The sequence below is a fragment of the Anas platyrhynchos genome, chromosome Z, assembly GCF_047663525.1.
Source record: "Anas platyrhynchos isolate ZD024472 breed Pekin duck chromosome Z, IASCAAS_PekinDuck_T2T, whole genome shotgun sequence".
Classification (NCBI taxonomy): Eukaryota; Metazoa; Chordata; class Aves; order Anseriformes; family Anatidae; genus Anas; species Anas platyrhynchos.
In genome coordinates, this window is record NC_092621.1 from 63,586,029 (window position 1) to 63,648,866 (window position 62,838).

Here is a 62,838-nt window from a genome sequence, read left to right on the forward strand (position 1 = left end):
TCCATCTTTCTTTATGTGGGCCTACTTCTCAAACTTACCCTGGTGCCTTTGAATGGCTATTTTCCTTCTGTTGTATCATCTGCACCACTCAGCTTGGTGCCATCTGAAAATGTGTTGAGGGTGCACTCCATCTCATTGTCTATGTCATTGATAAAGGTATTGAAAAGCACTGGTCCCAAGACAGACCCCTGAGGGACACTACTAGTCACCAGCCTCTACCTGGGCATTGAGCTTTTGACTGCAACACTCTGTGTGGCCATCCAGCCAATTCCGTATCCACCGAGTGGTCCACCCATCATATCCATATCTCTCCACTTTGGAGATAAGGATGTCATGTGGAACCATGTCAAAGGCCTAACAGAAGGCCAGGTAGATGACATTGGTTGGTCCTCTTTTGTCAACTGATGCCGTCACTCCATCACAGAAAACCAATAGAGAGTTTTGGCATGATTTGCCCTTGCTGTCTGTCTCAGATCACCTTCTTGGTTTGCCTGTGCCTTGATACTGTTTTCAAAAGGATCTGTTCCATGATCTTTTCAGGCATAGAGGTGAGGCTCACTGGTCATCCTTTCTACCTTTTTTAAAAATGGAAACGGACACCCCTTTTTCAAGTCACCATGGATGTCACCTGACTGCCATGACATTTCAAATATGATGGAAAGAAGATTTGCAACTCCACCACCCGGTTCCGTCAGGACACTGGATTGCATGGCATTGGACCTCCTGGAATTGTACCTCTTCTCCATGTCTGTTGTTACCAGTTATCATTTCTCATCCATCAAAGGGTACACTCTCCTTGGTCTTCCTTTTCTGACCAATGTACCTATACAATCCCCTTCATGTTAGTCTTTTCATCTCTTGCCAAGTTCAGTTTCAGTTTAATCAAATTATATTGACTACATTTCTTTCTAATTCCTCTATATTTACAAGTACTAATCTCAGCAGTGCTGTGTTGATAATAACAGCCAAAGATTATCCATGTGGCATTTATACAAAATCAATATTTCAAAAAGCAATATTTGTGCCCCCAGCACAAGGAGGCTGTAGGACTGTTAGAGCCAGAGGGTCCAGAGGAGGGCCATGAAGATGATCAAGGGACTGGAGCACCTCTCCTATGAAGACAGGCTGAGGAAGTTAGGATTGTTCAGCCCGGAGAAAAGAAGGCTCTGGTGAGACCTTATTGTGGCTTCCAGTACCTAAAGGGACCTACAGAAAAGCTGAAGGACTCTTTTTCAGGGAGTGTAGTGATAGGACAAGGAGTAATGGCTTGTTCTACTCTAAGACAGGATAGATTTAGAATAGGTATTTGGAAGCAATTATTTACTCAGAGGGTGGTGAGGCAGTTGCACACCATAAACTGCAGGTTTCTGTGCTTTTCAATTCAATGTAGATGATCAAGCTGGGGATTGGTCTGCATGAAAATGATACTGAGTCTGTGGTGGGTATTTTAAAGAAAGAGTTAAAGAAGTCTGCGTTGTTGTGATATCATTGATGCTGTCTGAAGAAAGTTCTTGACCAGGAAGTTTCCGAAGTTTTCCACAGGTGTCTGAATTCAAGGATTGCATTGCTTTGCCAGAGAAATGAACTTTAGAAGAAAAGAAAATCTGAGGGAAGTTAGAGCAGAAAGGCTTATACCATGTCAAAAAACCTGAATATCCTGGGATAAATGCTTAGCTCGACAGACAAAATGAGGTTTCCATGCAGGGAAATTGTTTGCCTGAATTTTCTGGAAGAGTTTCCCAGTGACTAAGCAAATGAATGGGAAAGGACTCTCTTGAGAACGCCCTTTGTTCTTCCAGGTCCTATTTCAATCCATACTCTGATCCGTCCAGAGGGAAATCCGTTTCATCCTCATGTGGTTTACTTTGCTGTGAGTCTGATCAACGGAGACACAGGGCAGCCATGCACAGTAGTCCTCTCCGCTAAGAAAGCCTTCTCCTTCCAACAGGGATGTCAGGGTGAGCTCTGTAGTGAGACAGGGAACAAGATGAAGGCTGGTGATTCCTAGGTCTGAGCGAACACCATTGCAGGTTACCCACCCGAAGATAAGGGAGTACAAGACTCTGTGCAGAGATCACGGAAACAGCAAGAACTGGCTGACTGCGGAAGTCTGTCAAAGACAGGAAAGGCTGAGAGGTGGAGAAAGAAAGCTCTTATTCAAATCCAGTCTGTTCCTTGGTAAGTTATGAAGGAAATTAAAAATACATAATAAGTAGGTCAGAATCCTTTTTTATTTTATTTTATTTTATTTTATTTTATTTTATTTTATTTTATTTTATTTTATTTTATTTTATTTTATTTTATTTTATTTTATTTTATTTTATTTTAATTTCTATACACAGCTCTGTTTTTTATGTATTTTTACCCTAGAGTCAGCTTTCAATTTATCTTATTTTTGGACTGAAAATATGTAACTATCACAAATTATAAAAAAGAAGTTGAAAAGTAAACTGCAGTTCCTGGCACCAAGATGAGTTACAAGTGCTTAAAAATGTAGAGTAAGAGCTAACCCAACAGACTGGTTTTTGCTACAGCCTTTCTCTGATGAGCCCACCTCTCTGGTAATTTCTCACTCATCTTCAGCCGTGTCTTAACCTTACTTCTTCTGTCCATAAGCAAACCTGATTGTTGAAGAGAATCTTGTCTTTATGTCCTTGGTCTTGCTTTCAAGCCATAGCCACTGGAAAAGAGTGGAGTCTGGGAAGAAGACCCGAAGAGAAACTTTCATAGGAAGAAAATGAACTGGTTTTACTGTCCATCAGTGTCACCATTTTACTGTGCTGGAGAGAGTGAAGCAATGCAACAACAAATCTGTCAAAATATGATCTTGTCCTTGTTCTTGTCGAAGAATGCAGCCAAAGCTGGTTGCAATACCACCACCTCCAATCCCAGCAGTTTCTGTACTTCCTCGCAGGTGTTTGTCTTCCATGGGGGTGACAGCTGAATTGTGTGCAGAAGGATTGACTGAGGCTGGCACAGATCCAAAGGCAAGTCTCCTCTTGGCTTGCTGTCTTCCTCTGGCCAGATGTTGCCACTATGGAGCAGAGGCTGCTGGAAACCAATTCTTGTTCAAGCAGTCATTTGCTCAGTTCCGACAACAGGCTTCCAGCACTAAGTCTTGAGCAATCTTCACTGGGAAAGCTATGTGTTTCTGCAGCGAGGCTCTTTTTTCTTTCAGGGGCTTCTGCTCTGAGACAATTTGGAGTAGAGAGAAGCATTTTCTGAAAGACTCTTCTGGGCAGAGGATCTTCATTGTTAGTCTTGTAGTAGCACATGCTCTGAGATTTCCATCAAATTAGGTTTTGGACATAGATGTAGAGAAGATTGTCATTGGGTTTCTAGGCCTGTATTTCTTGATGTCCACTTGGTATGGAACAAATCAAAGAGGCATACTGTATTCTTGTGCCTCTTTCCTCCTAATGAATTAATCCTTCCCTTTTTCTACAAGAATGGGTGAAATAAATGTCATGCTCGTGTAAGGTGATCTACAGCTTATCTTCTGGCACAACCGCAATGTTGTCATCTGAAATCCAAGGTTACTCTGCACTGTAACCTAGTCATCAGCTGTCACCCAACTTGCGAGCATTTCTAACCAGTCCTACCTTACCAGTCAGGCGTTTTTGTTAAATGCTCCAGGGAATTCTATACATATTGTACAAGTGTGACTTTTGCTTCAATATGCACATTACAGACCCTTCACTTCAGAATGAGAACTACCAAGAATTCACGAGCTTCTTCCTCTAAGCCCAGAATGCACGGTGATGTGCTTGCGTTCTGCTCTGCAAAACGGCATGGCAACTTTACAACAGCTACAGACTTCTGCGTAGTAGCTTTTTACTTAGTGTCAATCCCAGCTAAGATGCTTGCTTTTCCCATGAGTCTTGTTTTCCCCATTCTTATTCCACTTCAAGAAAGACATTTGGTTATCTCTTTTCCTTTATCCGCACGGGACACTGCTACCTGTGTTTTTCTCACATCTATTTCATGGCTGATCTTTGTCTCCACTTCCTCTGTTATAAATCCCTACATCTGTTAGATTTGGACTCCTGTTTTCAAACACCTTGGTAACTTTTTGCTTTTTGAGATGCTTCTACTTTCTTGAAGAAGAAAGACCTGGATGGACAAGTCAAGTATCTCCAAAGAAAGGAAGCGTGCAGAATTCATGAGAAAAGCCACAAAGCAAATTGCCAGCTGATTCACAGCATACCTGATCGTTTTGTTTTCCAAGATATTAAAAACACCACTGCTGTGCTGGCCAAGAGGAAATGTGGCAATTCCCTTCGGGCTTGGAGTACTTACGACACTCAAGGTACTAATGCTTATCTGGTATCTTTTCAATATTGAGTACCTTGTGTTCTTTTGCCCAAGGTGAAGACAGGCAGTTTTGGAACCAACAGACTACACCTGGGTAGCCAGATAGCATACCATATAGGTATCCTTCTTCACTTCTATGAAATTCTGAAGTGGTTCACCTGGGAAATACAACAGCAGCATAGTTGTTAGACAGCCAGTCACGTGAAAGGCTTTGTTCAATTGACTGCTGCTTGTAAGCAATAATTACATCATGACAGAAAGTGACAGACTGACATCATTGTTTAGTGCATAACTCCGGTCTGTATGTGAATAGCTGGATTAGTAGGAATGGGAAAGAACCACATAAGTAAGTCTACACAGGAAATAAAGATAGATAGAATCATTTTTGTCTGTTCTTCTAAAAGCTGTCTATTAATTATGAAGCCACAGCACTGCTTCAAATGCTGGAATTGACACTGTTCCTGTAAATTGACACTGTTCCTTTCATTTCATTAGACCAACTACACAGAGTTGTATAGAGAAGACTATTCTTGTGAAGAAGAGTTGTATAGCATAGCCTAAGTACCCTCAATCGAAGCAGGTAAAATCATACCTAGTAAAGAACAAAAGAACATGTCTTTCTTTCATGAGCTAAGTGTAAGAGCATTCCCAAAATTCCGTCCTGACTTGGGGAACAACAAACCAAAACTGTGCAGAAGAAATCATGAGCCACTGGGATGAGTGCTCTGGCAAGCAGACCCAGACTCTTCAGATTCTTTGCAGCAAATCTACCCAGGCTATCATTTGCACTTCCTATCTACTTCAGTGCAACCAACTTTTGATTTATCCTCGGAGTATTTCTCAAGTTTTTCAGTCCTTCCCCAGACCTCTCCCCTTCACATGGGCCATGAAGCCCACCTTCAGCCAGAGAGGAGGCATGGCCACCCTGAAGAAAGAAAATGAATGGGGACAGTCCCTGCCACCTCATCCTAGTACGACGTACTGGGACCAGGTTGCCATAGGCGTCTGTCCCTGGAGTGGAGCAGGGTGGAGCATTAATCAGAAAGGAATTTGTCTCCATTGCCGAGAGCAAGCCACATTCCTCATGGATATCACAAGTCTTCTTTTCATTCCCTGTGGAGCTCTTGAAGCCCTCTGCTCAGGGAACCTCACTGCTGGAGACCCCTGTATGTTCTACAGGGACTCCTGGTACCTCAAGTGACCTGAGGCGTGGATTTCACAGCTCAACTGGAAGCTTGAGCCATGCATAAGCCTTAGGTATTGCAACCTGTTCCTTCCTTAGATCTCTCCTTACCTACGTATGGACAAGATTGTCAGGTGTTGTTTTTGAACCTTCCAGTACCCACTAATCACCGAATTGAAAAAGCCAATCTGCAAGCAAGGACTGGATTTCCAACAAAAAACGGAGAGAAGCCCTGGCAAAGCTGTTGTGAACAATAGCCCCCTCTTGTGTGTTAAAGGGGCAGCAGGGCTGTGTCTGCATAGGCCTGAGCTTTGGAGCTTTACGCAAACTTGGTAAACTTGTGAGGAAAGCAACCAGTGCAAGTGGCTTCCCCAAGGGGTGACTGCACAGAAGCGAACGCCTGACAGTGGCTGCCCAAGCTGACGGCTTAGCTCTGGTCTGGATATATCATAAGCTTTGTTGTGCAGGGTAGAAGTGAATTTCCGTCATGAAAAACAGCCCAGTGCTGGATGATATCATGTTTATTTCATAAAGAAGCAAGGAGGGAGGAAAACATGACTGTTTTCTAAGACTCTTGCACATCCTCAGCACATTGAGCATGTACGTCCTAGCACTGCACTAGTAAGGGAAGACCTCAACCAGGAGCAGATTATTCTTGATTAATTTAAACTGGGGGAGCGGGAATCACACCAGACAAAGACGTCCTTTTCACCAACATAGTTTATTTTGCCTGTCATGGCTCTATACAAAGACAGTAAAAAGGCAACAAATAAGGCAATATTCCCTCCTTCCCCTTCCCTCTCCTCCCCTCTACTTCCTTCCCTGGCTCTCTCCTCCCCTATACTCCCCTACACTCATCCCCCTAAGCTCCCCTACACTCTCCTCTCCTACACTCCCCTATACTCTCCTCCCCTACGCTCCCCTACACTCTCCTCACCTACAATCCCCTCCCCTACACTACCCTACACTACCACACACTACTCTACACTCCCCTACACTATGCTCCCCTACACTCCACTACACACACCTCCCCTACCTTCCCCTTCACTCAGTTCCCCTACACTCTGCTCCCCTACCCTCCCCTTCACTCAGTTCCCCTACACTCCCATACACTACCCTACACTCCACTACGCTCTGCTCCCGTGCCCTCCCCTGCCCTCCCCTGCCCTTCCCTCCCCTCCCCTTCTCGTTTTTACCCTTCCCTCCCCTCCCTCCCGTTCTCTTCGTTCCCTCCCCTTCCCTCCCGTCTTCTCCTTTCTTCTTCTCCTCTCTTCTCCTTTCTTTCACAAATTGCAATGGAGAACAGGGAGAAGCATCACTTCCAGTCACTTCCGTCGTTCTCGTAGCTTGTGTCACTGCCTGATTCGTGGCAATCCATCAGCAGGATCCAGAAGCGTTCCAGCTGCTGTGCTACTAGGTGAGCAGCCGTCTCCAAGTGGCAATCACGGATTTCTTGCTGTGGCTCGGACACGGCACTTTCAAGTCCACCCTGGCTTGGCCATGTCCTCTTGCTCTGTCCCCACCTACATTACAGTTCTGCTTAGAAGCCGAAGCACGCTGCTGAAGTACTTCCACTCCTTCCATTTGCAAGGATTGAGTTTGTCTAGCCAAGTGGTTTCTGTCCATAGAACACAAGAAAGAGGTTTTGGTTAGAAACAACTCAAGGAGGACTTCTTTTCCACATGGGCAAGGAATAGTCACGCTTTTCTAATGGAAACTCCAGTGGAAGAGAGAATGACAGATCATGCCGAGAGCTTTGAAATATCCCTTGGGGATGCCTAGTGCAGAGGACCAGAGGAAAGCTGTCCAAAGGACACCAGAGAATCACTCGGAATTACTTCCTCACAGACACATGTCCTTACTATGTCTGATATGGCTTCATGTCTGATATGGCTTCAGCTGGTTTCAGGGTTCTTGTTCACCTAAAACCTAAATTCGGAGTTGTAAATGAAGATGGAAAGATTGACAAATGTATAAATCACTGATGGGGAAAAAAAAAAAAAAGAAAAAAAAAAAAAGTGCTTGGAGAACTTTGGCCATTAGCCCTGGAAAGCATCAAAGTACTGTCCTCTGAAGCAAATGCCTTCTTCTCTTGATACCTAAGGAGGGAAATCAATCCAATGTTGTAACATTAGAAAAGCAAACACTAAACACAAGCAAAGAAGAAGAACAAGTAAGCAATTGCAATGCCTATGGGGCTATTGCAGGGTTAGGCAAAGAACTATTGTGCCATGAAATCTTGGCATAGAAGAAATATTATGTGCATTTTTTACTGTTTCATTTGTTGAGCTCTGTTTGGAAGGGAGTGAATCTATCAGGATTAGATATCTAATTTAGAAGTGGAATTAAAATTGTTTTCTTTTTTTTTTTTTCCTCTTGAGTTCACTCCTTCCTATAGGATTTCATAATAGAATAGGTATATATTAAAAAAAAAAAAAGATTCCAAGCAGGTAATCATATTCACAATTATTTTTTCAATCCAGAAACAATAGCAAGGATGAGCTGAAAAGTATTTCTATGCCATTAGAGTGTCAAGGTGTGTCCCATACATTAGTAACAGTCAGAGGATTCATTTTGGAGAACAAAAGCTATCTTGAAAGAAGTAAAGACAGAAGTAAATATGTATGCATGTATATCTCCCTCTCTCTACAGAAACCTAAGAAACTCGTCTGCAGGTTAGCTTCTTGCTCTCTCTTCTCAAAGTTCTAGTGAATACAGCATCAGTGTGTGTTCCAAACATTACCCTCAGTCCAGCACGGATACACACGAGAGGTCAGTCTGCAGGTTGCGCAGGCCAAGAAACTGCTCTGGCTTGATGGGAAGAGCCAAGGCAGAAGTTGCTGTCAGAGAAAAGATGCTGTCAAAGCGTGTCACGTCCATGCTAGAGCACCATCTAGCATACCATCTCTCCCACCATCTAGCTCTACTGCATCTAGATGCAGCTATACTAGAGCGTCGCTACTTAGCCAGTCTGGGGGATCTTAGGAGCCTTCTGAAGACCCAGAGGAGGGGCTGTTGTCCTTTCTGTTTTAACAGCCAGGGAAAACTCTTACCGTTTGACACAGAGGGGCTGAAAAACACAAAGTGGACTTGCAATCTTCAGAGCTTCGAAGCAAGTGGAGATTGTGGAGGTTGTGGAGTAACCAAGGAAACTGTTGATCTAGAAGCAGCCTACAGATTGTGTTTAGCCAGGGCCTTGTATTGCCCTTCTGGCTGATCTGCCAGCAATTCAAGAAAGTCTCCCTGGCAAGCCAGCCCTGGAGTCACCCCAAACTTGGTGAAACCCATGCGATTGGAAAGGAGACAGTTGCACTCCATAAACTGCAGGTTTCTGTGCTTTTTGCTTGCTTGCTTGCTTGCTTGTTTTCCAGGCTGAATTGGATTAGCTGGACAAGTTGGCAGCTGCCTACAGACAAATACCTTATCAGGAGTCTAAACTACGGGATTGCTCTAACTGAGAACAAGGAATTGGACTTGACGTCCTGTGGGTAGTTAGGGTCTGGCGGCCGGAAGATGTGGCGCTGTATGGAAAGGTTGAGCCCCTCCCTTGATGGACAGTAGCGTGTGGCCTGTGCTGTAAGCAAGCGGAAGTGACGCTATGGGCCTCGGCTATATAACCCCATGGGACCCGACAGTAAACGCCATTTGCCATCCACCACATTGGTGTCTGGGAGCCGATGGACCGAGCGGCCTGGGGTTGGCCGCCGTGCCGTTCCTGAACCAGGTCGCCACTGCCCCCTGAAGGCAACAAGTGGTGCCGAAACCCGGGAAAACTCCTGATTCGGGTGAACGGCGGCCGGAGCGGCGGGACCAGCCCGGCGGGGAGGAAGCTCCCGGACCAACAAGGAAGATGGAAACCCTTGTGAAGGTCGTATCCAAGTTGTGGAAGCTGTGGGGTGGCTCGGCTGAGGAAGCCAGGGTGCCGGTGGGGAACCAGAGCCTGAGGAAATCTGGGAGAGACCACGGCCATGTGCGCCCCAGTACGGTGCTGAACTAGAAAACGAAGAGTCGGGTGAAGAAGCCTCCGGCGGGAACGGGGATGAAGCGTTAGGTTTTACTAACACGTGGAAATGCGAAAAAGAGAACGGTTGCGGGGACGACCGGGGAGGAGGTAGAAGCGTGAGAGAGGGGCAGAGAGCCGATCGGAACGGCCATCCGAAAACACGCTCCTGTGGCGCAAACGCCTCGCTGAGCAGGCGGCGGGGCGAGCCACGAGGCAGGGAGCGGCCCCCCCGCAGGGGTGGGGGGCGGGGCCGGACCTCGATGGGAGGGGACCGGAACTCGGAGGTGAGCAGTCAGTCAAGCTCTGACTCCGGGTCAGATACCGATTCACATTCGGAGGAGGAAATGGGGACAGATAGCAAAAATATCCCCATCCGAAATAAAGCTGCACCGCGAGGCGGAGAAATTCCTCTCATGGATTGGAGGAAAATTAAGATTGCGTGCGCCATCTGGGTGCTATCGGCCGTGCTAGCGTTCCCGGTCTGGGTGACAGACGGGGGGCAGAGGGTTCACTCACCAACAAACCCTAAGGATGTACAAGCGATTGTTAAAGCCATTGTGCATAAAGGGCTTCATTCTGCAATGGTCTCCACCCTCAGAGATGGTGTTTTCAGGGGAGACGACATGCTCCCGTTTGATATCAAACAAACTTGTAGACTGATCTTTGACGGGGGTGGGATGATCATTTTTAAACGAGAATGGGGGGACAACTGTATGAGACAGCTGGCCCAAGTAACTGGGACGGATCACACACTGTATGGCTCTAGCCTGCAGCGGCGAATGGGTACGGACCCAACAGTGATCACCCCCCAGGCGCAAGTCCAGGGCCTGAGCGCCCACGAAGGTATGGCAACTCGTGCGGCCAGAGAAGCTCCAAACAGCCGACGCCCCAATTTCAGAACAAAACTAATGAAAACTGAGTTTCTGTTCACAGGAACGGATCATCGGGCACCCCCGTAATCTGTATACCCCGGCGACATGAGAAGACAATAAGTCAGCAAGCGTCCTGTCTAAGCCTGAGAGTTCCACACTGGCAGAATCCAGACACCAGCGAAGCGGCCTCCGTGGGTGGGGGGCTGCAATGCGTTTGTGTGATCTTATCTTTGGACCTTGTATACGAAATATGCTTGTGTTGTTTGTTAAAAGTTGGTTAGAGAAAGTTAACATTATGTTGGTAGAACACCAACAACTACTTTAAGAGTGTATTTACTCAGGGTTACCGGTTACCTCTTAGTTTTCTCCTGGTTATTGTGCCTTATGTTTTTTAGTTAAGTTATGATGTCTACGTCTTAAGATTGTTATATTTTAGCTAATTTGGTTGTGCATAGGGAGGGGGGGAAATGTGGGTAGTTAGGGTCTGGCGGCCGGAAGATGTCGCGATGTACGGAAAGGTGGAGCCCCTCCCTTGATGGACAGTAGCGTGTGGCCTGTGCTGTAAGCAAGCGGAAGTGACGCTATGGGCCTCGGCTATATAACCCCATGGGACTCGACAATAAACGCCATTTGCCATCCACCACATTGGTGTCTGTGAGCCGATGGACCGAGCGGCCTGGGGTTGGCCGCCGTGCCGTTCCTGAACCAGGTCGCCACTGCCCCCTGAAGGCAACAACGTCCTTAGGAAGTCTTTCCAGCTACGCTTTCTACCACTACAGAAATGCACCTGATTCTTTCACAAAGCTTACGGGTGCTGACTGCAAATAGTCCTCATCATTCTCCATTGCCTTCCTCATCTCCATTCTCTTTTGGCCCGTGAAGCTTTTCCGAGCAGAGATGAAGATCAGCTCTAATACGCAGTCTGGCATTCTGCAAAGGAAAAGAGGAATCCTCCTGAAAACTCTTTGCAACCTCACCCGCCATCCCCAAAGCAAAGAAGAGCAAAAGAACAGCGCTTGATCACAGCAAGCATCAACTCGAGCATAGGTCTCCTGCAAGTGTAGCGGGGTTCAACAGCTGCCAAACAAGCTTAAGGAGCACACCCAGAATCAAGTCCATCCAACAAGTGCTTGAAAGAGTTAGGTTTTCTTAGGCGTGAGGAATGAAAAAGAAAGCAAGAACTGACCAGTTACCAGCACACAGTTTCCCTCGAGCTTGCTTGGCTTCATTCCGCACCTGAGGCTGGGCTCCCAAGCAGGATTGAGCAGCATTGTGCAGAAATGCCAAAGCCTCCTCCCCAGCCGTGCTGGATCTTCAGCCCCAAGGGCTTTGGCTCTGTTGCCTCCTCAGCAACATGGGCAATTGCCCAGGCAAGCCGGTGTCCAGCAGCTCGACGCAGGAAGCGCAGCCCCCCCTTGCCACCGCTTGCCGCTCACACCAGGAGCCCCCGCAGCGGTGGCAGCCGTTGCACGGCGCTTGGTGCGGTGCGGTGCGGGCAGAGGGCTGCGGGCTCCTTCTCCTCGGGGGCGGCTCCGCCATGGGGCGTCCGCCGCGGGGCTGCTGAGGCAGCGGGGGGCTCCATGGGGGAGCGGAGGGCGACGTGCGCTGGGGCTGGGACGGGCCTGGGGCTGGGGCACCGCGCCGCCGCCGCCATGCCAAGCGGCACTCCTGGCATCTGTGCTGCAGAGCCAGCCAGTGTGACGCCTTGGCGTTTGTGACTTCACAGAATCACAGAATGTCTACGTTGGAAGAGACCTCAAGACCATCGAGTGACAAACAAAGGCAACTCTGCATTTCCTTCTTCAACACCCGCTTTCTTCACAAAAACAAAACAAAACAAAAAACACAGAACTTCATCCCTCACACGGGACTCCCGAACTGAGCCTGCAGGGGCTGCCAAAGGCAGCAGCTCCTCAAGCACTGCTCGCACACGGCTCCCTACCACGGGCTCCATCCATCCCCCAGGAGCAAACTTGGTCAAACTAAGCCCCTTTGGAGATATTGGATGGCAGGCCTTACCAAATGCCGGACAAAGGAAAAGATCTAACACAAGAAGGGCTGCCCCGTGCCAGGCACAGTGTAGTTCCAGGCACTTCCAACAGCCCCAGTGCAGGCAAGAGTGAGCCTGTGCGGGATGATGACAGCGCCTCTGGAGAAATGTCCGGCAGAGGGCTGCCACGATGACAGAGCGGGCCTGGACTAGAGCAGCCCAGAGGTGTCTCCTGACCCCCACCTTGCTGTGAGCTGGTGTCTTGACGGGAGGCTGCCGGGAACAAGGAGGCTCCACAGCAAGCACTCAGGCTTTGTGACGTGGGGCGGCGTCAGGCCACAAGACCATTGTGACACGGCAAGCGTCCCCATGGTGACGGTGTGACTTATATGGCCCGAGCCCCCGTGGTGCTCACTCCCAGGAGTGCAGCGCCGTCAGGAGGCAGCAGCTGCCCTGGGTGCCTGTTTCTTTGTCTCTGTGAGAGGACAAAGGGATGCCGAAGGAGCAAGAGGCGAAGGCCTGCTCCCAGCCCAACAAAGGGCTGCCGAGCATGAAGAAGCACCACCAGGTGCGGGACAGGGAGGGAGGGAGAGGGCAGACACAGGAGAGAGAGTGCCAGGTGGCGGAGCATGGTACCGGGGCGCGAGGCCTGGCCCTGAGTGTCTGCGGTGCAGGCCCAGGTTCTCGTGCCCCAGGGGTTTCTCTGGGGCAGAGCTGAGGCCTGGGATGGCTGTGACTCGCGTGGGTCGGGCAGCACTCTGTCCGAAGGATGTGGCACTGAGGTGGGGCTGGGTGTCCAGGCACCACAAGGGATGCTGGTGGCAGCGCAGCCACCACCATCCCACACCTCCTTCTCCCCACAGGTGCAACCCAAACCGCCACAGGCAGGACCGCTGTGCAGCCAGACTCCATCCTTGTCCATCCACGGGGTGAGGCTGCCACAGCTCCACTGCCCACAGAAGTCACAGGCCTCTAGGAAGAAGAGCACACAGGTAGGGAGCCCAAGTGAGATGGGGCCAGATGCCTTCCCAAGCCCTGGGAGCTGCTGACAAGGAGGCGGCACGTGCTGGAGGGGGCAGGTGGGCAGGTGCTGGAGGTGGGCAGGTGGGAAAGGACTACGGTAACATCACCTTTCTCCTTGGCTTCCCTTGCAGACAGACAGCCTGAAGCTGAGGCAGGCACTGCCCGGCAGCAGTGCCACCGGTGAACGGAGAGATCCTCTACCAGCCTTGCCGCCTCTGCCAAGGCAGGCAGCGACACTGAGAACTACACATCGGCATTCAGTGGGAGCTTCAACTATCCCCCGGCTGCCCAGTCTGTCAGTAGCAGGCTCCACCTCTTCTGTGCCATGCAGAGACTGCATCACAAGCACCAAGGCTGTCAGACTCCCCGAGGTCGTCCCACGTCCTCAAGGACACGTGAGAAAAGAGCAAATGGCAGCAACTGCCGAGAGCCGGGGGACAGCCCTGCAAGCCCCCGCATCCATTCTGGCGCCTCTGCAGGCCAGACCCCAGCAAGACAACAGGCCAACCCCAAGCCATGCTGCAGCCAGGAGCCAAAGACCCAGGGTGCAGCTGAGGGTACAAAGGCACTACGCCCCTCCCAGCAGTGTGGCAACACCCGCAAGGACAGCCCAGGTGCCGTCCACCAAGACTGAAAAGATGCCAGCAACACGGAGACGAAAAGATGGCCATGCTCGAGAGGACACAAGAGCTGCTGCTGGGATCTCCAAGCCAGGAGGGAGGCAGCAGAAGGAAGCCACCTGGAACCTTCACTGGGACCCAGACGCAGCCCACCAGCAGGGGCCTGGCTCACCCCACAGCACTGGCAGAGATTCTGCCAGAGAGGCAGTCAGCCCCGCACAGAGCGCATCTCTTGCCATGTCAGGGCCAACCAATGCTGAGCCAGCAGATTCTGCGCAGGTTGCAGGTCCTGCCAGTGAGGGGGACAAGAATCCTATGGGTGCATCAGCACCCAGAGATGCTAAATCGCCTTCTCCCCTGGCTGCTGCTATGCCCGGCCCTTCCACAAGCAGCCAGAAAAGACCGCCGACATTGAAAGACCGGGTCAAGATCAACTGGGATATCTATGGGTGCTCCTCCTTTCGGCCAGCAATGCAGATCATTCCGAGCGGGGAGAGGGAAGGCTGCCAGTTGTCCCGGTGGAACGAGTCCTGGCCGAGCAGCGTGAAGGTTCCGAGGTTGCGAAGGATCTGGGCAGCAGACGACGGTGACACAGCTGACAGCACTGCAGCCAGTGCATCGGGCAGGCAGGAGGTGGCAGTGAGGACTGCGGGCCAGCGCCTTCCCTACTTTTGCTCCACAACGAGTAAGACCATTCTGCAGGACATTCAGGAAGAGTGGGAAGAGAGCCCCAGGATAGAAGCTGTGGCAGAAGCAGACGACGTCCTGCCCAGCACGTCTCCTGCCCCATCTGGTGAGGCAGATGCCAGGCCTTCAGCTGCTCCTATGGCCGCAGTTCCTGGGCCCGAGGAGCTCCCCCCGGCCTGCATGCCCAAAGAGGGAAAAGCTTCAGCCTCTCCCCTGGCTGCTGCTATGCCCGGCCCTTCCACAAGCAGCCAGAAAAGACCGCCGACATTGAAAGACCGGGTCAAGATCAACTGGGATATCTATGGGTGCTCCTCCTTTCGGCCAGCAATGCAGATCATTCCGAGCGGGGAGAGGGAAGGCTGCCAGTTGTCCCGGTGGAACGAGTCCTGGCCGAGCAGCGTGAAGGTTCCGAGGTTGCGAAGGATCTGGGCAGCAGACGACGGTGACACAGCTGACAGCACTGCAGCCAGTGCATCGGGCAGGCAGGAGGTGGCAGTGAGGACTGCGGGCCAGCGCCTTCCCTACTTTTGCTCCACAACGAGTAAGACCATTCTGCAGGACATTCAGGAAGAGTGGGAAGAGAGCCCCAGGATAGAAGCTGTGGCAGAAGCAGACGACGTCCTGCCCAGCACGTCTCCTGCCCCATCTGGTGAGGCAGATGCCAGGCCTTCAGCTGCTCCTATGGCCGCAGTTCCTGGGCCCGAGGAGCTCCCCCCGGCCTGCATGCCCAAAGAGGGAAAAGCTTCAGCCTCTCCCCTGGCTGCTGCTATGCCCGGCCCTTCCACAAGCAGCCAGAAAAGACCGCCGACATTGAAAGACCGGGTCAAGATCAACTGGGATATCTATGGGTGCTCCTCCTTTCGGCCAGCAATGCAGATCATTCCGAGCGGGGAGAGGGAAGGCTGCCAGTTGTCCCGGTGGAACGAGTCCTGGCCGAGCAGCGTGAAGGTTCCGAGGTTGCGAAGGATCTGGGCAGCAGACGACGGTGACACAGCTGACAGCACTGCAGCCAGTGCATCGGGCAGGCAGGAGGTGGCAGTGAGGACTGCGGGCCAGCGCCTTCCCTACTTTTGCTCCACAACGAGTAAGACCATTCTGCAGGACATTCAGGAAGAGTGGGAAGAGAGCCCCAGGATAGAAGCTGTGGCAGAAGCAGACGACGTCCTGCCCGGCACGTCTCCTGCCCCATCTGGTGAGGCAGATGCCAGGCCTTCAGCTGCTCCTATGGCCGCAGTTCCTGGGCCCGAGGAGCTCCCCCCTGCCTGCATGCCCAAAGAGGGAAAAGCTTCAGCCTCTCCCCTGGCTGCGCACCCTGTGTTGGAGGCCAGGACAGCACCTCTCACCCCATCAGCATGTGAGGAAGAAGAAGCAGCACCTTCTCCCCTGGCTGGGGGCCTTCTGCAAGAGGTAAGCAAGGTATACCTTCCTCGTCCCACAGTCATGGAAGCCACAGACCCCTGTCGGTGGGCCTCGAGGCCCCTCATCCCTTATCCATCTGGCATCGGGGGCATCGGGGCCCGGAGCATGGCCAAACAGTGGCCCACAGGGCTGTGGTTTTCTCTCCCCATGCAGGTTTCCTCCGAGCATAGAAGCAGTGCACAGTGTTCCTCACACTTCCAATCGGTGCCAGAGGAAGGGCCAGGTATGTCCTAAAGTATGGAGCCATCCCAGCCCACGGCACGGAGGCTGGCAGCACTCCACGCACAGGGTCCCTCCATGTCCAACTGTCCCCTCCCCAAGGGAAAGCCTTGGTGGCGGGGGCAGGCAGGACCATGCCCAGTTCCATCCCAGCCCCTCACGTACAGCTCTCTGACCCCCACAGGCACCGCTGCCCTCCCGCACGCTGTGGCTCGCTCGCAATTGCCCCCCCTCTTCAGGAGAGCACTTCGGGCTCTCCGCAGGAGTTACTGCTTCAGCTGCATCACAGAAGACCTAGAGCAACGTGAGGCTGACAGTACCAGGGAGCTCCCCACAGATGGCAGCTTCGGTCCCGAGGACGGGGCTTCTGAATAAAATTGTTCAGGACTATTTCATAGATGAGGGCTGTCTCTTCTGTTCTGTTCTGCGTGCATGGGTGTCTGTGGGCTGCGTGTGCAGCTGCTGCGGTCAGACCCTGGGGCAGGGTGTCCCCATCTCCATGCTGCTAGTGCCTAGAGGGTGCACAGGTTTGTGCAGCAGTACTACCATGCAGTACTCTTGCGTGGGCTCCTCTCTATGGGCTGCAGCTTCAGCCCAGGGCCTGCTCCTGTGGGGGCTCTCCATGGGCCGCAGCTTCCTCCAGGCCACATCCACATGTTTTATAATGATGATGATGTTTTTGTTATTATTATTATTATTATTATTATTATTATTATTATTAATAATAATAATAATAATATTATTAATAATATTATTAATATTTATTAATTAATAATATAATTAATAAGTAATCATCATTTAATAATTATTTAATAATTACAATATTAATAACAATAATAATGGATTCCAGGGCAGCGATTCCAAAACTTTTGTCATGAAGACTGGTTTCCCATGTACATGAGAGACGCATAAAGAAATCGCAACTTCTTTTCACCAAAGTCTGAGTTGTTGTGATATCATTGTGGTGAAAACACGCGCTTTTCACCAAAGTAACATAATTTAGGTAAACTTGGTCAAACTAAGCCCCTTTGGAGATATTGGATGGCAGGCCTTACCAAATGCCGGACAAAGGAGAAGAGCTAACACATTTAGGAAACCAGTATTTGCAACATCTTACAGTTTGGTGCAAGCAACTAGAACAAATCAAGAAGAATGTTTTAGGCACTAGACCTTTTATTTGCCTCCTACAAGGGGAAGGATGCACTTGAATCAATCTTAGTTGCTCTATGTGTGTAAATGAGGCAGGAGGAATTGAGACTGAGCACGAAAACATTTGGGGAAAGACTAAGGTAATAAGGTGATTAGTCTAAGGTGATTACGTAAGGTAATTCAAGATGACACCTCCTGGCGTTTTCGAGAATTATGCAACAAAATAACCTTTTTGGGACAGACCCTTGAGGATGTCTGGGTCAACCACTGTGCTGTAAATTGTAGACCTCATCTTAGTATTCTTTTTAAAAGCAGTTAATAAGCAATGACTTTGATTAGAACACTAAAGAACGTCTCTTCATCAAAGGCTGCATCTACTCAGATGTGGGGATGGAGCAATAATCTATTTTTGCAACAAATGAGTATTTGTTGTAACAAATGAGGATTTGTTCTTGGTGCTCTGTGCGTGAGTGAATGAATGAAGCGGCCCTGTGGCTGCTGCACCTTCTGTGATGATGGTAGCAAGGAATGCCTATGTTTCTGCCGGAGCTCTTTCTAGATTGTGAATTTATCCAAACCGTGTTCTGTTCCCTTGGAGGTACAGTAACGAGCAAGACAGTCCAATTGGAGAAGATCAGTAGACCAAAGCAGCTAAGGCTAAAGGCCTTACGTATTCGTCATGTGGTTCCAGCGTATATGAGCATTGGACTAGATTCATTTGGCACCATTGGAAGAAAATGCCTGCAAAATTGCATTCAGATCTCTTTGTAGAACAGGTGATTAGTTTGGCTTTTGATCTCCCGTTTCGGGCTTGCAATACATTGATTTTGCACCTGAAACAGATCTCTCACAGAAACAGATCTGTTTCTTTAGAGAGAGCATTCATTCAAGTACCACTAATCCTCTCTGAAACTCCAGCTGCATGGAGTAAATGTGATGACTGGAGATTTATTGCAAAACTACATTCTTGCTCCATCCCAGCATCTACTAGAGATGCAGCCTTTGAGGAATAGATTTTCCTTAGTGTTCTAAGAAGAGCTGCAGCCAAATAAACTGCCTTCTCCTAGGACCACTACAAAAAGATTTCTGCTCTCCATAGCTTGTCTAGCACAGGGAGTCTTGGTCAGAGCACAGTCGCTTCTGACACTTGGTGCATGACGCTTAACAGAGACTCACAGTTTACACTGAGGTCAAGCTGAAAAGGAGAATCGTGTTGGAGCTGAGAAGGTGACAGAGACATACTTAGGGTAAATGAGTCATTTCTGTGCCCATTTCTTCCATGCCAAATAGGAACGGAGGGAATTCATTTAACACTTGTCAGTAACTTAGATCACAATAGATTTGATTTCCTAATTGTTCTGATAGTACATTTTCCTGTCCACTGTGGGTCTGTTCCACTTCCTAGAGCAGTCCAGATGGATTCTGCCATTTGTCAGCAGAATTTTACAGAAACTTCTACTGAGCACAGTCTACATGGATAGAATAGAAAACATGTTTAACTTCCTCCATCCCACCAAATGAATAAGTATTTTTTTAAAGGACTAAGCATCTTTACTTTTCTTTTTTTTTCTTTTTTTTTTTTTTTTTCTTTTCTTTGGGGGGGTGGGGGTCTGTTTTCTAGACTTCACAAAATAGATCATGGCAAAATTCTATTGAAAAATATTCAAACAGTTATCTTAAGCAACAAAAATGAATATGAAATGAATGAATGAATGAACTGAGTGAAGGGGAGGGTAGGGGAACTGAGTGAAGGGGAGGGTAGAGGAGCAGAGCGTAGTGGAGTGTAGGGGAGCATAGTGTAGGGGAGTGTAGAGTAGTGTGTGGTAGTGTAGGGTAGTGTAGGGGAGGGGATTGTAGGTGAGGAGAGTGTAGGGGAGCGTAGGGGAGGAGAGTATAGGGGAGTGTAGGAGAGGAGAGTGTAGGGGAGCTTAGGGGGATGAGTGTAGGGGAGTATAGGGGAGGAGAGAGCCAGGGAAGGAAGTAGAGGGGAGGAGAGGGAAGGGGAAGGAGGGAATATTGCCTTATTTGTTGCCTTTTTACTGTCTTTGTATAGAGCCATGACAGGCAAAATAAACTATGTTGGTGAAAAGGACGTCTTTGTCTGGTGTGATTCCCGCTCCCCCAGTTTAAATTAATCAAGAATAATCTGCTCCTGGTTGAGGTCTTCCCTTACTAGTGCAGTGCTAGGACGTACATGCTCAATGTGCTGAGGATGTGCAAGAGTCTTAGAAAACAGTCATGTTTTCCTCCCTCCTTGCTTCTTTATGAAATAAACATGATATCATCCAGCACTGGGCTGTTTTTCATGACGGAAATTCACTTCTACCCTGCACAACAAAGCTTATGATATATCCAGACCAGAGCTAAGCCGTCAGCTTGGGCAGCCACTGTCAGGCGTTCGCTTCTGTGCAGTCACCCCTTGGGGAAGCCACTTGCACTGGTTGCTTTCCTCACAAGTTTACCAAGTTTGCGTAAAGCTCCAAAGCTCAGGCCTATGCAGACACAGCCCTGCTGCCCCTTTAACACACAAGAGGGGGCTATTGTTCACAACAGCTTTGCCAGGGCTTCTCTCCGTTTTTTGTTGGAAATCCAGTCCTTGCTTGCAGATTGGCTTTTTCAATTCAGTGATTAGTGGGTACTGGAAGGTTCAAAAACAACACCTGACAATCTTGTCCATACGTAGGTAAGGAGAGATCTAAGGAAGGAACAGGTTGCAATACCTAAGGCTTATGCATGGCTCAAGCTTCCAGTTGAGCTGTGAAATCCACGCCTCAGGTCACTTGAGGTACCAGGAGTCCCTGTAGAACATACAGGGGTCTCCAGCAGTGAGGTTCCCTGAGCAGAGGGCTTCAAGAGCTCCACAGGGAATGAAAAGAAGACTTGTGATATCCATGAGGAATGTGGCTTGCTCTCGGCAATGGAGACAAATTCCTTTCTGATTAATGCTCCACCCTGCTCCACTCCAGGGACAGACGCCTATGGCAACCTGGTCCCAGTACGTCGTACTAGGATGAGGTGGCAGGGACTGTCCCCATTCATTTTCTTTCTTCACGGTGGCCACGCCTCCTCTCTGGCTGAAGGTGGGCTTCATGGCCCGTGTGAAGGCGAGAGGTCTGGGGAAGGACTGAAAAACTTGAGAAATACTCCGAGGATAAATCAAAAGTTGGTTGCACTGAAGTAGATAGGAAGTGCAAATGATAGCCTGGGTAGATTTGCTGCAAAGAATCTGAAGAGTCTGGGTCTGCTTGCCAGAGCACTCATCCCAGTGGCTCATGATTTCTTCTGCACAGTTTTGGTTTGTTGTTCCCCAAGTCAGGACGGAATTTTGGGAATGCTCTTACACTTAGCTCATGAAAGAAAGACATGTTCTTTTGTTCTTTACTAGGTATGATTTTACCTGCTTCGATTGAGGGTACTTAGGCTATGCTATACAACTCTTCTTCACAAGAATAGTCTTCTCTATACAACTCTGTGTAGTTGGTCTAATGAAATGAAAGGAACAGTGTCAATTTACAGGAACAGTGTCAATTCCAGTCAAGTTTGGTTCACGGTACTAGATTTAAAGGATGCCTTTTTGTGCCTGCCTGTGTCACCTGAATGCCAGAAACTCTTTGCCTTTGGATGAGAAATTTCTCACAGAGCATGAAAAACGCAGCTCATCTGTCTTTTTTTAGTCACACACTCTTATTCATAAAGAGATTAATTTCTTCATGAATTCTATGTTCTTGAAATGCTTGAAATATGGAATTTCTGTCCAGTGAGACGTTTCAATTTTGCAGAAAATGTATCCCAGATAACAAGGAGAAAAGGAATACTGTGTAGTTTACTGTCTGTGTTGTTATTGTTATTATCATTATCGTTATTATTTTAACAGGCTTAACTGATTTTGTTCACTAAAATCAACCTTGAACTTATGCTTTTCAGGTATTGCCAGTCTCTCTCTTGTTTCAGAAATGTTAACTTGTCCTTCAGAGTTACAAGAGCTTTTGGCAAGTTAGAGTCTAATATTTCAGAGTCAGGGAACACTCCAGCTACAGGAAATCCACACTTCAAATACAGACACCTTGGAAGGAGTGTTCAAATGATGATGTACCAGCTTTGAAGTCTACAAGGCTATTCTACCAAACTTGTTAAGAATCAATTCCATGCTAGGCCACCTGTCATGAAATTTGTCTATGATTTCTACAAAGCTGTCTCCCTCTGGAAACTTGAGACAGTTCCGTGTTGGGTAGTCATCTATCTTCAAACACTGAGAACCACTTCATAGAAAAGAACGCGTGTCTGACAATCATACAACCATGGATGGGAGGCTCTTTTATCTGGGTCTGCGGATTTTGCATCGCTATGCTGTTGAGGAGATTGTCAGAATTCTGATTCCAGAATAAAGAACCTACAGAAAGTGCAGAATGCAAATGCTGGAGAGCATGGCTCAAAGTTTTACGCTTCCTGGGACTGCCTAGTGTATTAACAGGTCTAGGGAAAAAAAAAAAATAATAAATAAAAATATGACTATGTTTCCAAATTAATAGCACATTGACAAGTGTGCTAATTTCAACCTCTCCCCATCTAAATCAGTCAGCCCTACGGAAATCTTCAAATCCGTAAGAGGTAAGCCATAGCCAATGGCGTCCAAAAGTGCTGTGAGATTTGAGAAATGAATCTGCATTTCTCTCAGGTAAGAGTTTTGTCCTTGTGTGAGAAGCAAGGGAAGGACTTTGCTACCCTTGTGTCTGTTCTTTAACCTCCATTAGGTGGTTACTACAGCACATGGAGTCAAACGCTACTGTCTTCACTAAATGTGATGTCTTTGAGAAACAAATGAGATGGCAAAGAATCTGTTAAGAGCTGACGGCCTTCTTCCCCCCCAGACGCTTGACATGCATCTCTTTTGCCCTCTCTCAAGCATTTGCTGCTTTGCACTTCCTTTGCTTTCATTGCCCAGTCAGATCAATCAGCTGCTTTGCACTAGGAGATGTTCTTAGAAAGCCAGAGGAACTCTCTTCAAACACTGGACTAACTAGAAAGCATTGCTTCCTCTAACTGGTGCTTATGCTCGAGCTGGATCTTCTAAATCCCATTGTACTGCTTCTGCTTCCTGAGGAGGTGACAGAACCTTCAGAAGCGGAGAGCAGAGAAGAAGGACTTGGAGTTCATTATCAAGAAAATATTGGCAAGTTTGGAAGATGTTTCCCCTGCTCATCTGCCACCCAGATGTTAATCAATGGCGTGGTTCCGCTCGAGTGGGCAGCCGAGCTCCACCACAGCCGCTCTCTCACTCCCCCTCCTCCAAGAGGAATGGGGAGAAAATATGTGAAAAGGGCTCAAGGGTTGAGATAAGGACGAGAAAATCATGCAAGAATTATTGGAACGGGCAAAACAGACTCAGCAGAAGAAGAGGGTAAGATTTCTTGCTCATTCCTAACAAGCTAGAGAAGCGAGAAACAAAGGAAAGAAACCAAAAGCACCTTCCCCCCCCATCCACCCTCTTCCACCTCCTCCCCCCGAGCGGCGCAGGGGAACGGGGGAATGGGGGTTATGGTCAGTCTACAGCACTTCTTCTCTGCCGCTCCTTCTCAATTACTCTTGTCCCCTGTGCTGTGGGGTCCCACCCACGGGATGCAGTCCTTGATGAACTGATCCGGCGTGGGCTTCCCACAGGCAGCAGCTCTTCCAGAGCTGCTCCAGATATGGGTCCGTACCACGGGCTCCATCCCTCAGGAGCAAACTGCTCCAACCTGGCTCCCCCACGGGCAGCAGCTCCTGCCAGGTCACCTGCTCCTGCGTGGGCTCCTCTCCACGGGCTACAGGTCCGGCCCGCAATCTGCTCCGGCAGGGGTCTTCCACAGGCGGCAGCCTCCGTCGCTGCAGGGCCACCTGCTCCACCGTGGTCTCCTCCACGGGCTGCAGCGTGGAGCCCTGCTCCACCGTGGTACTCCATGGGCTGCAGGGGGACATCCTGCTTCACCATGGTCCTCACCACAGGCCGCAGGGGACTTCTGCTCCGGCGCCTGGAGCACCTCTCCCCCTCCTTCTGCACTGACCTTGGTGCCGTTCCTCACTCCCTTCACTCTCCCAGCTGCTGTGTGGCGCAGCGTTTTTCTCCCTGTCTTAAATATGCTCTCACAGAGGCACAAGACAACAGCGCTTATTGGCTCAGCTCTGGAAAACAATGGGGCCCTTCCCAAACATGGGGCAGCTTCTAGATCTTTCTCACAGAAACCACCCCTATGGCCCCCTGCTACCAAAACTTTGCCATGGAAACCCACTACAGATGGTCTTGGTAAGTAGCAGCCATGGATGAACCACTTAATGCCCTTTAGTTCTTCTGGTCATGATCAAATCATGAGGTGCTTGTGATGTTCACACAGTTTGAGTGAATCTGAGATGGATTGTAATTAATTCAGTATCTATGGACATATCATTCAAAGACCTTTTAACATTGAAGAAGTAATTTATATTGTTTACTTGTTTTTATTTCACTAACTTAAAATATTTTTCAAAAATTGCACTGTGAAGTGCACTGTACCTGTGTAATTTAGGTTTTCTGAAAGAACATTCTGCTTCATTTCATTGGGTCAGAAACAATAACAAACTACATAATTTATTTCACTCTCTAGCTAGAAAATACAGTTTCCGGAATCTTACCTGGTATTGATAATGACTGACCTCTGACTTCTTTTTTCTAAATACTTCATACATTTTATACGAGCCGTGCTTGAGATTAAAATAGCCTAAAGATCAATTTGTTATTGAAAAGGAACATGAACGTACTTTAAAAAATATCACATCTAAAATTACTTTGTGTCCTATTGCATGACCGAGAAGTTTTTTGTTTCTCCACAAAAAATAAAAAAAAAATAAAAAAATTGTTATGGTCTGGTTGTGAAATGAAGGGAACTGCTTATTTCACTTGAAGGTTTTGTTTGTTGGGGCTTTGAAAAAATTGCACTTTGGGAATATCAAAGCGTGTTGTTTGTTTCTGTACCATTACTGTAGAAAACAAACAAACAAGCAAAACAAGCAAAACAGAGGATCAAATTCAGCATTTTCTAGGTAAGCTAGATGGGCAAATACAGTATTTTCTTTGTCCTAATTACTCATGTCTTTTTTTAGAAGACAGATAATTCTTTTGAATTCCCAGTCTGCAAGGGCTACATGTATCCTTTGATTGACTTCTGTTGGTAATCAGTTCAGGATGAAAAGCAAACCTTTTTGTAAGAGTACAGTACTCACTGAAAAGCATACACTTAATAGCTGCACAACCTTGAATGCAGAGAGCAGAATGTCCGCACTTAAATGAGTCTAACTTTTATCCATAACTCTCTCCAACATATAAAAAAAGGCACTTTGGAAAGTCAGGTTAGTTTTATGTTAGCAGTGGACTACAAGTGGGCATATTTGAAAGTGTTGTTGTGGATTATTAGATGTACTTAGCAAAGGGATTTCTACTCTGCTGTCATCTGGGCAAGTAGTGTATAACGTGTGGCTGTAGATATGAAAGGACTGCATTTTTCCTTGCTGCAAGCACAGAATAAATTTGTCCACATCATGAGGCGCCTGTTACAACATGATAAATGGGCCTATTGTCTTGTGGCACATTTACAATTTTTCTGAGTAGATTGCAAAATACTATATTCTAAACGGTTAGGTAAACCATACTTCATTATTCGATGTTGTTCATCTCAATTGTGAGATGAGAATCGTCATCTTTTTGTTGGATTATTTCTACTTTTGTGGAAGTAACAAGTCTTGCTAATGTTAAGTTTAATATTAGAGTCCCTACTATTCACTCCATGTTTGTTGTCAAAGAGCAATAAACAAACAAGGAAATACAGTTTAAAATGTGCACTTATTTACTATTCTTTATGAGGTGAAAGAATTGCTGAAGGAATTTCTTCTTTGGATGATACTGTGTATTATCAACTACCTGTCACTACTCTACAACTAAGGATGAATTCCTCTTGAGGTCTGCATGAATGGAAATTCTGTTCTTTATGGATGAAAAATAAGCAAGAAGGAATGTAGGAAACATACAACTCAATTGGTAGGAGACGTCTGCTGATGCTCCGCAGGTTTCTGCAGCTGTGACACTACAGATTAAGTGGTCATTCAAACATTAGATTCTGTATGCCATATGTATCCATTTCCAGACATAAGTACAATGTCCTGTAGCACTACAGGAGGTAAATACATTGGGTACATTTGTGATCTTTGAGAACTGGATGAATGGTTGACCATGAATAGGAGCTGGCAATTCCAATACACAAACAGAACAATGTGAGAGAGAGGACAGCAAGGCAATCATATGGGGAAGAGGGAAGAAGAAAAAAGAAAAAGAAAGAAAGAAGAACGGGGAAGAAAAAAAAAGAACATCCCTCTCCCTCCACCCCCCTCCCCCCCCCCCCCCCCCAGCAAAATAACAAACAAAAACCACAGATAAAATACTGCATACGCAGCAAGGGAAGTCTCATGTTTGCTACCCTTGTTCTCATGGGGGACTTCAGCTTGCCAGGTGTCTGCTTGAAATACAGTGCAGTAAGGAGGAAAAGGTCTGAGAGACTCCTGGGGTGTGTGGACACAGGTGGTGAGGGAAGCAGCAAGGGAAGGTGCCCCACTTGACCTGTTGTTTGCAAACAGGGAAGGACCTGTGGGTGACATGATGGTTGGAGGTCTCTTTGGGCACAGCCATCATGAAGCGATAGGCTTTTTTCATCTGTGGCGAAGTAAGGAAGGCAGTTTGCAGAACCGCTGCCGTGGATTTCCAGAGGGCAGACACTGGCCTGTTTAGAGACCTGGCTGACAGAGTCCTCGGGGAGGCAGTTCTAAAGGCAGGGCGCTCCAGGAAGGCTGAACTTTCTTCAAACATGAGATCCTCGTTTGAATCAGAGAGTGGGAGTTCTGTCCTGCACAGTGTTATTAGCAGGCAGCAGTGGGGGAACTCTGCTGCTCGGGACCGCTGTGCTGTCTGCGCAGGTTATTCCCCGCTGGGCTTCCAGCGAATCACCAAGCACAAGGGCAACGTGCGGTGCGCCACTTCAGCGAGCACACATTGCGTGCGCTTCCAAAACTCATTTTGACCACGGATAGCCCAGCAACCATTTCTGTTTGTTCACCACCTGCCCTGCCCTGCCCTGCCCTGGGGAGAGGTGAATAAAAAGCTCCCGGCAGCGAGCAGCGCTCGCAGTTGCCCCGGGACGTGCCTCGGCTGGGCTGCCTCGGCTCGCTGCCGCCGGGCGTTGGGCGGCTCCTGGGGCAGGAGGTCGGGTGTGAGCTGGAAAACGCCGTCAGGCAGCAGCTGCGAGCTTAAGAAATGCCCTTTAAGCTTTGGTTTTTTTTTTTAGGGGTGGGAGGGCTTCAAGGGGGGTTCGTGGGTCAGCCAGCGTCCTGCGAGAAAAACCAGTGGCTGTTACATTTTAACAGTGCACCTCAACTGTGTTTTTGGTTGGTTGGTTGGTTGGTTGGTTGGTTGGTTGTTTTCCTGAAGATCTTCCTCAAAAAAAAAAAAAAAAAAAAAAAAAAAAAAAAAAAAAGTTATTTAATCTGGTGAATTCACTCACAACCTGTTCGCCCTCTAACCACCAGGATCGCTGCCTGCCATGTGCTCGCCGCTGCTGCGGGTTGAAGCGGGTTCCTGAGGCAGGGTGCGTGGGGCTGGGAAGCTGCTCCTGGAGCTCGGGAGCGAGCTGGTGGCTTGATCCCGAGTGATTTTAAGGATTGAGAGCATTTTAAATAGAGTATCTTGATAGCCTTTGATCAGATGGCTTAAATAAACAAAGGTTATTAAAAGTGAGAAAGCTGATCCCGCTGGGTGGATCATAAGGAATAAATAGTAGATGGGGCTTGCCGTGATAAAGTGTACAAACAGCCAAAGCTCAATACTGTCGTGTGCAGGCAGCGCCAAGGTTGGTCGGTGCCAGCAGAGGATGGACGTGCTCCTTCAGTTATTGTGTATCTTGGTGGTGTTTTAGGTTTAGCAGCGAGTGCTGGGATCAGTCAGTACTTTAGGTGTTAGCTGAGCACGTGTTTCGATGATAGATGGTGGCAAATAAGCATGTCAGTAATAGACACAAGGAGACAGCGTGTGGGAAGATGCTCTTTTCAAAGTTCTTGGAAATCTGTGGCTTTATGAGTTTCTTTGAAGATGGAAGTGGTTTAAGAGGAACTGAGATGTGTTTTTGGGCTATTCAGCATCTTTTCCTTGAAACAGTAGATCACCGCATTTAAAGCTATGTGGTTATTCCACAAATGCTTGAAAGTCTGCTCCTAACGTCAGCCTAGAGTCCTCAATTGTGATGTGCTGCTCATTTCTTTGTGGTGTTTGAACATTTGCCAGTTAACTGTAAATTCATGCATGTGTACAAAGCTGTACGCAGACCAGGAAGCTGCTGATGCTCCAACTGAGTTTCTGGGTGTGCATTACGCTCCTCTTAAGATGTGTGTTGGGGGCTTACAGCAGTGCTTACAGTAGAGCTATTTGACCTGCAGTGTGGGTTAAGGTGGGTAACATAGAAAAGGGATTCGATGCTACTGAAACACTGGCTGTGTTACTTTTATCATAGTTAGCTTTCACAGAATCACAGAATTTCTAGGTTGGAAGAGACCTCAAGATTTGTAACATCATGTCTAAAACTAGACTGAAGCTCTTCAGGGCATTGTCCTGTCTTCTGTTTCTGAGAAGTACTTACACGCTTTAGGGAACTGAAGCTGGAAATACACCCTTTTGTTTCAGTCATTTCACAGTTGAGCTTTCTAAATGTCTCTTTGTTTATCAAGTCTTTAGGGTGGAGTAAGCTCTGTGTACTTACAAATTGCTGCATCAGACATTCTAAAGCAGTGTTCCATGTCATGAATGGGACCGACTTGGTCTTATCTGTTGTTTTCATATAAAAATCTGACATAAGCCATTCACGTATGCTGATATGGTTTGTAGAAAAGCATGACCTACAAATGAGTAAAGCACTAAAAAAATAAAAAAGTAAATTACTACTTGCTAGAAATAACCATTGCTATAACGTTGCCTTAAAATTATATGGTACATGTATATCATGCTCATCTTCTGTTGGTGATGCATGAATCTGAGTAACAGGTACTTTTGGCTGCAGGAGCTGTGTTCACAACTCTTACTGCTTGGAGCAGACTGCACAGAGAGTTGCACTAACAGCCTGCTAGTGATATGCAGATCAGAAAGCTGGGGAACTGGGTCGTTTATGGGAGCTGTCGATCCATGCCATGATGGTGTTGCAACTTGGATTATTGAGGGCTCTTTTTGTAACAGAGTTACTTACTTCCTTGACACATTAGTGAAAGTCTTCTCTCAAGACTATGGCTCTTGCTAATACATAACACAAATGGAAACAATTTCAAATACTTGCCAGCAGGCTTTGCTTCCTTTTACCTTCACGCGGATTTGTCCTCAAGCCTATGTAGAAGGGAATATTGTGTTCAGATAAATAGGGTTTGGGCAACAGGCTGTTATTTACTTCCAATATTTTACCGCACTTCAAAACTCTTCCTTGAAAACTACTGTAGAAGTTGAAATGATGCTTCAGGTCATAGTTTGATCTGTGGAATTATGAAACTCCTTGTGGTATTTGATTAAGGAGGCATTGGGGAGGCATTGGGGAGGCAAGGACAATCCCCAGACAAGGACTGTATATCTCGAAACAAGACACTGCAACTCATGATAAGGAAGCGGCAGACGGACAGAGAAACAAATGTAAGGACTATAAATCTCATTGGACATTGGAATTCGTTATAAAGATACAACAAAAGAACTTCTTTACTGAAAGGGTTGTTAGGCACTGGAACAGGCTGCCCAGGGAGGTGGTGGAGTCACCATCCCTGGAAGTCTTTAAAAGACGTTTAGATGTAGAGCTTAGGGATATGGTTTAGTGGGGACTGTTAGTGTTAGGTCAGAAGTTGGACTCGATGATCTTGAGGTCTCTTCCAACCTAGAAATTCTGTGAAATTGTGTGAAATTCTGTAGGTTATCTAGGCAGATAACTAAAGAACTTGTTTCAAACTCTAAAGATTCCTTTTGAACAGGAATTTCAAGAAGCATGTATTATCTCACTACACCTCTGTCAGAACATGTCAGCATATCTAGATGTCTGTTTTCTATGAAATTTGTAATCAGAGATGGATGTCATCACTTTCAATACTCTGCTAATTGACCAAACTCTGCATGGAAAAACTGCAGTTCGACAAACATAGATAACCCAGGATCTAGCTTTAATGCTAGGGAAACGATTTGATCTTTAGAATGGTGTCCCAGGGATGTACATGTTGCTTTTAGCTACAGGCAACAACAGAAGGCATAAGTGTTACTTGGTTCTGTCTCCCCCCAGCGTATCCTCTGTGTCTTGCTGTAAGAACAGGTGAACTTGATGTTTGTGGACGGTACCAGCTGAAATGCTGGGTTCACCTCCCTGTGGAGAAAACTGCTTGCTGAATCTCCAGTGCATTGCAAACAAAATTAAACTTCTTGTAAAAGAAGAGATAAGGCTGCTTACCCCAAACTGGAGCTTGCGTATGTGTATCTCCTAGACCTGTTGCTAGAAAACAGAGAGGGTCTGGTGGGAGATGTGGTGATTGGTGGCCGCCTCGGTCATAGCGACCATGAAGTGGTTGAGTTCAAAATTTACGGTGACAGAAGGAAAAGTGCCACCAAAACCTCATCCCTAGATATGGGGAAGGCGGACTTCAGGCTGCTCGGGGAACTAGTCAGCAAGGTCCCCTGGGAAGCTGCTCTTGAAGGCCTCGATGTCCACCAGTGCTGGTCATTCTTTAAGCGATGCCTCCTAGAAGCACAAGAACAGGCAGTTCCTAAATATCGCAAGTCAGGCAGGCGCGGCAGGAGGCCGGCGTGGCTGACCAGGAACATTCTTATGGAGATTAGGAGGAAACAGAGAGTGTTTCGCTACTGGAAGGAGGGCCAGGTGACATGGAAAGAATACAGGGATGCTGTTCGTGTTTGTAGGAAGAAAATTCGTGTGGCTAAAGCACACCTAGAGTTGAAGCTGGCTGTGTCTGTGAGAGAAAATAAAAAGGGTTTTTTTAGATATGTGAATGGAAAAAGGAGAACTAAAGAATACATAGGGCCGCTCCTTGATAGGGAAGGTCTCCTCACAGACGATGACATAGGCAAAGCAGAGACGCTTAACGCCTTCTTTGCCTCTGTCTTCAATGCCGATGATGGGCTTCAGGACCCAGGGTGCCCTGAGCTGGAGGACCGGGACGGTGGGGATGACAAACTCCCTACCGACCCTGAACGTGTGCAGGATTTGCTACTCCACCTGGATCCCTACAAGTCCATGGGTCCGGATGGGATTCATCCCCGGGTGCTGAAAGAGCTGGCGGACGTCATCGCGGAACCTCTCTCAGTTATTTTTCAACGATCCTGGGAGTCTGGAGAGGTCCCAGTAGACTGGAAGCTGGCAAATGTTGTGCCGATTTTCAAGAAGGGTCAGAAAGAAGACCCTAGCAATTACAGGCCTGTCAGTCTCACGTCAGTGCCTGGTAAAATCATGGAGAAGATGATTCTCGAACATATTGAGGCGCACCTGGGGGACAAAGCAGTCATTGGTCCCAGCCAGCATGGGTTTGTGAAGGGTAGGTCCTGCCTAACTAACCTGATTTCCTTTTATGATAAGATCACCCGTATGGTGGACCAAGGGAAACCAGCTGATGTGATTTTTTTGGACTTCAGCAAGGCTTTTGACACGGTTTCCCATAGGATCCTACTGGACAAAATGTCCAGCATACAGCTAAATAAAAACATCATACGATGGGTGAGCAATTGGCTAACGGGCAGGGCCCAAAGGGTTATGGTGAATGGGGCTGCGTCAGGCTGGCGGGCGGTCACCAGTGGGGTCCCTCAAGGCTCCATTTTAGGGCCGGTACTTTTCAATATTTTTATAAACGATCTGGATGTAGGAATAGAAGGTATTTTGAGCAAGTTTGCCGATGACACCAAACTTGGAGGAGTTGTGGACTCGAATGAGGGTGGAAAGGCCTTGCAGAGGGATCTGGATAGGTTGGAGAGCTGGGCGATCGCCAACCGCATGAAGTTCAATAAGAGCAAGTGCCGGGTCCTGCACATGGGACGGGGAAACCCTGGCTGCACGTACAGACTGGGCGATGAGACACTGGAGAGCAGCCTAGAAGAGAGGGATCTGGGGGTCGTGGTAGACAACAAGTTGAATATGAGCCAGCAGTGTGCCCTGGCAGCCAGGAGGGCCAACCGTGTCCTAGGGTGCATCAAGCACGGCATTGCTAGTAGGTCGAGGGAGGTGATTGTCCCGCTCTACTCTGCGCTGGTGCGGCCTCACCTCGAGTACTGTGTGCAGTTCTGGGCACCACAGTATAAAAAGGACATGAAACTGTTGGAGAGTGTCCAGAGGAGGGCTACGAAGATGGTGAAAGGCCTGGAGGGGAAGACGTACGAGGCACGGCTGAGGGCACTGGGCCTGTTCAGCCTGGAGAAGAAGAGGCTGAGGGGAGACCTCATCGCAGTCTACAACTTCCTCGTAAGGGGGTGTCGAGAGGCAGGAGACCTTTTCTCCATTAACACCAGCGACAGGACCCGCGGGAACAGGGTTAAGCTGAAGCAGGGGAAGTTTAGGCTTGACATGAGGAGGGGGTTCTTCACAGAGAGAGTGGTTGCACACTGGAACAGGCTCCCCAGGGAAGTGGTCACTGCACCGAGCCTGACTGAATTTAAGAAGAGATTGGACTGTGCGCTTAGTCACATGGTCTGAACTTTTGGGTAGACCTGTGCGGTGTCAAGAGTTGGACTTGATGATCCTTAAGGGTCCCTTCCAACTCAGGATATTCTATGATTCTATGATTCTATGATTCTATGATCATCTACTTCATTTTTAAATTGTGTTTGTCAGGCTCCGGGGATGGCATCTGAAAGAGTTTTTAAGCACTAAATTATTCTATTCTATTCTATTGTGTCTTTTTCCGCCCAGAACATGAAGACCAGCTTCTTTTAGAGCCACCTTTTTTCCACTAAATCTCTCAAGAGCGAATGTATTAGCCTAAAATGTGTTTGGTAGATTATTATTTTTTTTTTTTTTATGTAATTCTTCTTTAGTTACCTAAGGTAATACAGTGTAGTCAGTTCCAATATAAATAAATTATACTGTATCTTTTTGATTTCTCCCTCATTCCCCCAATTCCAGCCCTGTCTTATGCTTTTTGAGCCAAAAAAACAACACTTCTGTGGTTTAATGATATGAATTATTGCTTGTTTGATCAAACAATGTTTTCATGCTACTTTCCCAGGAAACTGATAATTAAAAGAAGCCAGCTCAGTAGAATTGCAGACATGGCAATGGAATCTGCTATAATCAGTTCAGTCCCTACCACTGCCTCTCGTTTTGCCTTACTCCAACTGGAAAGTGAGACTGATTCAGAGCCTGGAAAAGGCAGAAGTGGCCGACGTGCTGGTAAATCGGGGGCCGGGGGCCGGGGGCTGCCCCCCGCTGCCCCCCGGTGTCCCCTCACACCCACCCCTCAGCCCCCGCTCCGCCCGCGCCCTCCTGCCGCGGGGGGCCGCTGTGCGCGGCGGGGCGGCGCCGCCGAAGGTTGCGGCCGTTGCCTCGCGAGGCGCTGTCACCAGCAGCGCGGGCGGCCCAGGCGCGGCCCGCCGGCCCCTCAGCCCGCCCGGAGGCTGCCTCCCGACGCCCGGAGCAGGTTTGGAGCGGGGAGCGACGGGGCCGGGGCCGGGGCTGGGGCTGGGGGGAGCCGCCCCACAGCGCCGCTGAGCCGGCATTTTGCTTGGTGTTTGTTTGGGGAAGTAGGAAATGGGATCTCTCCCCTCCTCCGCCCCTCCCCTGCCGCGACTGGTTTGGGTGTCATTTTGGGAGGGGCGGGGGGGGAGTCAGTAAGTCTGAAGTATCTGCTCGTGATTGCCGTGCCCCTTCTGAAATGAGCAGGATTTCAGGCTCTTGCTTGCGGTGTCAAGAGTTGGACTTGATGATCCTTAAGGGTCCCTTCCAACTCAGGATATTCTATGATTCTATGATTCTCTTCCTTGGCTTCCCGCTGCTCGGTTCTGTACAACAAGGCTTTTTGTCAGCTTCCCAAGTTTCTCGGCTCGGGATGGACAAGCCCTCAGTGCAAATGGGTGTGAGTGAAATGCCAGAACTCTTCTCTTTGCAGCCACGGAAGACTTGTGTTTCAATCTGGGTGCATTTGCATGCAGGCGGAATTGGATGTGCTTAGCTGGTGAGTTCTGCCAGTTGGGTAACGGAGCCAAAAGGCTGCGTGGGAGTTCAGCAAGGAGGAAGTTCAGCAAACTTTCCTTTGCATGGCAAAGCCTCCTTGACTGAGAATCAGCAAGAGAAGAGCAGAAGATGTGTTTGGGATCCGGCAGCATTTGATACCCATCGAGGCTTTGGAGTGTTTCTGGTAGGCATTTGTAAAGAAATCCTATTCGATGCTTCTTCTTGTGCTTCAGAATTAACAGATGGGGGGCAGTATAAGGAGCCACGGTTGCTGAAATATATAACTAATAAAAAATAGTTACCGATGGGCATAAACAGACGGATTAAAATCAGAGGAATGCTTGGTGTGTAGTAATCACAACTATTTAAAATCATACCCACCATGTAAGCAACACGACAGCTTTCTGTGCTTCTGAAATTCTAAATACTTGGCCCTTGTAAGCAGAAGATGGCTTTCAAGCACGTGTGTGTCTATAGGTATAAATTCAGGATAAAAAGGTTTTGTTTGAATAATTTCTGTTGCCTATGCATCGGTACTGTAGCAGTGAGAAAATAAGGTTCATTGTAAGTCTGTGCTTTATCAACAGTTCATTAACAAGATCTTACACTATTGTTGCTTCATCCGGCACTATAACATCCAATTTGGTCTGACCACTTTCAGACCAAAGGTTAAGTCTGCTAGCTTAGAAGGTAATACAAGCAAAATTAGTTTCTGCACTGGTTTAACAGTTGTTAACATATCTGCTTTTTTATCACAGTTCCTTTCCAGGGTGTAATGATGCTTGTGTATTCTTTGGGAAACTCTTCAACATTCTGTTTCATCAGGGAGTTAATTCTTTCTTCTTTAACTCAGAAAACATTTTTTCTTAGGTGCGGAAAACTGCAAATGAGGTGAACAGAGGAATTGTAACAGATCTTCCTGAATACTGAGTGGGGAGCACAGAGATGGAGGCCGGCATGGAGGAGATCCTGGTTAAAGTTGCAGTAAGGGTCAGACCTCTGCTTTCCAAGGAAGTACTTCATAACCACCAAGTATGCGTGAGATTAGTCCCAAATACACAACAAATAATCATTGGGAAAGACCATGTCTTCACTTTTGATGTTGTATTTGGCAAAAACTCAACCCAAGAAGAAGTTTATACAGTTTGCATGAAACCTCTTCTAGTGTCTTTGGCTGAGGGGTATAATGCTACAGTATTTGCATACGGACAGACAGGTTCTGGGAAGACTTACACCATTGGAGGTGGTCACATTGGTACGTTGTAAAAAGTCATTTTTTGTGTGTGTGTGAACAATGTAGTTCTGCAAATTAAGTCTTTAATACATAACAGATGATGCTTGAGAATTTTTAAGAGATAATGAAAAAATGTATAGCAAAAAAAGACATATATATTCCAAAGTTTATGTGATGGTTGTGTTCTAAACACAAATTCTGTGTCCATTAGGCTATGCCAAAAGTATGAGAGAAAAAAAAATAAAAAAGTGCTCTTTCCCATTCTCTATTCTAACAGGCAACTTACCCTACTTTCTGAAACACAGTGCTTTAGAAATTTTTGCTCCATTTATCCTACTTAGAGAGTATCTGCTTTAGGTAATTGTATGAAGCAAACTGACACTTGGACTTTTTTCAGAGACTGGCAAAGAGATTTCATAGATAAATTTAATGGAATAGAATCCTAGAATGGTTTGGGTTGGAAGGGATCTTAAAGATCACCCGGTTGCAACCCCCTGCCACGGGCAAAGATGTCACCCACTAGAGCAGGTTGCCCAGGGCCCCATCCAGCCTGGCCTTGAACACCCCCAGGGATGGGGCATCAACAGCTTCTTTGGGCAACCTGTGCCAGTGCCTTGCCACCCTCTGAGGAAAGAATTTCTTCTGACTATCTAATCCAAATCAACCCTCTTTTAGTTGGAAAGCCATTCCTCCTTGTCCTATCATTACAGCACCTGCCAAAGAGTCCCTCCAGAGTCCCTCCCCAGCTTTCCTGTAGGCCCCCTTTAGGCACTGGCAGGCTGCTGTAAGGTCTCCCCAGAGCCTTCTCTTCTCCAGGCTGCCCAGCTGCAACTCCCTCAGCCTGTCTTCGTAAGAGAGGTGCTCCATCTCTCTAAGCATCCCTGTGGCCCTCCTGGACTCTCTCGAATACTTCCACGTCCTTGTGCTGGGGGACTCAGAGCTCCAGGTGGGGTCTCACGAGAGCAGAGCAGAGGGGGACAATCACTTCCCTCCCCCTGCTGGCCATGCTGCTTTTGATGCAGCCCAGGATGTGGTTGGCTTTCTGGGCTGGAAGCACACATTGCTGGCTCAGGTGGAGATTCTCATCAACCAACACCGCCAGGTCCTTCTCCTCAAGGCTGCTCTCAATCTGTTTTCTGTCCAGACTGTAGTTGTGCTTGTAACTGTTCCAGCACAAGTGCAGAACTTTGCATATTGGCCTTGTTGAACTTTATGTGGAATTCAAATTTTGCTTTTTTCAAGGCAGATATCTGAAACTCTACTATTCGACTTACTTGGTATTTCCAAGTCAGTGTTCCTCAAACACCTGAGACTGGAAACTACTTTTTTTTCTGTATTGGTTCGCAGAAGAATTCTTCAGCTTCTGCATGTATCCGATTTTGCTTTCTGACTTTCTCTGGAATCCTGTATCAGCAGCTCTGGTTATCTTCCCTTCCATATGGAGAAGTCACAATTTGTTTGTCTGTTCTGCTGAAGAAGAGAGAAGAAGTGGAGTAGCAGGAATTAGAAGACTTTCTGGATTTTTCTTGGTCCTTGATTCTGAATTTGAAACCCTGAAAATGATGTATTCATTCTTTCTGCATAAAGGATTTGCAGTTTTATCATTAATTCATGAGCAAGTTCCAAATATTTTTTTCTTCTAGCGTGATTTTTTACTAATTTAATTTTCTTTTAGTCTCATACCCGCAGAAAGTAGTAAAGTTCTGTATCATTTCCATGCATTTCTGATCAACAGAAAAGCAAATCTTTACATGAAAACTTGGGAAAACTGAGCTCTTCCTATTCCTTATTATATTGAGTGATAAACCTCGCAGACTTCTCTTTAGTTTTAGTCTTTGTAATTTGTGTGACAGAATGACTGCAAGTGTCTGTGACATCTGTGTTTCTATTTTAGCATCAGTTTCAGAGGATGAAAAAGGCATAATCCCACGGGCTACTCAGGAGTTATTTCAGCATATTTCTGAAAACCATAACATCGATTTCCGTGTGAAAGTATCTTATAGAGAGGTTTACAAGGAAGAACTTTGAGATTTATTGGAGTTGGAGACCTCTGTGAAAGATTTACATATCCGAGAAGATGAAAAGGGAAATACAGGTAGGATTTCAGCTCTAGAACTTTGTGCATTTGATTTCTGTTGTGTGCACAAATTACTGTTTCCATCTCTTGAAAAGAGAGCTTATCGACGACTAATACTAGACGAAGTCACGTTTTCAAAATATCAATTCAGTTTAGCTGATCTGAAGCAGCCTTCATTTGAGATTCCTATGAACAATATCAATGTTCCTCCAGAAGCAGCATCAGGTGGTAAGGTAGTACTGTTACTGTTTCTGCAAATTCAGCATAGAAACACAATTGTGCATGATTATTCAGTTGAATGAATGCTTTAAGATTAAGCCTTTGCTTCTCACTTCAAAGTTATATTTGTTAAGCTACTTATGCTGTAAATATCTGCTTCCATTCCACTAAGAACTATGTTCTTAACATAGGCTGGGAGTCACTTTTACTACAAACTTTCAAAATTTCTTATTTTTTTTTTAACTGACAAAGTAAGCTTTGAGCTAGGTTTGCTCATACTTTTTTTCTAGATAGCACTAGGTTGCAAATTGCATAAGACGATGTGTAAACACCTAAGTCTGTGTATTCTGTTTACGATATTGTTTCAAATGCTGTGACAAAATACACCCATATATTCTATTTCTGCAGGTTTCAGATGTGCTGTACTTCGTGCTTTCCACCTACTGTTTTATTTTATTTGGCTGTGTGCTACGACCTTATAATAATGCAGGCTTGTATGCTTGTGTGATTTGTGTTTATAGATTGACTCTTCATAATTGCAGTAAACTTTTACTGAAAAGTTTAAAATTAATGTAATTATTCTGATTTTCTTTTAGTGTTTGAAGTGATTGTTGGTGCTAAGGAATTCCAAGTAGAATGTGCAGATGAAGTGATGAGCCTGTTGGAAAGTGGCAATGCAGCTCGTCACGCAGGCACAACACAAATGAACGAACACTCTAGTCGATCACATGCCATTTTTACTCTCAGTATTTGTCAGAAACAATCTGCAGAGTCTCAAAAAAAATAGGGATCCACAGGATTCATCTTGGAAATCAGTCCAGATGATTGCTTCAAAGTTCCGTTTTGTGGATTTGGCAGGATCAGAGAGGGTGACAAAGACTGGAAATACCGGTGAAGGATTCAAAGAATCAATTCAAATCAATAGTGGTTTGTTGGCCTTGGGAAATGTCATCAGTGCTCTTGGAGACCCAAAAAGGAAAAGCGTACATATTCCATCCAGGGATGCTAAAATCACTCGCCTTCTGAAAGACTCCCTAGGAGGGAATGCCAAGACTGTCATGATAACATGTATAAGTCCATCCTCATCAGACTTTGATGAATCTTTAAATCCGCTCAAATATGCAAACAGAGCCAAAAACATTAGAAATAAACCCGTTGTCAACTACAACCCTGATCAAGACCGGGTTGATGAAATGGAACTTGAAATCAGATTGCTCCGAGAAGCTTTGCAGAACCAACAAGTTGGTGATCAGTGTTGACATGACTTAAATCAAGAAAGAACCCGAATCAGTTTGCTAGAAGAACAGCTCACCCGGCTTCAAGTTCAGTGCTTCAGCTACAGAAACTGTTTGGACGAAGCCTTCCCATTCCTGGTTGATTTGAATGATGATGTTAGCTTAAAAAGCAGGAAGCTCTCACCGTGCAGCAAATTGACACTGGAACTGGCACCATGCAAGAGTCCCATCATATCACAATTCTTCAGCTGAGGAGAGAACTAAAGAAATGCCAGGTATTTCATTCTAAGTTGATTGTTTAGGTACCTATGAACAAATCAGGAAAGCTAATGTGTCTGTCTTGTAGCAGGAGGAGATAGAGTTCCAACAAGTTAGAATTTTATAAAATCAACCTATTTTCATTTTTCACACTGAATTCTGGTAAGCCTGTAGATTGTTACCTCGCAGTTGCATACACAACTTCTGGCTTTCCTTGGTTCTCATCATCCTAAATTACAGCTCTGTTATTTATTCTTCATTTTTTTTCTCTGGCTTATTGTAAAGCTCTGCTTCCCAGGTTCAAAACAGTGTAAGAGCTGGGTTTAAACTGAAAGCTACCCGGGTAAGCATGCCATCCACAGCTAGGAGGAGATGGTTAGGGAGATGCTAAAATAACAGGGCAATAAAGGCTCTTGAGCAGCTCTTAAGAGTTGTATTTACTTGAAAGATATAGGTTGTACAGAAAAGATAGAGTTGTACAGAAGTATCTGTCTTTAGAATGGTAAGACATAGTGTGTCTCTACTTTGCATTTGGCTCCTAAAGGTTTTCTGGAAGGCCAACTACATTTGGAAGTAACCTTCAATCACTATTGGATCACTTACCCAGAAAAACATCTGAAAAAAAATAACATTATAGTTTCTTTAATCTTTAGGCTCTTCTTTGAGATGAAAAATGAGGAGGGCCATCCTTATTTTTTTGTTTGAGAAGTGTATTAATATTAATATTATGATTGATGCTGAGATTTTACAGCCACATCTCACAGCACACCAAAGAAAGTAATTGGATTTAAATACCCACTTTGTAAGGTAGTGTTGGTTATGGGTCCATTATTTCCTTTGGGAGAAAGAAACTTGTCAAAACAAAATCAATAGATGAGAAACAGAAGTAAAGAAACAACTGGTGGAAAGCACTTTTGAAGGGAGCAGCTGATTCCCCAGAGGGCCATGCTGCCATAACCACAGGGACCTTGACAGCCTGGAAAGGTGGGCTGACAAGAACCTCATGAAGTTCAGCAAGGGCAAGTTCAGAGTCCTGCACCTGAAGAGGAACAACTGCAGGCACTCGTGCATGCCGGGGGCCACCCCGCTGGAAAGCAGCCCTGCAGAAAAGGAGCTGGGCGTCCTGGTGGCCACCAAGTTGAACATGAGTCAGCCATGTGCCCTTCCTCCTAAGAAGGCTAGTGGTTTTGTTGGCTGCACTAGGCAAAGTGTCACTAACAGGTCAACAGATGTGATCCTTCCGCTCAGTGAGGCCACAGCTGGAGTAGTGTGTCCAGTTGCAGTTGCAAACTGTGTTTTGTGGTGCGTTATACACAGCATAGGCAGCCAGTCAAAAGAGGTGATTCTCCCACCATATTTAGCATTGATGTGGCCTCACCTTGAGCATTGTGTGCTCAGGGGCTCCCCAGTTGAAAAAGGATGTGAAGATAATTGAAAGTGTACAGAGGAAGGCAACAAAGCTGGTAGAAGGGCTGGAAGGCAGGTCCTCTGAGGAGAGACTGAGAACACTTGTGTTGTCCAGTCTGAAGAATAGGAGGCCAAGAGGCGACCTCATGGCTCTCAGCAACTTGCTGAGGAGGGAAGGTGCTGGTCTCTGCTGCTGGTAACTGAGGGAAGAATGCATGGGAATGGCACAAAGCTGTGGGGGATGTCCAGTTCACGCCGGACATCAGGGAAAATTTCTGTACCATGAGGATGGTCAGACACTGGCAGCGGCTTCCTAGCGAGCTGTTTGGTGCCCCATGCCTGTCAGTATTCAGGAGGCATTTGGGCAGTGCCCGCAATAACATGCTGTAACTTTAGGTTAGTCCTGAAGTGGTCAGCCAGTTGGACTTGATGATCTTTGTAGGTCCTTTGCAACTTTTCTACTCCATTCCGCTTGATTCTGTTCAGTTCCGGGCTCCCCCATGCAAGAGATTCAGGGACATCCTGGAAAAAGTGCAGCAGAGGGCCACAAAGATGCTTAAGGGACTGGAGCACCTCTCCAATGAGGAAAGGCTGAGAGAGATGGGACTGTTCAGTTTGGAGAAGAGGAGGCTCAGTGGGGGATTTTAGCAATGTCTTACAAATACCTGAAGGGAAGGTGCAGTGAACGTGCAGCCAGGACAAAAGGCAGTGGGCATATACTGGAACACAAGAGCTTCTAGGCAAACATCTGGAAGCACTTGTGTACTGTGTGGTGGCTGTGGCTGTGCACTGGAACAAGTTGCCCAAAGAGGTGGAGTCATCCTCTGAGACCTGCAAAAGCCACCTGGACATGGTCCTGGGCAACCTGCTCAAGGTGGCCTTGCTTGAGCCAGGGGTTAAACCGGGTGACCTGCAGAGGTCCTTTCCAGCCTCAGCTGTTCTGTGATTCCATGGTGGGAGAATTTGCCATATATACGTCACAACTTTGCAGTTCCAATCACATCTTTGAACAACAAATAAATATCTGTATGTATTTAATTTTCCAACTTCAAGAATAACAATGCCTGCTTTTCCACTGGCTGAATTTTCCTTTTATTATCTAGCAGGCTCTAGCTATGGATGAAGAAGTATTCAGCCAGAAGGATCATGAGTTGAAGATATTGCAGAATCAGATAAAGACATTAATACAGGAAAATGAAGAGCAACTGGAATCTTTAAAAAGGCTGAAGAAACACATAGATTACAGGTATTTTTCCTCTGGCATATATTACATGTATCTATATCGAACCATCCGTCCACTCTAGGAATGTACTCATGATTTCAAGACAGATCCTTCAGAATTTTTTTGGATGTAAACACCTACCAGTCTTACAAGCACCTTGTTTGAATTCGAGCTGTATTCCCTAATGAGCTGAGATCATCTAGTGGGTGAATCACAATACTGTGATTCCTGAAGTTTGTGTATCAGCCTAACTGTGCCACAGCCTCCCTGTATGATATTAAGTGATTCATTCACCCTCTCTTTGCTTCCTGCCTTCCTCCAGATCTGTATTGTTGCTAAGTTGTTTCAGGACGATTCATGATTTAGGACTTGAAAGGCTTTTAAAGATTGTTTAGAATCTCAAAAAGACCATCAAGTTCCTACAGAATGCTTTAATTGAAAGGCTGTGTAGAAACATGCTTTGCTATGTCTTTATTCAGTGTGAGAGTAAAGTATTGTTGCCTTTTGACTTTTTAAGACAGAATTTCATCCTAGTATTCTGAGAGTTTACTATTACAAGAAGCTGAGTGACACAGTGGAAACACTGCTTGCCTCCTTCCCTCTCTAGATCTTGTATATGCTAATGAAATTGTAATGGGTAGTAAGTGAATAGCATTTCAAGATCCAGGAGACCATATATAGGATAGCTGATAGATCTGACTTTATAGGATGATAGATCTGACCTTTTTTAAAGGGAACAGCATAAACATGGCTAGTTAGTACGCTTCTCCTTATTCTCCTTTTTCTCCTTTTTCTCCTTTTTCCTCTTCTTTGCTGATGGCTTGGGGAGAGTCAATGAATGAAAGGTAAGTCTACTGGTCACCATCTTTTCCTTCCCTCTGTAACTTTTTTTCTGTTCTGTCATCTCTGGATAGGCTTTTTTTGTGTGTTTTCCTTTTTTAACCCATACTGCATATTGTCAGCTTATTAGACTGAAACAATCCATGCTTATAATACACATAGATGCTTATATAGGATTATGCTTCTAATTGTATCCTATGGAGGATACGAGGCAGATGTTATGAACAGAAACAGTTGTACTGTAGGCAAAAGATCGCAGCTCTCACCTTTACTTAAAAACAGACAAATCAGTATAATAATTAAATCAAATGCTTGTGTCAAATGGCTTAAAGTTGTATGCACAGGAAAGTGTCGTTTCAATGATACATGATAGAATTAGAACTGTAAAAGTAGCATGTAGATGTTTGTACACATGTATTTATGTAACAGGTTATGCACTATGGGGTTGTATGTACAAGGGCATAATGGACAGAGTCTTATAGGGATTAAAAAAAAAAAAGTTGCAAGGTGGAGTTACTACTTCCACAATCATAAAATGTATGGTATTCACATATATATTCTTTTTGCTATGACACAGAAATATTATGTATTGTATTCCAACAAAATGTCAATTTGTGGGGCATTGTCTATGTATGGGGAAAGGACTTGCAGTCTAAGAAGATGAGAAAAACAGAATAAATAAAAATATATGATTCAAAGTAGGAGAATGCATACTTCAGTTAACTATCTCTAGCTGTTATTCAAATTTCCTGTTGGTAGGCAAGATTTTCGATGTATTCTGAAAGGAACAGAGAAGACTGAAAATTGTATGGTCTTGGCCTTATGGATAAATCAGTTCAGTGAAGATATGTAATTTTGAACAATGCACAGAGATTGCTGTAGGAAAGGCAAGTAAGTTCTTCAAACTAGCATTACTGACAAATTTGAGGCTGGGTAGAAAAGAAAGTAACGGTTGATACAGGGGATCCTGGGGTCACGTACAATTTTATGAATGTTAATTAATAAAAATAATCTTTCAAGTTGGACCGCTCCAAGAGGAAGAGGAAGCCTACATGTATGTACATTTCATTCTTTAAACTCAGACCATGTGCTTCATTTGAACATTTTTCTTGAATTACCATTTTATTTATCCATGAACACACAAATAAGGCAAGCAAGGGCTGATAAATATGTCATCTACTTCTCGCTAGATGTCTAAATCTAGCTGACATAATTTATATAGGACAGGTCCTTTAGAGACAAAAATGTCTCAAAAAAATGATTGGAGTTTGGGGAGAGGTAAGATTCTACCTGTCATGGCAGAGAATTTTCAGTTTGTTGCAGAATTTGCCTGTGCACTGCAGAAGAATTTAGAGTTGGTGAATGATATACAAGAAGACTGACTGACCTTTATAATGAATTTAGAAAGGTATGATGCAAACCTGATGATCAGCAACTGTTTTTGTTTTTGTTTTTTTCATATGAGAATGAAAAAATGGTGGAACAGCAAATCCTTATTGATCAGCTAAAAGAAAAATTAGAGAAGTTGATGGTTGTGAAAACTTGGGACTTCTCAAGTGCTTGTGGAGATGGGCCTGCTGTTACGGCATCTGCAAGAAGGCCATACAGTGTCCCACTCCTAAAGAGTATGCTACACTCCCTTTACCCATCTTCAGGGACAGAGACAGGAAAGGTAAGGTCTAGCTAAGCATTACATTTTTTTTAACAGTTATCGTTCAATAATTCTATTTGGCGTGACAAATTATGGTGACCTATTGTCAGCTGCTGTTTAGCTTTGAAGCATTTTAGCATTGAAGACTGAAAAAGTACTTTCGAATGTCTTGCGACACATGCTATGTCCCAATTGTCCAAAATCTATGGGCTTCCATTTTGAATCCCAGAATGGCTGGAGTTTGAAGGGACCTTTAAAAATCATCTAGTCCAACTCTGCTATGGACAGAGACACCTTTCACTAGATCAGGTTGCTCAAAGCCCCATACAAATTGACTTAAAACACAGAATTTATCACAGTCATAAAGCTGTAGTCTTTAGTGATCTTTTTGTGCAATGCTTAACAGTTCAGATAGGAAGCATTCCCAAAATGAATGATTATTCTGTACTGATAAACTGAACATTTTGGGTAATAAGTTGGTAACAGTACCTTCTTTTGCACTTGGGACAAATGTTCTAAGCAGAACCTTCTCTTGCAAAACCTTCTGGTACACAGGTACTCAGAAATATTATTTAAACACCTGCAATTTTGCATACAAGGTCAGGTAGTGAAAGACTTTTCAACTGAAATACTATTGGAATATCTATAAAGAATTACTGAACTATTCCAAGTGTTTTCTGGGTGCTTTTTGGCAGGTGTATACCAGTCCCCCTGCTTTTTCCCTGGCTCGGATGATGGCAGGATTCCGTGCTCGTAGCCAGATGATACTGAGCTACATAGAAGATCAAGATGAAGTCCTTCACTGCCACCTCTCTGATCAGAGTGATGAAGAGAAAGAAAATACAGACAGTCAAAAGTAATTTAATTTTTTTTTTCTCATTACTTAATTAAGTAATTTTTTCTTTAATTTTTGTTACAGATAAATAGATAGCAAATATACTATTACTGCCTAATCCTACTGTAATGTGAGGCCATTTGTGATACTACTTAAAATAAATTTGCAGGACCAACTAGGCATATTATGAAACTAGTTTAAAAACCACATTTTTTTGATGCGATAAAGATTGCATGATCTTTGTTTTGGGGACATCATCCAACAAGATCAAGCAAGGGAAGAAGAAGGTGCAAATGCTTACATAAGCTTTCTCAGTTTGGCACTCTTCTTTTTAATATCATGTACTTTATAGAAAGTTAGAAGAAAAAAAAATCCCTTTGTGTTTAGAATGTATCATGTTTTCCATTCTTTCTTAGGCATTCAATAAACCAAAGATGGACACGAAAACAGGCTTCTCCGTGCTTTCCCTTTGAGCAAAGTGACATGAAATGTCAAGTTGACAAGTCCAGCTTATGTGACAAATCTGTGCCACAGACTGATACAGCCACAGGTAAAATGGAAGTCATGAGAGTAAATTGTGTTAGATATAATATTAGAATATGCAATAATGTCTTTATCACATATAATTATTTTTCTCATCAAAATGTCTTTATTTGCTACAAATACTTTTTTCATGATAGCTCAACATAAATTTATTTTTAAATTATTTTCCTTTTCCTTTTCTGAAATTGACATCAGTGACCTTAATGTTTAAGTACTACTTACTAGCGAGAAAGCACTTGACATACAAGTCTAGTACTAGTTCAAGAAAAGGAAACATGCTGTTGTTTCATCAGAGATGCACTGAAAATGCTTAAAAATATATATATTTTTCTCTCTCAGGTTAGCATTCATTAGCATTCTTGAAATGCTAATGAATGCTGTCATTTCCATATTCAGACGGCAGGGAAAAGACTCTTTGTAATACTCTCTCCTTTTGGCTCTTTCGCTTCATTTGTAAGAATTCTATACATACTATATTTCAGATCACTGTCTTTTGGCTAAAGAGTGTATTCCTTTTATTCCTTTTTTATTCCTTTTTTTTTTTTGGTCTCCACATTGCTTTGTTTTCTTTCAAGGTGAAGAAATCGACTGCCTCCAGAAAAGTCATGTTTTTAACATGCAGAAGTTAAAGAATTCAGAGTTGAGACTCACTGAGGCCAAGCAAAAAATGAGAGAACTTGCACTTCACATCAAAATGAAAGAAGAACTTATTAAGGAATTAGTAAGAACAGGTAAGTGACTGAAAAACTGAAATGAAGACATTCGGAAATAAGCAAGAAAAAAGACAGAAAACTTCTGAAGACCTGCATATCTTAGTTTTCGGGTAATTTTCTTCTGCGGGAATACTTCTGGTAACTTACAGTTTCCTAACTTCTATGAATTACTTGCTATGAGTGCATTGAAGGCTGCAAATTTTTATTGTGTCCTACTCAGCTGTGATCTGCAGATTTGTTTGTTAAATATTTTTTTGTGTTTTGTGGCTTATTGTGTTCATCCACCTATAGTGTAATTTTTCACGTATGCTTAGTGCAACTGATCTCTTCATGGACATGTGTTTGTCACCCAGTGTCTGGGATAGGAGAGAAGATACGACACTGTGCTGGGAATGCTTGCATTGCCATCATAGCAGTAGAGAAGCAGGAGTCAGAAGTGGATGAGGGAAAAGGTCAGTGTCCCTGTTAGCCTATATCATTACACACCTGTCCTGATATATATATGCTTGCCAGAAACTTATCATTATGATGACCCTACAGATCTGTGCTTACCTGTTTCAATCACACTCTTCTAGTGTGTACATATTCTCCTGAGGCAGTCTTTTGGCATTGAGAAACATTGTGCGCCCCCAGTAACAGTACTTACGGAATCCCAAACAGAGCAAATCAGATTGCCCGAACAGGGCAAATCAGTAGAAACACAATCGAGAGTTTTTTGCTGATTACCAAGTTGAAAGCTGAGAAATATGTAGCATATTCTTCTGGGGAAAAACAAACAAACAAACAAACAAAAGCAAAACAACAACAACAACAAAAAAACCATAATAATACAGGCAAGCTATTTTGTCAAGGACTGCAGTAGGCAGAAAATTTTCACTTGATGTGGCACTCAGGTGTTACTTTCTTTGGTGACATCAGACGATTTATGAAGAGTTCAGATTTAAGATTCCTTCGTTCATCTATATTTCAGTGTTATAAGGGAGCTGTTTGTTTAGGTTTGGAAAATGTCTCAGAAATTTTTGGTTTAATCAGGATGAAGTAAGTAACGATTCAATTACAGGTTTAAGTAATACATTGCAAATTATTATCTTGCTGTTTTAAAACTATTTGGATATGATGTCTTTAAGGTAAGGATGCAGAGTGTGTAAGCAGGCAATATTCTTTGAAGATAACTAAACCGGAGCAAGAATCCGAGCAGGCCAAAATGGAACTGGCCGAAACTGAAAAACAGCTTCAGGAGCTGGAGAATAAGGAGCTGAGAGAGCTTCCTGAGAAAGCCAAGCTACAAAAAGAGTTCCGAAAGAAGATGGATGCAGCTAAGCTGAAAGTGCAGGTATTTCCAATCTGACCATTAGGATTTGCAAATTCCTGTCTCAGCATCACCTTTGAAATCCGTACACTCTGCTTGTGAAACTCTCACCAGCTTCCCACAATTGAAGCTAGTTGGATTGAAGTAGCCAATGAGAACCTTCACACAGTTATACCCACTACTATTTAACAACTAAGTAGTTAGATAGTTCTGTCTTTGATGATTTTACGAAGGCTCAGAGACCTTAGAAATAATGTGTGATTGTTGGGGCAAAGTGTAGCAAGTCTTGCTCACTGTCCTAACTCAGTGAAATAGAGAATTAACCTGAGTCAGGTTTTAGTTTTAAGTTTTCCTGTTGTTAAGCTGAAATTTTCCATGAACATTCAGGCCTTACAGAAGAAGAAGCAAGACACTAAGAATCTGGCTTCTCTATCTAACCAAAGTGACAAACGAGCAATAGAACTTGAGCAGAACGTGGCTCAGATGAAGCATCAGCAGACCCTGCTAGAGAAAAGACTGCGTGAGGAGAGTGAAAAAAAGAAGCAACTAGAAGCAGAGCTTCAGCGGGACCAGCTACAAATTAAAGCAGGATTCTTTCTGTTTCCTTATGACAAAGAATAAGATCAACCAGTTTGACCTTTGTTTTCCCAAAGGCAATGTACTGTACTACCAGATTTTGTCCTTTGAAGTAATTGCTTACTTGACACTGAAGAAATTGTGTATAAGTATTTTCACAGAAATCTTCATTCTTCCTTTCTCTTCAGCTATGTTTTTAAATGTTATTATGTGATGTCTAGCCCTGAGTTGCAATTTTGCGTGCAATTTTGCATGTTCAATATTTCTGATTTCATGATTGTGTAGATTCTGTCATTAAATGTGTTTGAAAAACACACTGATAGAGGCAGAAAGAAAGTTTTGTTTGTTTGTTTTTGTTCATAGGAACTTCAGCTTAAGATGGAACAGCAACAGAAGATTCTTAAACTTAAAGACAGCGAGATTGCTGCATTTAAAAAGAAGAAAAATAACTCGGTGGGAACTTTACAGAAATCAGAGGTAGGTAATCTATTCCAAATCTGTGTGGACACTGAAAAGAAAGGTGTCTTTATTCACCCCGTGTCATCTTTGTAAAGCGTTTGGAAGAAGAGTATTCCGTCCTCCCTCCCCTGTTTTTTTTTTTTAAATTGTTATTTTTTTGTTGTAGCAAAACCTGAGACAAGTCAAGAAGCTCTTTAACTGGTTTTGAATGAACGAAAGGAGAGGGCTGTAATGTCTTTGTTTTTTCTATGACTTGTCAAAGGTAGTAATTCAGATAGCTGGAAATTCAACAAGTTTGGTTGTCTGGTAGGTTTGAAGGTGATTCTGATGAGCTCTGTTATAAATGTTGCACGGTTTGTTTGTTTGTTTCTTTTCCCATCTGACAAATATGACAGACGGCTATGGTTTTGGTTGTTCATGACAGTGTTAGAATAGTAGGTTTCCTGTGCAACAGTGCTATCTGCATGATTTCAGAACTAGACATTGGAACATGAGAGTTTCATGAGTTAACCAAAGTCTTTAGAGGTGAAAATAAATTTAAAAAATGAAATAAAAGCAACTTTTTAGCCATACCAGCAATATGCCCACTGATAAACCATTGCTTCAGAAGAGACTTAGAATAGACTCTGATAGCAGGATCAAAACTCCCATTTTTTCTTTCTTTCAGCATCACAGTTTCTCATCACAATGTGTTTTTCCACCAATCTTGGTCTTGGGCAAGAATCATGCAATGAGGATGGGCTAGCTGATTTCCTGTGGTACCTTTCCAACTTAGTTGTTGTCATTCTATATATGACATCTATTTATATAACTGTTTGTAGGAAAATAATACATTTCCTTAAAAGCATCTGATAAAATTGTTTGCATAAGATGTAGTAATATAACATTGCTGAGCCTCTCCTTAAGTCAGTCCTATTTCTGTAGTATCCTGAATCAGGATTCTGTTGAACAATTAATGTTAAGAATTGAAATGTTGATTTCTCACGTTTTATCAGTTACTCTAAAAGAGGAAAAACATAGTCATGCTCTCTGGATCTCTGTTTAAATTGTAGAAATTAGAAGAGCAAAAGAAATGGCTGGATGAAGAAATGGAAAGAATTCTTCAACAGCACCAACAGTTAGCGGAACTAGAAGAAGATTTAAAGAAAAGAGAAGCCATTGTAGCTAAAAAAGAAGCATTATTGCAAGAGAAAAGCCACGTAGAAATCAAGAAACTGAGATCTAGCCAGGTGATTTAAGAAAAATAAAAAAGAAAGCAAGCAAGAAAGCAAGCAAGAAAGCAAGCAAGAAAGAAAGAAAGAGAGAAAAAGAAAGAAAGAAAAAGAAAGAAAGAAAGAAAGAAAGAGAGAAACAAAGAAAGAAAGAAAGAAAGAAAGAAAGAAGGAAAGAAAGAAAGAAAGAAGGAAGGAAAGAAAGAAAGAAAGAAAGAAGGAAGGAAGGAAGGAAGGAAGGAAGGAAGGAAAGAAACTTAACACAATTGTAGAGCTGCCTGAAAAGACTATGGGAGGAGGGCAGACGGATAACAGAAGAGGTTTAAGCCATGCAACTTGTATTTGTAGCGCTGCCATTACATTATTGTGTGGCTTGATCAAATCAACATTTTAAACATGAATAATAGAATGTAATAACCTTTATTTACATGATATCCTCGAAATTCTAACAACAAAACAAAATCTGACTTCCAAAGTTCTGTTATTGCAGCACATTAAATAACGATATCTAAAAAATTGCTCAATGCCTGCAAACTAGAGAACGTGGCAGAGAAACATTCTGTATTATTTACTTTGGCTACTGAGAAACAGAAATTGAAATGTCATTGTCACCGTAATGACTAACTCATGTAAGATATGTAGAAAACTGCACATTGCTTTTCTTTGTTTTCTTTCATCTTTTGATTAAATAGTAAATTTTATGGTAGCTATCTACTTAGCCTAAATGGCGTCCCTTTACAAGAAGTAGACAGGTCTTCCACTTTAGGATGCGACAGTCTCATGTACATGTTTATGGGGAAGGAGTTTTATACTTACGGTTTCTTTCATTCTTCCTCTTATTTCTTTCTCTCTCTCTCTCTTTTTTTTTTTTTTTAAGGCTTTAAACAAAGATAGTATGAAATTGTCTACCGCTTAAGTATGCTGGACCAGGAATTGTGTGATAAAGGTATGCAGCTTCAGGACAGCACTACTGAAGATAAGACAGACATTCTGGAAAAAATTCAGGTTCTTCAGAAGGAAAGGGATCAGCTACTCAGAAGAAGAAATAATGTGGATGAGAAACTGAAAGAAGGTAACTGAAAAGTGTTGTCAGCTGAAGTAAGTAACTATCTCTGAGATACATCAAAGTTTTAGGCAATGTTTAGGCAATGACACCAGGAGGGGTCATCTTGAATTACCTTACGTAATCACCTTAGACTAATCACCTTATTACCTTAGTCTTTCCCCAAATGTTTTCGTGCTCAGTCTCAATTCCTCCTGCCTCATTTACACACATAGAGCAACTAAGATTGATTCAAGTGCATCCTTCCCCTTGGGAGGCAAATAAAAGGTCTAGTGCCTAAAACATTCTTCTTGATTTGTTCTAGTTGCTTGCACCAAACTGTAAGATGTTGTTGCAAATACTGGTTTCCTAAATGTGTTAGCTCTTCTCCTTTGTCCGGCATTTGGTAAGGCCTGCCATCCAATATCTCCAAAGGGGCTTAGTTTGACCAAGTTTACCTAAATTATGTTACTTTGGTGAAAAGCGCGTGTTTTCACCACAATGATATCACAACAACTCAGACTTTGGTGAAAAGAAGTTGCGATTTCTTTATGCGTCTCTCATGTACATGGGAAACCAGTCTTCATGACAAAAGTTTTGGAATCACAGAATCACACAGAATCACAGAATTTCTAGGTTGGAAGAGACCTCAAGATCATCGAGTCCAACCTCTAACCTAACACTAACAGTCCCCACTAAACCATATCCCTAAGCTCTACATCTAAACGTCTTTTGAAGACTTCCAGGGATGGTGACTCCACCACCTCCCTGGGCAGCCCGTTCCAGTGCCTCACAACCCTTTCAGTAAAGAAATTCTTCCTAACATCTAACCTAAAACTCCCCTGGCGTAACTTTAGCCCATTCCCCCTCGTCCTGTCACCAGGCACGTGGGAGAACAGGCCAACCCCCACCTCTCTACAGCCTCCTTTAATGTACTTATACAGAGCAATAAGGTCACCCCTGAGCCTCCTCTTCTCTAGGCTGAACAAGCCCAGCTCTTTCAGCCGCTCCTCATAGGACTTGCTCTCCAGGCCCCTCACCAGCTTCGTCGCCCTTCTTTGGACCCGCTCAAGCACCTCGATGTCCTTCTTGTAGCGAGGGGCCCAAAACTGAACACAGTACTCGAGGTGCGGCCTCACCAGAGCCGAGTACAGGGGGACGATCACCTCCCTAGCCCTGCTGGTCACAGTGTTTCTGATACAAGCCAGGATGCCGTTGGCCTTCTTGGCCACCTGAGCACACTGCTGGCTCATATTCAGCCGACTGTCCACCATCACTCCCAGGTCCTTCTCTGCCTGGCAGCTCTCCAACCATTCCTCTCCCAGCCTGTAGTTCTGCTTGGGGTTATTGCGCCCCAGGTGCAGGACCCGGCACTTGGCCTTGTTGAACTTCATACAGTTGACCTCAGCCCATCGGTGCAGCCTATCCAGATCCTCCTGCAGAGCCTTCCTACCCTCGAGCAGATCGACACACGCACCTAGCTTGGTGTCATCTGCAAACTTACTGAGGGTGCACTCAATGCCATCATCCAGATCATTGATGAAGATGTTAAAGAGGACCGGCCCCAGCACCGAGCCCTGGGGGACGCCACTAGTGACTGGCCTCCAACTGGACTTGGCTCCATTCACCACAACTCTTTGGGCCCGGCTATCCAGCCAGTTTCTAACCCAACGAAGCGTGCGCCAGTCCAAGCCAAGAGCAGCCAGTTTCTTGAGGAGAATGCTGTGGGAGACGGTGTCAAAAGCCTTGCTGAAGTCAAGGTAGACCACATCCACAGCCTTTCCCTCATCCACCCAGCGCGTCACTTTGTCGTAGAAGGAGATCAGGTTCGTCAAGCAGGACCTGCCTTCCATAAACCCATGCTGGCTGGGCCCGATCGCCTGCTTGCCCTTCAAGTGCCGCATGATGACTCCCAAGAGGATCGCTGCCCTGGAATCCATTATTATTGTTATTATTATTGTAATTATTAAATAATTATTAAATGATGATTATTTATTAATTATGTTATTAATTAATATTAATATTAATAATAATAATAACAAAAACATCATCATCATTATAAAACATGTGGATGTGGCCTGGAGGAAGCTGCGGCCCATGGAGAGCCCCCACAGGAGCAGGCCCTGGGCTGAAGCTGCAGCCCATAGAGAGGAGCCCACGCAAGAGTACTGCATGGTAGTACTGCTGCACAAACCTGTGCACCCTCTAGGCACTAGCAGCATGGAGATGGGGACACCCTGCCCCAGGGTCTGACCGCAGCAGCTGCACACGCAGCCCACAGACACCCATGCACGCAGAACAGAACAGAAGAGACAGCCCTCATCTATGAAATAGTCCTGAACAATTTTATTCAGAAGCCCCGTCCTCGGGACCGAAGCTGCCATCTGTGGGGAGCTCCCTGGTACTGTCAGCCTCACGTTGCTCTAGGTCTTCTGTGATGCAGCTGAAGCAGTAACTCCTGCGGAGAGCCCGAAGTGCTCTCCTGAAGAGGGGGGGCAATTGCGAGCGAGCCACAGCGTGCGGGAGGGCAGCGGTGCCTGTGGGGGTCAGAAAGCTGTACGTGAGGGGCTGGGATGGAACTGGGCATGGTCCTGCCTGCCCCCGCCACCAAGGCTTTCCCTTGGGGAGGGGACAGTTGGACATGGAGGGACCCTGTGCGTGGAGTGCTGCCAGCCTCCGTGCCGTGGGCTGGGATGGCTCCATACTTTAGGACATACCTGGCCCTTCCTCTGGCACCGATTGGAAGTGTGAGGAACACTGTGCACTGCTTCTATGCTCGGAGGAAACCTGCATGGGGAGAGAAAACCACAGCCCTGTGGGCCACTGTTTGGCCATGCTCCGGGCCCCGATGCCCCCGATGCCAGATGGATAAGGGATGAGGGGCCTCGAGGCCCACCGACAGGGGTCTGTGGCTTCCATGACTGTGGGACGAGGAAGGTATACCTTGCTTACCTCTTGCAGAAGGCCCCCAGCCAGGGGAGAAGGTGCTGCTTCTTCTTCCTCACATGCTGATGGGGTGAGAGGTGCTGTCCTGGCCTCCAACACAGGGTGCGCAGCCAGGGGAGAGGCTGAAGCTTTTCCCTCTTTGGGCATGCAGGCAGGGGGGAGCTCCTCGGGCCCAGGAACTGCGGCCATAGGAGCAGCTGAAGGCCTGGCATCTGCCTCACCAGATGGGGCAGGAGACGTGCCGGGCAGGACGTCGTCTGCTTCTGCCACAGCTTCTATCCTGGGGCTCTCTTCCCACTCTTCCTGAATGTCCTGCAGAATGGTCTTACTCGTTGTGGAGCAAAAGTAGGGAAGGCGCTGGCCCGCAGTCCTCACTGCCACCTCCTGCCTGCCCGATGCACTGGCTGCAGTGCTGTCAGCTGTGTCACCGTCGTCTGCTGCCCAGATCCTTCGCAACCTCGGAACCTTCACGCTGCTCGGCCAGGACTCGTTCCACCGGGACAACTGGCAGCCTTCCCTCTCCCCGCTCGGAATGATCTGCATTGCTGGCCGAAAGGAGGAGCACCCATAGATATCCCAGTTGATCTTGACCCGGTCTTTCAATGTCGGCGGTCTTTTCTGGCTGCTTGTGGAAGGGCCGGGCACAGCAGCAGCCAGGGGAGAGGCTGAAGCTTTTCCCTCTTTGGGCATGCAGGCCGGGGGGAGCTCCTCGGGCCCAGGAACTGCGGCCATAGGAGCAGCTGAAGGCCTGGCATCTGCCTCACCAGATGGGGCAGGAGACGTGCTGGGCAGGACGTCGTCTGCTTCTGCCACAGCTTCTATCCTGGGGCTCTCTTCCCACTCTTCCTGAATGTCCTGCAGAATGGTCTTACTCGTTGTGGAGCAAAAGTAGGGAAGGCGCTGGCCCGCAGTCCTCACTGCCACCTCCTGCCTGCCCGATGCACTGGCTGCAGTGCTGTCAGCTGTGTCACCGTCGTCTGCTGCCCAGATCCTTCGCAACCTCGGAACCTTCACGCTGCTCGGCCAGGACTCGTTCCACCGGGACAACTGGCAGCCTTCCCTCTCCCCGCTCGGAATGATCTGCATTGCTGGCCGAAAGGAGGAGCACCCATAGATATCCCAGTTGATCTTGACCCGGTCTTTCAATGTCGGCGGTCTTTTCTGGCTGCTTGTGGAAGGGCCGGGCATAGCAGCAGCCAGGGGAGAAGGCGATTTAGCATCTCTGGGTGCTGATGCACCCATAGGATTCTTGTCCCCCTCACTGGCAGGACCTGCAACCTGCGCAGAATCTGCTGGCTCAGCATTGGTTGGCCCTGACATGGCAAGAGATGCGCTCTGTGCGGGGCTGACTGCCTCTCTGGCAGAATCTCTGCCAGTGCTGTGGGGTGAGCCAGGCCCCTGCTGGTGGGCTGCGTCTGGGTCCCAGTGAAGGTTCCAGGTGGCTTCCTTCTGCTGCCTCCCTCCTGGCTTGGAGATCCCAGCAGCAGCTCTTGTGTCCTCTCGAGCATGGCCATCTTTTCGTCTCCGTGTTGCTGGCATCTTTTCAGTCTTGGTGGCCGGCACCTGGGCTGTCCTTGCAGGTGTTGCCACACTGCTGGGAGGGGCGTAGTGCCTTTGTACCCTCAGCTGCACCCTGCGTCTTTGGCTCCTGGCTGCAGCATGGCTTGGGGTTGGCCTGTTGTCTTGCTGGGGTCTGGCCTGCAGAGGCGCCAGAATGGATGCGGGGGCTTGCAGGGCTGTCCCCCGGCTCTCGGCAGTTGCTGCCATTTGCTCTTTTCTCACATGTCCTTGAGGACGTGGGACGACCTCGGGGAGTCTGACAGCCTTGGTGCTCGTGATGCAGTCTCTGCATGGCACAGAAGAGGTGGAGCCTGCTACTGACAGACTGGGCAGCCGGGGGATAGTTGAAGCTCCCACTGAATGCCGATGTGTAGTTCTCAGTGTCGCTGCCTGCCTTGGCAGAGGCGGCAAGGCTGGTAGAGGATCTCTCCGTTCACCGGTGGCACTGCTGCCGGGCAGTGCCTGCCTCAGCTTCAGGCTGTCTGTCTGCAAGGGAAGCCAAGGAGAAAGGTGATGTTACCGTAGTCCTTTCCCACCTGCCCACCTCCAGCACCTGCCCACCTGCCCCCTCCAGCACGTGCCGCCTCCTTGTCAGCAGCTCCCAGGGCTTGGGAAGGCATCTGGCCCCATCTCACTTGGGCTCCCTACCTGTGTGCTCTTCTTCCTAGAGGCCTGTGACTTCTGTGGACAGTGGAGCTGTGGCAGCCTCACCCCGTGGATGGACAAGGATGGAGTCTGGCTGCACAGCGGTCCTGCCTGTGGCGGTTTGGGTTGCACCTGTGGGGAGAAGGAGGTGTGGGATGGTGGTGGCTGCGCTGCCACCAGCATCCCTTGTGGTGCCTGGACACCCAGCCCCACCTCAGTGCCACATCCTTCGGACAGAGTGCTGCCCGACCCACGCGAGTCACAGCCATCCCAGGCCTCAGCTCTGCCCCAGAGAAACCCCTGGGGCACGAGAACCTGGGCCTGGACCGCAGACACTCAGGGCCAGGCCTCGCGCCCCGGTACCATGCTCCGCCACCTGGCACTCTCTCTCCTGTGTCTGCCCTCTCCCTCCCTCCCTGTCCCGCACCTGGTGGTGCTTCTTCATGCTCGGCAGCCCTTTGTTGGGCTGGGAGCAGGCCTTCGCCTCTTGCTCCTTCGGCATCCCTTTGTCCTCTCACAGAGACAAAGAAACAGGCACCCAGGGCAGCTGCTGCCTCCTGACGGCGCTGCACTCCTGGGAGTGAGCACCACGGGGGCTCGGGCCATATAAGTCACACCGTCACCATGGGGACGCTTGCCGTGTCACAATGGTCTTGTGGCCTGACGCCGCCCCACGTCACAAAGCCTGAGTGCTTGCTGTGGAGCCTCCTTGTTCCCGGCAGCCTCCCGTCAAGACACCAGCTCACAGCAAGGTGGGGGTCAGGAGACACCTCTGGGCTGCTCTAGTCCAGGCCCGCTCTGTCATCGTGGCAGCCCTCTGCCGGACATTTCTCCAGAGGCGCTGTCATCATCCCGCACAGGCTCACTCTTGCCTGCAGTGGGGCTGTTGGAAGTGCCTGGAACTACACTGTGCCTGGCACGGGGCAGCCCTTCTTGTGTTAGATCTTTTCCTTTGTCCGGCATTTGGTAAGGCCTGCCATCCAATATCTCCAAAGGGGCTTAGTTTGACCAAGTTTGCTCCTGGGGGATGGATGGAGCCCGTGGTAGGGAGCCGTGTGCGAGCAGTGCTTGAGGAGCTGCTGCCTTTGGCAGCCCCTGCAGGCTCAGTTCGGGAGTCCCGTGTGAGGGATGAAGTTCTGTGTTTTTTGTTTTGTTTTGTTTTGTTTTTGTGAAGAAAGCGGGTGTTGAAGAAGGAAATGCAGAGTTGCCTTTGTTTGTCACTCGATGGTCTTGAGGTCTCTTCCAACGTAGACATTCTGTGATTCTGTGAAGTCACAAACGCCAAGGCGGCACACTGGCTGGCTCTGCAGCACAGATGCCAGGAGTGCCGCTTGGCATGGCGGCGGCGGCGCGGTGCCCCAGCCCCAGGCCCGTCCCAGCCCCAGCGCACGTCGCCCTCCGCTCCCCCATGGAGCCCCCCGCCGCCTCAGCAGCCCCGCGGCGGACGCCCCATGGCGGAGCCGCCCCCGAGGAGAAGGAGCCCGCAGCCCTCTGCCCGCACCGCACCGCACCAAGCGCCGCGCAACGGCTGCCACCGCCGCGGGGGCTCCTGGTGTGAGCGCCAAGCGGTGGCAAGGGGGGGCTGCGCTTCCTGCGTCGAGCTGCTGGACACCGGCTTGCCTGGGCAATTGCCCATGTTGCTGAGGAGGCAACAGAGCCAAAGCCCTTGGGGCTGAAGATCCAGCACGGCTGGGGAGGCTTTGGCGTTTCTGCACAATGCTGCTCAATCCTGCTTGGGAGCCCAGCCTCAGGTGCGGAATGAAGCCAAGCAAGCTCGAGGGAAACTGTGTGCTGGTAACTGGTCAGTTCTTGCTTTCTTTTTCATTCCTCACGCCTAAGAAAACCTAACTCTTTCAAGCACTTGTTGGATGGACTTGATTCTGGGTGTGCTCCTTAAGCTTGTTTGGCAGCTGTTGAACCCCGCTACACTTGCAGGAGACCTATGCTCGAGTTGATGCTTGCTGTGATCAAGCGCTGTTCTTTTGCTCTTCTTTGCTTTGGGGATGGCGGGTGAGGTTGCAAAGAGTTTTCAGGAGGATTCCTCTTTTCCTTTGCAGAATGCCAGACTGCGTATTAGAGCTGATCTTCATCTCTGCTCGGAAAAGCTTCACGGGCCAAAAGAGAATGGAGATGAGGAAGGCAATGGAGAATGATGAGGACTATTTGCAGTCAGCACCCGTAAGCTTTGTGAAAGAATCAGGTGCATTTCTGTAGTGGTAGAAAGCGTAGCTGGAAAGACTTCCTAAGGACGTCAAGTCCAATTCCTTGTTCTCAGTTAGAGCAATCCCGTAGTTTAGACTCCTGATAAGGTATTTGTCTGTAGGCAGCTGCCAACTTGTCCAGCTAATCCAATTCAGCCTGGAAAACAAGCAAGCAAGCAAGCAAGCAAAAAGCACAGAAACCTGCAGTTTATGGAGTGCAACTGTCTCCTTTCCAATCGCATGGGTTTCACCAAGTTTGGGGTGACTCCAGGGCTGGCTTGCCAGGGAGACTTTCTTGAATTGCTGGCAGATCAGCCAGAAGGGCAATACAAGGCCCTGGCTAAACACAATCTGTAGGCTGCTTCTAGATCAACAGTTTCCTTGGTTACTCCACAACCTCCACAATCTCCACTTGCTTCGAAGCTCTGAAGATTGCAAGTCCACTTTGTGTTTTTCAGCCCCTCTGTGTCAAACGGTAAGAGTTTTCCCTGGCTGTTAAAACAGAAAGGACAACAGCCCCTCCTCTGGGTCTTCAGAAGGCTCCTAAGATCCCCCAGACTGGCTAAGTAGCGACGCTCTAGTATAGCTGCATCTAGATGCAGTAGAGCTAGATGGTGGGAGAGATGGTATGCTAGATGGTGCTCTAGCATGGACGTGACACGCTTTGACAGCATCTTTTCTCTGACAGCAACTTCTGCCTTGGCTCTTCCCATCAAGCCAGAGCAGTTTCTTGGCCTGCGCAACCTGCAGACTGACCTCTCGTGTGTATCCGTGCTGGACTGAGGGTAATGTTTGGAACACACACTGATGCTGTATTCACTAGAACTTTGAGAAGAGAGAGCAAGAAGCTAACCTGCAGACGAGTTTCTTAGGTTTCTGTAGAGAGAGGGAGATATACATGCATACATATTTACTTCTGTCTTTACTTCTTTCAAGATAGCTTTTGTTCTCCAAAATGAATCCTCTGACTGTTACTAATGTATGGGACACACCTTGACACTCTAATGGCATAGAAATACTTTTCAGCTCATCCTTGCTATTGTTTCTGGATTGAAAAAATAATTGTGAATATGATTACCTGCTTGGAATCTTTTTTTTTTTTTTAATATATACCTATTCTATTATGAAATCCTATAGGAAGGAGTGAACTCAAGAGGAAAAAAAAAAAAAAGAAAACAATTTTAATTCCACTTCTAAATTAGATATCTAATCCTGATAGATTCACTCCCTTCCAAACAGAGCTCAACAAATGAAACAGTAAAAAATGCACATAATATTTCTTCTATGCCAAGATTTCATGGCACAATAGTTCTTTGCCTAACCCTGCAATAGCCCCATAGGCATTGCAATTGCTTACTTGTTCTTCTTCTTTGCTTGTGTTTAGTGTTTGCTTTTCTAATGTTACAACATTGGATTGATTTCCCTCCTTAGGTATCAAGAGAAGAAGGCATTTGCTTCAGAGGACAGTACTTTGATGCTTTCCAGGGCTAATGGCCAAAGTTCTCCAAGCACTTTTTTTTTTTTTCTTTTTTTTCTTTTTCCCCATCAGTGATTTATACATTTGTCAATCTTTCCATCTTCATTTACAACTCCGAATTTAGGTTTTAGGTGAACAAGAACCCTGAAACCAGCTGAAGCCATATCAGACATGAAGCCATATCAGACATAGTAAGGACATGTGTCTGTGAGGAAGTAATTCCGAGTGATTCTCTGGTGTCCTTTGGACAGCTTTCCTCTGGTCCTCTGCACTAGGCATCCCCAAGGGATATTTCAAAGCTCTCGGCATGATCTGTCATTCTCTCTTCCACTGGAGTTTCCATTAGAAAAGCGTGACTATTCCTTGCCCATGTGGAAAAGAAGTCCTCCTTGAGTTGTTTCTAACCAAAACCTCTTTCTTGTGTTCTATGGACAGAAACCACTTGGCTAGACAAACTCAATCCTTGCAAATGGAAGGAGTGGAAGTACTTCAGCAGCGTGCTTCGGCTTCTAAGCAGAACTGTAATGTAGGTGGGGACAGAGCAAGAGGACATGGCCAAGCCAGGGTGGACTTGAAAGTGCCGTGTCCGAGCCACAGCAAGAAATCCGTGATTGCCACTTGGAGACGGCTGCTCACCTAGTAGCACAGCAGCTGGAACGCTTCTGGATCCTGCTGATGGATTGCCACGAATCAGGCAGTGACACAAGCTACGAGAACGACGGAAGTGACTGGAAGTGATGCTTCTCCCTGTTCTCCATTGCAATTTGTGAAAGAAAGGAGAAGAGAGGAGAAGAAGAAAGGAGAAGACGGGAGGGAAGGGGAGGGAATGAAGAGAACGGGAGGGAGGGGAGGGAAGGGTAAAAACGAGAAGGGGAGGGGAGGGAAGGGCAGGGGAGGGCAGGGGAGGGCACGGGAGCAGAGTGTAGTGGAGTGTAGGGTAGTGTATGGGAGTGTAGGGGAACTGAGTGAAGGGGAGGGTAGGGGAGCAGAGTGTAGGGGAACTGAGTGAAGGGGAAGGTAGGGGAGGTGTGTCTAGTGGAGTGTAGGGGAGCATAGTGTAGGGGAGTGTAGAGTAGTGTGTGGTAGTGTAGGGTAGTGTAGGGGAGGGGATTGTAGGTGAGGAGAGTGTAGGGGAGCGTAGGGGAGGAGAGTATAGGGGAGTGTAGGAGAGGAGAGTGTAGGGGAGCTTAGGGGGATGAGTGTAGGGGAGTATAGGGGAGGAGAGAGCCAGGGAAGGAAGTGGAGGGGAGGAGAGGGAAGGGGAAGGAGGGAATATTGCCTTATTTGTTGCCTTTTTACTGTCTTTGTATAGAGCCATGACAGGCAAAATAAACTATGTTGGTGAAAAGGACGTCTTTGTCTGGTGTGATTCCCGCTCCCCCAGTTTAAATTAATCAAGAATAATCTGCTCCTGGTTGAGGTCTTCCCTTACTAGTGCAGTGCTAGGACCTACGTGGTCAATGTGCTGAGGATGTGCAAGAGTCTTAGAAAACAGTCATGTTTTCCTCCCTCCTTGCTTCTTTATGAAATAAACATGATATCATCCAGCACTGGGCTGTTTTTCATGACGGAAATTCACTTCTACCCTGCACAACAAAGCTTATGATATATCCAGACCAGAGCTAAGCCGTCAGCTTGGGCAGCCACTGTCAGGCGTTCGCTTCTGTGCAGTCACCCCTTGGGGAAGCCACTTGCACTGGTTGCTTTCCTCACAAGTTTACCAAGTTTGCGTAAAGCTCCAAAGCTCAGGCCTATGCAGACACAGCCCTGCTGCCCCTTTAACACACAAGAGGGGGCTATTGTTCACAACAGCTTTGCCAGGGCTTCTCTCCGTTTTTTGTTGGAAATCCAGTCCTTGCTTGCAGATTGGCTTTTTCAATTCGGTGATTAGTGGGTACTGGAAGGTTCAAAAACAACACCTGACAATCTTGTCCATACGTAGGTAAGGAGAGATCTAAGGAAGGAACAGGTTGCAATACCTAAGGCTTATGCATGGCTCAAGCTTCCAGTTGAGCTGTGAAATCCACGCCTCAGGTCACTTGAGGTACCAGGAGTCCCTGTAGAACATACAGGGGTCTCCAGCAGTGAGGTTCCCTGAGCAGAGGGCTTCAAGAGCTCCACAGGGAATGAAAAGAAGACTTGTGATATCCATGAGGAATGTGGCTTGCTCTCGGCAATGGAGACAAATTCCTTTCTGATTAATGCTCCACCCTGCTCCACTCCAGGGACAGACGCCTATGGCAACCTGGTCCCAGTACGTCGTACTAGGATGAGGTGGCAGGGACTGTCCCCATTCATTTTCTTTCTTCAGGGTGGCCATGCCTCCTCTCTGGCTGAAGGTGGGCTTCATGGCCCATGTGAAGGGGAGAGGTCTGGGGAAGGACTGAAAAACTTGAGAAATACTCCGAGGATAAATCAAAAGTTGGTTGCACTGAAGTAGATAGGAAGTGCAAATGATAGCCTGGGTAGATTTGCTGCAAAGAATCTGAAGAGTCTGGGTCTGCTTGCCAGAGCACTCATCCCAGTGGCTCATGATTTCTTCTGCACAGTTTTGGTTTGTTGTTCCCCAAGTCAGGACGGAATTTTGGGAATGCTCTTACACTTAGCTCATGAAAGAAAGACATGTTCTTTTGTTCTTTACTAGGTATGATTTTACCTGCTTCGATTGAGGGTACTTAGGCTATGCTATACAACTCTTCTTCACAAGAATAGTCTTCTCTATACAACTCTGTGTAGTTGGTCTAATGAAATGAAAGGAACAGTGTCAATTTACAGGAACAGTGTCAATTCCAGCATTTGAAGCAGTGCTGTGGCTTCATAATTAATAGACAGCTTTTAGAAGAACAGACAAAAATGATTCTATCTATCTTTATTTCCTGTGTAGACTTACTTATGTGGTTCTTTCCCATTCCTACTAATCCAGTTATTCACATACAGACCGGAGTTATGCACTAAACAATGATGTCAGTCTGTCACTTTCTGTCATGATGTAATTATTGCTTACAAGCAGCAGTCAATTGAACAAAGCCTTTCACGTGACTGGCTGTCTAACAACTATGCTGCTGTTGTATTTCCCAGGTGAACCACTTCAGAATTTCATAGAAGTGAAGAAGGATACCTATATGGTATGCTATCTGGCTACCCAGGTGTAGTCTGTTGGTTCCAAAACTGCCTGTCTTCACCTTGGGCAAAAGAACACAAGGTACTCAATATTGAAAAGATACCAGATAAGCATTAGTACCTTGAGTGTCGTAAGTACTCCAAGCCCGAAGGGAATTGCCACATTTCCTCTTGGCCAGCACAGCAGTGGTGTTTTTAATATCTTGGAAAACAAAACGATCAGGTATGCTGTGAATCAGCTGGCAATTTGCTTTGTGGCTTTTCTCATGAATTCTGCACGCTTCCTTTCTTTGGAGATACTTGACTTGTCCATCCAGGTCTTTCTTCTTCAAGAAAGTAGAAGC

At 46.4% G+C, this 62,838-nt stretch overlaps 3 protein-coding genes across 31 annotated transcripts; 2 read left to right on the forward strand and 1 right to left on the reverse strand.

The window, feature by feature from the left end:
- Window positions 1–9,143: 9,143 nt before the first annotated feature.
- On the forward strand, window positions 9,144–16,725 carry LOC140000683 (uncharacterized). Of its 2 annotated transcripts, none has more exons than XM_072031233.1 (5): window positions 9,144–9,365; window positions 13,226–13,354; window positions 13,517–16,099; window positions 16,265–16,334; window positions 16,515–16,725. In XM_072031233.1, exons 1-5 carry the CDS (start codon window positions 9,348–9,350, stop codon window positions 16,703–16,705), a joined length of 2,991 nt encoding a protein of 996 aa, XP_071887334.1. In that variant the 5' UTR covers window positions 9,144–9,347; the 3' UTR covers window positions 16,706–16,725. The 2 variants fall into 2 exon arrangements, with proteins under 2 accessions (XP_071887334.1, XP_071887333.1); XM_072031232.1 differs by lacking the exon at window positions 9,144–9,365 and adding an exon at window positions 11,634–12,930.
- A 16,305-nt stretch (window positions 16,726–33,030) lies between these two features.
- LOC140000668 (kinesin-like protein KIF27) lies at window positions 33,031–60,194 on the forward strand. Of its 27 annotated transcripts, none has more exons than XM_072031096.1 (18): window positions 33,031–33,181; window positions 33,650–33,898; window positions 34,585–34,969; window positions 36,843–37,043; window positions 37,841–38,754; window positions 41,248–41,390; window positions 43,672–43,878; window positions 44,553–44,713; window positions 45,109–45,242; window positions 45,811–45,966; window positions 46,263–46,400; window positions 47,076–47,281; window positions 48,197–48,310; window positions 49,345–49,521; window positions 50,381–50,575; window positions 57,754–58,372; window positions 58,586–58,682; window positions 59,810–60,194. In XM_072031096.1, the coding sequence occupies exons 7-15, from the start codon at window positions 43,681–43,683 to the stop codon at window positions 50,417–50,419; spliced, it is 1,323 nt and encodes a 440-aa protein (XP_071887197.1). In that variant the 5' UTR covers window positions 33,031–33,181; window positions 33,650–33,898; window positions 34,585–34,969; window positions 36,843–37,043; window positions 37,841–38,754; window positions 41,248–41,390; window positions 43,672–43,680; the 3' UTR covers window positions 50,420–50,575; window positions 57,754–58,372; window positions 58,586–58,682; window positions 59,810–60,194. The 27 variants fall into 27 exon arrangements, with proteins under 27 accessions (XP_071887197.1, XP_071887194.1, XP_071887198.1 ...); XM_072031093.1 differs by having other exon boundaries at window positions 57,754–57,874; window positions 59,329–60,194; XM_072031097.1 differs by having other exon boundaries at window positions 57,754–57,874.
- Window positions 52,422–56,571, reverse strand: LOC140000667 (uncharacterized). Of its 2 annotated transcripts, none has more exons than XM_072031078.1 (5): window positions 56,124–56,571; window positions 55,700–55,828; window positions 53,498–55,537; window positions 53,263–53,332; window positions 52,422–52,474 (listed from the first exon to the last, which is right to left on the reverse strand). In XM_072031078.1, exons 1-5 carry the CDS (start codon window positions 56,196–56,198, stop codon window positions 52,437–52,439), a joined length of 2,352 nt encoding a protein of 783 aa, XP_071887179.1. In that variant the 5' UTR covers window positions 56,199–56,571; the 3' UTR covers window positions 52,422–52,436. The 2 variants fall into 2 exon arrangements, with proteins under 2 accessions (XP_071887179.1, XP_071887178.1); XM_072031077.1 differs by lacking the exon at window positions 52,422–52,474 and adding an exon at window positions 52,872–53,082.
- Window positions 60,195–62,838: the final 2,644 nt, after the last annotated feature.

Bases quoted from the DNA above. Each gene is read 5' to 3' on its own strand.
- LOC140000683 (XM_072031232.1), top strand. From the start codon at position 12,856: ATGCCGAAGGAGCAAGAGGCGAAGGCCTGCTCCCAGCCCAACAAAGGG. The intron at 13,355-13,516 runs GTAGGGAGCCCA...CTTCCCTTGCAG, and splicing joins CTAGGAAGAAGAGCACACAG to ACAGACAGCCTGAAGCTGAG. The intron at 16,100-16,264 runs GTAAGCAAGGTA...CTCCCCATGCAG, and splicing joins CTGGGGGCCTTCTGCAAGAG to GTTTCCTCCGAGCATAGAAG.
- LOC140000668 (XM_072031084.1), top strand. From the start codon at position 43,681: ATGGTGGAACAGCAAATCCTTATTGATCAGCTAAAAGAAAAATTAGAG. The intron at 45,967-46,262 runs GTAAGTGACTGA...ACGTATGCTTAG, and splicing joins TAAGGAATTAGTAAGAACAG to TGCAACTGATCTCTTCATGG. The intron at 47,282-48,196 runs GTATTTCCAATC...TTTTGTTCATAG, and splicing joins CAGCTAAGCTGAAAGTGCAG to GAACTTCAGCTTAAGATGGA.
- LOC140000667 (XM_072031077.1), bottom strand. From the start codon at position 56,198: ATGCCGAAGGAGCAAGAGGCGAAGGCCTGCTCCCAGCCCAACAAAGGG. The intron at 55,829-56,123 runs GTGCGGGACAGG...TTCTCCCCACAG, and splicing joins GCATGAAGAAGCACCACCAG to GTGCAACCCAAACCGCCACA. The intron at 53,083-53,262 runs GTATGTCCTAAA...TGACCCCCACAG, and splicing joins GGTGCCAGAGGAAGGGCCAG to GCACCGCTGCCCTCCCGCAC.